Source organism: Callospermophilus lateralis, chromosome 5 (genome assembly GCF_048772815.1).
Source record: "Callospermophilus lateralis isolate mCalLat2 chromosome 5, mCalLat2.hap1, whole genome shotgun sequence".
Classification (NCBI taxonomy): Eukaryota; Metazoa; Chordata; class Mammalia; order Rodentia; family Sciuridae; genus Callospermophilus; species Callospermophilus lateralis.
The window spans coordinates 9011341-9083429 of record NC_135309.1 but is presented as its reverse complement, the minus strand read 5'-3'; the positions used below and the strand labels follow the sequence as shown (position 1 = coordinate 9083429).

The 72089-nt window shown below is 40.1% G+C and overlaps 6 protein-coding genes across 6 annotated transcripts; 5 read left to right on the top strand and 1 right to left on the bottom strand.

The window, feature by feature from the left end:
* Positions 1–1886: 1886 nt before the first annotated feature.
* Positions 1887–2825, top strand: LOC143398938 (olfactory receptor 2M3-like). Its single transcript, XM_076855643.1, has one exon. The coding sequence runs from the start codon at positions 1887–1889 to the stop codon at positions 2823–2825; it is 939 nt and encodes a 312-aa protein (XP_076711758.1).
* An 11109-nt stretch (positions 2826–13934) lies between these two features.
* Positions 13935–14873, top strand: LOC143398937 (olfactory receptor 2M3-like). The gene has a single exon (XM_076855642.1). It carries the CDS (start codon positions 13935–13937, stop codon positions 14871–14873), a length of 939 nt encoding a protein of 312 aa, XP_076711757.1.
* Positions 14874–28014: 13141 nt separating this feature from the next.
* LOC143400240 (olfactory receptor 14K1-like) lies at positions 28015–29010 on the top strand. Its single transcript, XM_076857541.1, has one exon. The coding sequence runs from the start codon at positions 28015–28017 to the stop codon at positions 29008–29010; it is 996 nt and encodes a 331-aa protein (XP_076713656.1).
* Positions 29011–37307: 8297 nt separating this feature from the next.
* LOC143400239 (olfactory receptor 14A16-like) lies at positions 37308–38267 on the top strand. Its single transcript, XM_076857540.1, has one exon. It carries the CDS (start codon positions 37308–37310, stop codon positions 38265–38267), a length of 960 nt encoding a protein of 319 aa, XP_076713655.1.
* Positions 38268–47956: 9689 nt separating this feature from the next.
* On the bottom strand, positions 47957–48955 carry LOC143400238 (olfactory receptor OR9H1-like). The gene has a single exon (XM_076857539.2). The coding sequence runs from the start codon at positions 48953–48955 to the stop codon at positions 47957–47959; it is 999 nt and encodes a 332-aa protein (XP_076713654.1).
* Positions 48956–62496: 13541 nt separating this feature from the next.
* LOC143400237 (olfactory receptor 2T29-like) lies at positions 62497–63459 on the top strand. The gene has a single exon (XM_076857538.1). It carries the CDS (start codon positions 62497–62499, stop codon positions 63457–63459), a length of 963 nt encoding a protein of 320 aa, XP_076713653.1.
* Positions 63460–72089: the final 8630 nt, after the last annotated feature.

Sequence of the window (72089 nt, the reverse complement as noted above, 5' to 3'; positions counted from 1 at the left end):
GGAACTGGCTTGTCTCTGGTCTGATATAATCTCTGGTTTTAGATCCCAGTTCGCTAATTCATAGAGGCTTGGTTAGATTTCCTTCCCATCCTCTCAAGGTGGGGAGCCCTTTCCTGGGTGGGCAGGGCCGTTAGCAGAGCCGGAAGGGCACGTGCCTTCTGTCGGGCCAGGCAGGGACCCTTCTGGCTGCGCTGGGCCGCCGGGGGCTCCCTCAGAGCCAGGCAGATGGCGCCCGCGTGGCTAAGAGCCGGGTGGGGTAACCCTTCGCAGAGCGGGCGGGCCGCCAGGAGTGCCGGGATGGTGGGAGCTGTCTGCCGGCCGGGCAGGGACCCTTCTCGACGAGCAGGGCCGCTGGGGGCGCTTGTAAAGCCGGGCGGCTGCAGCCTTGTGGCTAAGAACCAGGCGGGCGGGGTGGCTGTTTGCAGAGCAAGAGTGGAATGGCGGGAGCTGTCTGCCGGCAGGGCGGGGACCCTTCTCGCAGAGCAGGGCCGCCGGGGGCGCTTGTAAAGCCGGGTGGCTGCCGCCGCGTGTCTAAGACCCAGGCGGGCGGGGTGGCTGTTTGCAGGGCAAGAGCGGGACCGGCAGGGTAGCCGGGATGGCGGAAACTGTCTGTTGGCCGGGCAGGGACCCTTCTCGCCGAGCAGGGTCGCCGGGGGCGCTTGTAAAGCCGGGCGGCTGCGGCCTCGTGGCTAAGAACCAAGCGGGCGGGGTGGCTGTTTGCAGAACAAGAGCGGAATGGCGGGAGCTGTCTGCCGGCAGGGCGGGGACCCTTCTCGCCGAGCAGGGTCGCCGGGGGGGGGCTTGTAAAGCCGGGCGGCTGCAGCCTCGTGGCTAAGAACCAAGCGGGCGGGGTGGCTGTTTGCAGAACAAGAGCGGAATGGCGGGAGCTGTCTGCCGGCAGGGCGGGGACCCTTCTCGCCGAGCAGGGTCGCCGGGGGGGCTTGTAAAGCCGGGCGGCTGCAGCCTCGTGGCTAAGAACCAAGCGGGCGGGGTGGCTGTTTGCAGAACAAGAGCGGAATGGCGGGAGCTGTCTGCCGGCAGGGCGGGGACCCTTCTCGCCGAGCAGGGTCGCCGGGGGCGCTTGTAAAGCCGGGCGGCTGCAGCCTCGTGGCTAAGAACCAAGCGGGCGGGGTGGCTGTTTGCAGAACAAGAGCGGAATGGCGGGAGCTGTCTGCCGGCAGGGCGGGGACCCTTCTCGCCGAGCAGGGCCGCCGGGGGTGCTTGTAAAGCCGGGTGGCTGCAGCGGCGTGGCTAAGAACCAGCCGGGTGGGGTGGCTGTTCGCCGAGCGAAAGCAGGGCCGCCAGGGTAGCCGGGATGGCGGGCGCTGTCTGCTGGCTGGGCGGGGACCCTTCTGCCGCGCTGCTCTGGGCCGCCTGCCGCTTGCAGAAGTGGCGGGTGGCCACGGGATTGGACTCTGAGCCCGCGCTGCCAGTCAAGTTTCACTTGTCTGGGGCAAACTGTCACGTCTAATAAACTTACTAATTCTCGGCAGGTCTCCTTTCAACGGAATTTTGCTAGAAGATCCTCAGTAGGTAGAATGTAGCTGTTTTAAGTGGTGTTTCTGATCCCGTTAATGTGGAGATATTGAAAGTGCAGCTTCCTCGCCGGCCGCCATGTTGGATCCAGCCCTCCTGTGTTCTTAATACAAAACCTACCAGGCTGCTGGTTTGCATTTAAAATTCACTTCACCCTAAAAGTGAGGCTCATCATCCATAGGCTACAAATTTTTTAAAAAAATTTTTTTTCAATTAATAATTTTGTCATTCAGAAGCAACTTTGTAGGCTTTTGCTACAAAGTTGCAACTTTGTAGCAAAAGCCTTTATATTCTATGACACATCCTGGATGTTCCTTACAAGCTGTCCTCTCCACAGTGAGCAGCTCACCATGACCTGGGAGAACCAGACCTCCAGCCCTGTCTTCATCCTGCTGGGCATCTTCAACCACAGCCCCATCCACACCTTCCTCTTCGCTCTGGTCCTGGGCATCTTCACAGTGGCTGTCATGGGGAACTCCACCATGGTGCTCCTCATCCACCTGGACGCCCAGCTGCACACCCCTATGTACTTCCTCCTCAGCCAGCTCTCCCTCATGGACCTCATGCTCATCTGCACCACTGTCCCCAAGATGGCCTTCAACTACCTGTCTGGCAGGAACTCCATCTCGCTGGGAGGCTGCGGGACCCAGATATTCTTCTATGTGTCCCTGATGGGAGCCGAGTGCTTTCTGTTGGCAGCAATGGCCTATGATCGCTATGTGGCCATTTGCCACCCATTAAGATACCCAGTTCTCATGAGCCAGAAAGTCTGTGGCCTCATGGCTGCTGCTTCCTGGCTTCTTGGCTCCCTTGATGGTATAATTGTCATTGTGGTAGCCTTGTCCTTCCCATACTGTGGTTCCCGGGAAATACCCCACTTTTTCTGTGATGTCCCTGCCCTGCTCACCCTCGCATGCACTGACACCTTGACATTTGAAAGGGTGATGTTGATCTGCTGCATCATTATGCTTCTGTTCCCTGTAGCCATCATCATTGCTTCCTATGCTCATGTGATTCTGGCCGTCATCCACATGGGGTCTGGGGAGGGTCGCCGCAAAGCTTTTGCCACCTGCTCCTCCCACCTCATGGTGGTGGGCATGTACTATGGAGCAGCCATGTTCATCTACATGCGGCCCACTTCTGACCGGTCCCCCACCCAGGACAAGATGGTGTCAGCCTTCTACACCATCCTCACGCCCATGCTGAACCCCCTCATCTACAGCCTGCGCAACAGGGAGGTGTCCAGAGCATTCATGAAGGTGCTAGGGAAGGGAAAGTCTGGAGAGTGAGCTGGCTCTCATGTCCACACATTTTTTGCTTAATATTTAAATTTATGGATTTAACCACTACAACTTGGTAGCAAAATTTTTTGCAGTGAAAACTTTATACTCAACCATATAAGATTTGAAAATGAAGGACATTGTACATACTTATTTGTTCAAATATTTTTCTTTTCTTCTTATTGTGGTAAAATGATTTGTACAATTATAAGTGAATATTTGCAATAAGAGGAAGTACAGAACTACATGGTTTATTTTCATAATGACAACATGTGAGAAATATTTATCCATCATAATACCCATTGTTTGCATTGATTAAACCTACTATGTCTTTTAACAAATAGCATTTAAGAAATAGTATTTTTATATTTGTATCCAACTTATACCTTAGGCTGATCAATTTGTAAAAAAGTAATCAAATTATTTATAGCATTCTTATAAAAACTAATTAAATTTAACCAAATGGAGAGAAGAAAGTTATCTTAAAGTTGACTGGGTATACTGAGATTATCTTGTAATGGACACTGTGTTCCTTTAGACTGTGTTAGATATGTTTCCACTTATTTCCTTCTACTACAGACATCGCGTATATATTTGGGAGACTGAAATGTAAATATAATTCTTCAAATTGTAGACTTATTCTCCTTAGATATTCTGTTTCTTATTTGAGGCAAACACAGTAGTTGCATGGAAATGTGGTCAGTTTTTTAGAGAAGTCTAGATTTTCTGAAATCCACAATTGAGTGTAAAATATATGTGTAACAAAACTATATATGTATTTTCATGCTTTTTAATAAAATTTATGCAGTTCTGGAAATGTTTGCATTTTTTAGGGAAAATCATTGTACTTTAACATGAATTAAAACTTCTCTCTTAAAACTCTGTTGGAACATCCCCACCAATTTTGTTTTCTTTTATTGTATAAAAGTCACCACAACCTGGTCACTCTAAAGAACAGCTATGCTTCTTATCACAGGTTACATTGGTCAGTGCCAATATCAACTAGAACTTCAGCTCAGGGTCTTACAACGTTGAAATCTAAATGTTGGCTGGGATTGCAGTTCATGAAAAGTTCAGGATCATATTGTCTTTTCAACTTACTGCTGCACATTCAAAGCACACTGCTCCCATTTATGTGCTTACATGTTCATTCATGCTGCCAAATGAATACTCACCTGAGGAGGTATGCATTGCAAGGTGGATTACATGGTCAAATACCCTGAAATAACATGTTAAATTATCTTGTAATGATTGGAGGATGTGAGCAAGGCAACAATGCAAGGAGGTAGGTGGTACACAGAATCTAGAGATGATTTCCAAGAGAGAGGCTATAAAGAGATGGTATATTTTATGTACAGAAAAGACAGCCAAAATCCAGGTGTGCTGACACACACCTGGGATCCCTGGCACTCGGGAGAATTAAAATTTTGAGGTGGGCACTTGCCTAGCAATTGCAAAGCCCTGGGTTTGATCCCTCAGTACCATTAAACAAACAAACAAAAATAATAACAAAATAAAGACAGTCAAATTCTGTCATGTCTCATAATGGTAAAGGGGTTATTAAAATATGAATAAGAAAATAAATAGTAGAAGGAAAAGGAAGGGCAGGAAAAGGATCAAAAAAAAAAAAAAAGAAAGGGATAGAGGTTACTGTGATTACAAAGAACAAGGAAAGAAGTTAACTGTTCAATTTCAGGCCAGTTGTGTTGGAAGCCCTAGGGGATCAAAAGAAGATGTTAAAAGCATGTACTCAAAAATATAAGAATGAATTTTAGGGATAACCTGAGGTTAGAAATTGAAATGTAGAAAGCATTCCCCACTTAAAAAAAATATGAACACATCATCAAAGGAGGTTACAATTAAGAAAGATTATTTTTGAATCCATCATAAGCCTAAAAATATTTACAATATTTATAATAATTAAAAAAACTTTGATGGAAGACATAAAAGAATAAACAAACAGAAGGCAAGTCCATGTTCATGGATAGAAAGATTCAATATTGTCAAGGTATCGTTTTTTCCCAAATAGATCAAAAATCTATATATAGAATTGCAATCAAGATCTCTGAAGGTTACTTGTGTATGCTCTTATTAAAGTATGCAAATGGCAGAGGATATATAAGAGCCAACATAATGCACTATTTGTGAAAAATACGCAAAGATTCAATAAAACATATATAGTCAAGTGACTTAGGGCCAGGCAAATGTACTCAATTGATTTTTTTTGACAAAGGAAGAAACATAAAACAATTTAAAAAAGATATTATCTTCAGGAGACTAACATAGTAAAGGAAGAGAATTGAGAGCAAGGAGAAGGAAAGGGCAAAGGAAGTATTAGGGAATGAAATTATACATGTCCATGTATACATATATCACAAGAAATCCATTGATATATACAAACATATATATCATTAATTTCTAGAATATACACATATATATATATGATTATAAAAAAGAATGATAATGTAAATCTTAGACCAGGATATTATATTAATAAAATGCCTATCCAGAATTACTGTTATATACAAAATATAAACAATGATTAAAATTTAAACAGTGAGAAAATGAATAGCCTATTTAAAAATGAACACAACATAAGAGACCTCACCAAAGAAGACATACAGATGGCAAATAAGCATGTGAAAGATGCTCAGCATCATATGAAATTAGATTACTAATTAAAACAACAGTGAGATGTCTCTACCAACTAATTAAATATCAGAGCTTCAGTCTTTTAAAAATGTCTACACTAAATGCAGTGAAATTCATGGAAAAGCAGGAACTCTCGTTTCTGATTGAATGCAAAATGGAACAGCCACTTTGGAAGAAAATTATGTGTTTTCTTAATAAACAAGACATACTCTTATCAAACACTCGCATTTAAAAAGCATTCTCAGACAACACAAACCCATGATGTGTCATGAAATAAATTGAGGATATTTCAACATGCTATAAAAACGGCCTGCTTGGTTGAGGCTTCCTTGATGTGAACTAGAACCAATTAGCCACATGCACAGTAAGGACATTCCATGACATTTTCCCAAGTGAGCTGAAAATGTATGTCCCCATGAAAAGATTCACATGGGTCTTTATAATGGTTTTGTTCACAATTACCAAACTGGAAAGCCAAGAGGATGTTCTTCTGTGGGCAGAGGCATAAATGAAAGGTGGAGCACTCATAAGTGAAACATTATTTAGCACTAAAGAGAAATTTGCCATCAATCCATGTAAAGACATTATGGAAACTCAACCGCCTATTAGTTAAGTGAAATTAATCAATTGTGAAAAGCAAGCTGCATTCCATTTGATTCCAAATGTATAATATTCTGCAAAAGGCAAAATTTCAGAGGCATAATTTTTATGCCTATTTTTATCTGATGGATCTTAGCAAAATTCCTAAAGCACAAGAAGTAAAATTAAGAATGAATAAATGGAATGTCATCAAACTAAAAGTAATTAATACTGCATTATAAATATTGTATGTCAGTCTAATTAGCACCCCAGTACCTCTCCTGCCCCTCTCCTTTAGTACTTCTTCACAGCAACGAAAACAATCTAGTCTGAAGAGAGTCTACAGAATGGGAAAAAAATCTTTGCCATCTGCAACCCAGGGCATTAGTTTCTAGAATATACAAAGAACTCAAAAAACTTAACAGTAAAAACAAAAATTAATAAATGGGTAAAGAACTAAACAGATACTTTTCAAGGAAGAAATACAAATGGTCAAAGAGATATGAATAGAAGTTCCGTGGAGTAGACAAATGGGGAATGAAGGGAAGGGAGGCAGACAGGGAAAGGAAGGGCAGGGGCATGAATCTGACCTGACCTGCTATGCACACATATGAATACCCCACAGTGAACCTCGTCATGTGTACATCCACAGAATAACCCTGAGTCAAAAGCAGAGAGATCTCTAGAGGAAGGGAGCAGGGGGTGCTAATAAGAGTGACATACATTCCATGCTTGTATAATTTATCAAAATGGATTCTACTGTCAGGTATAACTAAAAAAAAAACACTAAAATATAATAGAATACATTCCAAGTAACAGTTTAAACGTCTACTGGAATGATATACTTAACACATTTTCTAAAAATCTAGTTGACCTTATTTAAACAAAAATGTTCCTTCTCTAAAGTTTAATGTCAGGATTTTGTATTTGATTAAAATTAATATTCTGCTAACTAAACTCATTAAACATTATTGACCATAAAAATATACTTTTTTCTTCATTTGAAACAGAGAATATAAACCAATATGAGCTTCTCTGTGTATGTTTGCATATTACTTAACATGTTCTGAGTAATTAATATTACATTATAAATATTTATAGTATTTATATTCTATCATAAATAAAATATATCATAAATGTTTATAATACTTATGAATATTTGTCATAAAAATTTTAATTTAAAAAATATTCCATTTTTTCTTAGCTATGTCTTATTAAAGATATGTAATAATTACTATATTTCAAAATCACTTAAAACAGTTGCTTAGCTACCCTTATGGTAAAAACATGACTTAACATGACTTAACCTCTACATTTCTTTTCTTTTGATTTTTTATTTCCTAAATTTTAAAAATGTATTTCCAACAGAAATGTAACATGAAATCAGTGGAGATAAACAAAAAGCTTTAGAGAAACTGAACAAACAAAACAGCATTCTCAAGTTCACCAGATGGTGAAAAAGGGGAATGAAGGGAAGGGAGAGGAAAGACAGTAGAATGAGTCAGACATTACTTTCTACATTCTGATGTGAATATAGTGTCACTCCATATCACGTACCACCACAAGACTGGGAAGTCACACTCCATGTATGTAGGACATGTCAAAATATCTTCTACTGTCATGTATAACTAAAAAGAACATTTAAAAAGCATTCTCAGACAATACAAACCCATGACGTGTGTCATTAAGTAAATTGAGGATATTTCAGCATGCTATAAAAAGGGCCTGCTTGGTTGAGGCTTCCTTGAGGTGAACTAGAACCAATTAGCCACATGCATAGACTGTGGGAGGTGGGGCGAGACAAAGATCCTCATGTGGTCCCCAAAGCTTCAGAACCCTCTGCTCAAAGATAAGCCACTATACCACCACATGAAGAGCCCTGTGCTAAAGCTCTCAGAAAACATGAAAGGTTAAAAATATCATCATATTTATTAGAGCCATCAAGTATTGGAGTGGTAACATGCAAATAGAACTGGAGTATTTAATTGTGGATTCCCAAGGGGACTCTCACAGGAAATTTTTATTTATTTGCTATCTGGTTAGATTTTACTTGCATATATTTTGATTAGTACTTGCAATGGTTTAAATGAATGATGTTATCCCATTGGAAGGTCATGTTGAAACTTGATCCCCAACGCTACACATTAACAAATGTGGCCTCTGGTGTTGATTAAGTCAGGACAGTGGAGCTCAGAAGAGTGAAATCAGCCCCTTTATAAAGGGTCAAGGAGAAAGGAGACGTGGTTGTCTTTCTGTTTCTTCTCTTCTCTGATAGATGCAATGTAGTGGCACCATTTTAAAAGTACAGACCTAATCCTTACTGGAGTTAAATCTGTGCGTACCTTGATCCTGGACTCCCAGCCACAAGAACTAAAATAATTTCTGATGTTAAAAGTGACCCAATCTCTGGAATTTTTCCATAGTTCACAAAGAATATTTATTTTTATTTATTAATTTTTTTACAATGGAGGAAAACTGAATATTTCTTGAGGACCGAGGATGTAGCGTAGCTCAGTGGTAGAACACTTGCCTAGCATTTGTGAAGCCCTGGTTTAGATCCCCAGTACTGCAAAAACTAAAAACAGGCAAACAAAGAAGAATCCTTTTTAGATGTGAAAGGGTGTTTAACATAGTAAAATTCCTTGAAAACATTGGCACCTTTCATCATTTTAATTTTTTGTTATGTCCCCTAATATTACTTTACACATGCATGTAGAAACACCTTTGTCATTATTCCCCTGTTTAACATAGCTTTAATTTAATTTAAGAGATATGTATAACCATTTATACATTTTCGAGCATTTTTTAGTCAGTTGCAGTAACTACATCATTCCACATTTCACAGTCTGTTTGTGATAAAGTCTTCACAATGGACTTCAGATAGTTATACTTTTTCTTTTCCTGAATCCTCTATCTTATGATATATTCAAACATATTGTATAAGAAAGGAGAAATTGCCTTTTAAAAGGAAAAAAAATGTGATATCTGATGTGGAGAACTTTTGGTCAACAAACAGAGTAAAACAAATTTCTACTTAAATGTGTATTTGAAGCAGTATGTGAAAAATATGTCCACATACCTGGTGTGAGCAAGGTTGTGTGGAGTGGTGTGAGAGAATAGGAAAAAAAATAAATATAAAAAATAAACCTTTGGTCTTTTTCTATATGTATTTTATAAGAATATTCTAAGATGGTTATGAGACAGCTAGTAGTAGATTCCATCATCACAGATGGCAATCTTTCAAAAACAGAAAAATTCACAACAGTGCTGTGATCCCAAATGTAGAAGGGCAGCCTGAGTGAACACAGAATGACACCTCCTGATGTGCCCATTTGAAAGTAACTAATCAACTTTTTAAAAGTTATATTTACAGGTAAATAAGGAAAAAAAGAAAACTCTTAGAATTTCATTTTAATTAAGAATGAGAAATCGAACTGCCCTCTTTCCCTTGACCATATGGAGTTTATGGAGTTAAAAATCTTAAAATATTGAAAAAGCAGGGTCAACCAGAGAAAAAAAATATAGGGAATTTGTAATATTCATTAATAAAGTGAAATGACTTTCTTTTTATGTTAAATATTGAGTCACCTTTACAACTTCAGAACTAAATTTTATGAAACCCTAGGAGAAAACGTGGGTTGTAACACAGAGTACCATAATTGAAGACAGGGGACTGAATTCCCTGCAGGATTGCAGAAGCAAGCCACAGATTACTTACAGAACTGTGCTGCAGAGGCTCACTCTAGAAATTTAAATGCTTTTGGTGGCCTTGGAAGTGGGGTGTCTTCTTGAACACATGTGGAAGGTAAGTCCCAGGAAGAAGGTATATTCCAAAATATTTAGATGGTTTGGCCATTGTGGAGTCCAAGTCACTGGGTGGAATCACAGGCTATTCAACAATTGTGTATTAGAAATTCTGTCATTTGAAATTCTGTCATTTGAAATTCTTCCAAATAATGAGGTGATTTTTCATGTTGATCTACAACTTACCCCTTTATAGTCACTGAAATCGTAGAATAATGCATTTCTTATATTTCCAACAGTTTTCAGATTGAATGAAATAATACTAGTGAAGATGCTAAGAGAATGTAATGCCTTGTTTACAGTGATATAAAATATGATATCTTAAGAATAATTGCAAGATACTCCAGTTCAATTGATATTTATGGGGATCTTAGGAACATGCCTTATACATTAATCTCGGTTGGATTAGGAACGTCTCAGAAATAAAAAGCACATAACTTACCAATCAGAAACCAACAATCTCATAAGGAAAATGAAGGGGTGACAAGGTCTGAGTAGAAATGGCAAGATTCATCTGAAGAATGCACGCTGTGACAGATGTGATTGCATGAGGAATTTTAAGGGGTAGCTTATCTTTAAGACAACCATGTGAGTGGTGGAGAGGACAGAAACAAAATCCTAGAGATGCTATTTAATTTGTCTGGTGATAAAAGAGTTGGTGTAGAAAAGAACGTAAGCCCAGGTTTTCCTGAAATAGAGGTCCTGGCCTTCATGTGCATGCAGAACAGAGACGGGAGCCCTGTCGAGCTCGGTGTGTGCAGAGCTTGCCCTGGAACAGAGAAGGGAACAGAAAGCCAGCTGTGTGGCTGGAAGTGGAAAGAGATGTGGCTTTCAGGGGTCCAGGACTGTAGGGAAAGAATGTAGTTGACTGACTGTCCCCAGGCCCTGCTCAAAGGAGAATGATGTTTTCAAAACCAACAACCATGAAGCGCTGCTCATGCCAGCCCCCGTGGCAGGCAGCCAAGATCGCTGAGAGCTGTGGGTTCAGATTTGGCAAAGATAGAAGCAATGCATTAGCCAAATGTGAGATGAGAATCAGCAGAAGTTTGTGGCCTATTTGGGCAAAAAGACAAGCCAGAAAACAAAAGCAGATGAAGAAGTGCCTGGCGCGTGGAACTCCTGCTCCGAGGAGCCCCCATCTTTCTTAGCATCCCTGACCTTTCAGTTATAGGCTAGCTAATCCCATGATTTGTGTCCAATCTGAAAGATGTCTCTCTGATGCTCTGGGTACCCTTCAACTGCAGCACATGCAGTTGAAACATAGCTGCAGAAAATAGAAAAAGGAGAGGATATTCAAGAGCTGACTTGATGTGTGTCATTTTCCCACAATTTTATAGTCATCTGTGTATTTCAAAACATAGAGAAAGAAGGCCAGGCAGGATGACAGCACAAGGGAGCTTGAAGAAGGAAATGCATATTGATAAAGAGAGGGGATGCAACTGGCTCACGGGAGTGGTCATATCTACTGGGCAATATATTTCAATCAGCAAGCATGGGCAATCAGGAGCATTTTTTTTTAACTTGATTCAAGATTTTCCTGAGGGGTGTATAGTGAAAGGGTTGCACAAGGGTGAATGATAGAAAAAGGTTTAGAACATAAAATTAGCCCTTTTGAAACATAGAGTACATTCTATAATCTGTAGTCACCCTGCTGAGCAATAGAACTCCAGAGATCACCCCTCTGATCTTGTCATAATCTAGGAGTCCTTGACCAACCTTTCTCATCCTTCCTTCTCCCACCCCATCCTCAGCCTCTGGAAAACACCATTCTATTCCTGGTTCTGCAAGGTCCACATGAGTGAGGCCATGTGGGGCTGGTCTTTCTGTGCTCAGATTATTTCACTTAACCTAATCTCCCCCATTCTGTCCATGTGGTTGAAAGCAGATCATAATAAGCACATTTCAAATATTCTAGAAGAAATCATTTTGAATGTTCTCCAACAAAGAGTCAAAAATTGTTTAAAAAACTAGATGAGCTTATCCTGATTTGAACATTATGCTACGTATCCACATACAGAAACATCCCTTGCACCACGTAAACATGCAGAAGTATTATATGTCAATCGAAAATAAATATAGCATAAATAAATTGCATAAAGAAAACATAATTAGCAAAAATCTTATGAGGGGTGGGAAAGTAAAAAATTTTAAACAACTAAGCAGCATGGTTTGTATTATCCCACACAATCAGGGTTGAATTTATTGTTAATATAGGAACTGTGAGAAGCGTTGATAGGACATGTGGAACTGATGAGGAATCAAGGCTTCAGGGAGTGGAGTGTGTTCACATAGTGGGGGACCTGTGCACAGACACTCGGGAGGACAAACAACTAAAAACACAATTATAACAATTTGTTCAGATAACATTAAAGAAAAAATAAAATGCCTGATCTCCCAAGAAGGAGGACCAAAAAGAAAATGAAAAGGAGGTCAAAACACAGAATTAGAAAGATGCTTCTTTGCAGCCAAATAAGGACTCGTAAAAGGATTTTCCAAAAAATATTGAAGAGATTGACGTTTGCATAAACTACATTAGTTAGAGAAAGGGGCTGGGGTTGTGACTCAGTGGTAGAGCTCTCACCTAGCATGTGGGAGACCTGGGTTCAATCCTCAGCACCAGATAAATAAATCAGTAAAGGTGTTATGTCTCTCTATAACAAAAAATATTTTTTAAAATAGTTAGAGATAAGGTAGGGATGGGCTTTATTCCCTCCAGTGGTACTTATTATAAAAATACTTACAGAAGCCATAACACAAGCAACGTTCTAAACAGCTTAAGGTTTCATTTCATAACTTCATGCCAACTTCTAATATGCCCATTTACAGAGTGAAAAATAAGGCTTAAGGAAATTGACAATTACTTAATGTCACACAGCAAAAATAACCTCTAGTCAGAGTTTGTGTTCTGTGGGTCCCTCTGGTGGGTCCCAGGGAGAAAGTTTGTGACCCTCTGGTGGGTCCCAGGGAGAATGGCCTATTCTAATGTCTCACAGATACACCTGAGAAGTGATGGAATAAGAGAAGAAAACACTGGTGAGGACCGTCTTCCATGATAACTCATTTATCAGAAACATCCACTGGTTAACAGCTTCTATCGGTGTGTTAGGACATGCTTCCCTCTACATGAAATTTTATAAACACCACAGTGTGATGAAGAAGGTTACATGGAAAATGTAGCAGAAATGCCACAGATCCCAGGAAATCCAGGACTCCTCCCATGATCATAGTGTTGTTTGGAAAATAAAGAGAGACCCAGAGACAAGATGCAGGGGCAGGAAAGGTGGCAGAATGGCAGAGGGGTCAAGCTGCCAGCTTTATTTATATCTATCGTACTTTAGGTCATTGGCATCATTAGGACTTATTGTTCATGGTATCACTAGGCATGGTACAGACTTAGCAACATCATGCAGCTTATTCCTCAGTGACATACTAAGTTGCAATATCCAATGTCTCTCAAGAAGTTCCATCGTATAAAGTTACTGTTATGTGGACAGGTTTAGGTTCAGTGAAACATTGTGGTTGTCTAACAAGAGAGTTCCTTTATTCCTAGGAACTGTGTGCCTAAGGTCAAGGTAGAGGCTGATGAGACTAGTACAGAGCCTCCTCATGCGGGGCATTGCCACATCAGCTAGGCATTGCACACATGTTAGTTATCTTAGTGGTTCTTAGGAGAAACTGCAGGATGTCCTAAGGGTGGGAAACAGAGTGCCTGTGACCCCCCAGGGAGTTTGCTCACCAGAGGAACACTTCCCTGTGTATTTGCACAGTCAGAATCCCTACATAGTGTAACTATAAAGGGCATTGACACTACACCTTTGAGCTGAGTTCTCCCTGTAACCAGATTATGTGACTTTGAGAAGACTTCCAGGTTTTTACTGTGAAACCCAGCATGTGCAAAATGTAGGTATCTTGCATTTAAAAGCACATCAAGTTACAAACAAGTCTTAACCACCCTGATGTACAAATCAAAATTACATATATAATTTTGTAGTGTGCTTGTGTAAGAGAAAAATCCTCCATATTTCCATAGCACAAACCTGCCCATTTCTTACATGCTGTCCTCTCCACAGTGAGCAGCTCACCATGGCCTGGGAGAACCAAACCTTCAACCCTGTCTTCATCCTGCTGGGCATCTTCAATCACAGCCCCACCCACACCTTCCTCCTCGCTCTGGTCCTGGGCATCTTCACAGTGGCCGTCATGGGGAACTCCACCATGGTGCTCCTCATCCACCTGGACGCCCAGCTGCACACCCCCATGTACTTCCTCCTCAGCCAGCTCTCCCTCATGGACCTCATGCTCATCTGCACCACCGTCCCCAAGATGGCCTTCAACTATCTTTCTGGCAGGAACTCCATCTCTCTGGCAGGCTGCAGGACCCAGATATTCTTCTACGTGTCCCTGATGGGAGCCGAGTGCTTCCTGTTGGCAGCAATGGCCTATGATCGCGATGTGGCCATTTGCCACCCATTAAGATACCCAGTTCTCATGAGCCAGAAAGTCTGTGGCCTCATGGCTGCTGCTTCCTGGCTTCTTGGCTCCCTTGATGGTATAATTGAAGCTGCAGTTGCCTTGTCCTTCCTATATTGTGGTTCCCGGGAAATACCCCACTTTTTCTGTGATGTCCCTGCCCTGCTCACCCTTGCATGCACTGACACCTTGACATTTGAAAAGATGATATTTATCTGTTGTATCATTATGCTTCTGTTCCCTGTAGGCATCATCATTGCTTCCTATGCTCATGTGATTCTGGCCGTCATCCACATGGGGTCTGGGGAGGGTCGCCGCAAAGCTTTTGCCACCTGCTCCTCCCACCTCATGGTGGTGGGCATGTACTATGGAGCAGCCATGTTCATCTACATGCGGCCTACTTCTGACCGGTCCCCCACCCAGGACAAGATGTTGTCGGCCTTCTACACCATTCTCACCCCCATGCTGAACCCCCTCATCTACAGCCTGCGCAACAGGGAGGTGTCCAGAGCATTCATGAAGCTGCTAGGGAAGGGAAAGTCTGGAGAGTGAGCTGGGTAATGGTGTTTTTGCTTTGTTTTTGAGCACACTTGATATGCTTATATTTATATGCAGGCTAATGCACATCAGCATCAAGTTTTCTCATCTTTGTAGTTCTACTATCCACAGCATAAATCACCAGCAAACATTGTTAGGAAAGATAATGCACATCTGTGTGTTGTCCGTACTTAGCAAATGGAGGTGGTCATCTGTGGAAGCAGCCCCTAAATTGATTGTAGCACTCAGATTTTTAGCATGTGGTACATTTAATCTGGACATGGGATTGCTTATGTAGAGTCCAGTATATCCTGGACTTACCATTTTGCTGAAATGACTCATCGTTTTTTATCTATTGACTCATAGATAACTTTTAATATAAATATTGAAATAAAGGTAACTTAGGTGGAGAAAACAGGCATTATTTGGAGGTTTGGCATGTTGTGTTTGGGGTGAACACTGTCCTTTGGGGTACTGGATGACTGAGAAAGTCTCATTTATTTTCTTCCTCTACAGATATCTTATACATAGGATACTGAAATGTTCTTAAGAATTTCTGAGTTTGGATTTTACATCCTTAGGTGTTCTAAACCTTAGGTGTGGAATATACTGCAATTGATTTGCTCTGTTTTTTGAACAATTGCTTAACTGATGTGATCAATATTTAATAGAAAATTGTTTACTAAAATCTTCATATTTTTTCTTAAATTTTATGTATGACATACATATTTATACATAGATAGATATGTGGTTGTTTTGGTATTATATAAGATGAAAGGCAGTCGAGATTTTACCCTACCCCTAACTGCCTTATAAAACCCCTATTATTGTGTTGCTTTCTTCTTCTCCATAACACTAACCACAAACCTAGCACTGTAATGAGCTTCTCTTTATTTTAAGCTGGGCCTTCTGCTCAGTGAGTTTTTTTGCATGTGGCTCAGAGTCATCTTTCACACTGCAGTGGTTGTTGAAGTGATCCCCTTCCTCTGCAGCAGAGGGACTCTTGCTTTCCTCTCTGAAGCTAGCAGGACTGTTTGTTCCTCTCAGGGTGAGGCACGATCCTCTCTAAAAAGCCTCCCAGCTGGTTAAATCAGGCCAATATCAGAATACCTCCCTTTATATGGCTTAAATAAACCGAAGTTGGATCTTAGCATCCTGAAAAAAAAAATCTGCGATCCTGGCATATAATGAACTTGATCCTGCAGGTAAAGCTAGAGGGTGCAGATCATGAGAGGAGCTCAGCATTCCTCCTTCAGGATATGCCACAAGTCATTGCAGACCCATATCCACACAGACACAGAGATGACATCACCAAAAACTGGTCCTGGCACATGTGTCTTACAATAGTGGTGATTTTCTTGCGGTAGACTGCACTGTGTCAGCTAGGAATTCTTTACACTTCTTTTTAATGGACTAACATATAATTTGGAGGTTGATTATGCTTCTCTAATTTGCACATTGCTCCTCTACTTACTGTAAAACAGCACTCAATACAGTGCATGCAATAGTTTATAAACAGGGATGGCTGTGAATTACTTTCACTCTCTTTCCCTTTTTCAGGTCTAGCAGACCATTAAAACAAATGCTTCTCCTCTGCTCAAGCACACAGGTTAAAAAGTAATATCTGAGTTCAGTGAAATAATTCATAACACTTTTCTACCTTATTAAAAACAAGACTACTTTAGAGGTGGGGCATGATTGCACTAGACTATAATCTTAGCAACTCCAGAGACTGAGGCAGGGGACCACAAGCTTGAGGCCAGCCTCAGCAACTGTTTCAAAAAAAAAGACTGGGGTGATGATTCAGCGGTTAAGCTCCCTGAGTTCAATCCCCCAAAACAGGAGTGAGAAGAAAGTCTACTCTTCACTACTCTTCAACCAAATTGTCTTACTCATATAATTGTTTGAATTTTTTATAGAAATCTAATTCAATTTTACGTTAAACCAATGTTTTTATATTTGACTTTAAGGAAGTAAATATAATGATAAATAGGCAAATATAATAATAAACACTATATTACCTAATCAAATAATATTACTAGCTGGGAAAATTTCTAAGCTTATTAAAGATAGAGTATACTAAAAGATTATTTACTTTAAGAAATATGATGGTTTTCATATAGATATAATGAATCAAAACTGCAATTAATAGCCTAAGTCTTTGCTAAGGTATTTAAAATGTTAAACTATAACAAACTTTAAGTCACCTACTAATGATTATGGTTTAGAAAAATATTTTGTCTCTATGTAAATGAAGCTTCAGCCTCTGATATTTTTTAAAATAAATGATAAACCTTGAGATGAATGCTATGATCATATATTTCCCATAAATCATCTATATCATGTGTGAAAAATTTTATGATATATATATGTATATATATATATATATATGTATATATGTATATATATGTATATATGTGTATATATGTATATATGTATATGTATATATATATATATATATATATATATATATATATATATATATATGTATATATGTAATATAGAGGAGAGGAATTCCCTCACAAAATGTGTAATGTTAAAAGAATTGAGGCACGGACTCATTGTAAATTTAAAACAATAGAAAATTTTAGAGCATTTTCACCAATAACGTACACATTTTTAAAAAGGAACAATACAATCCAAGTCAGAGGAATGATCTGATTCAAATACCGTACATGCACTGGATGTAGACGTGTAGGATTCAAATGTGGTCCTAAGAGCAGTTCAGTGCCAAAAAGTGTGTAGAAGATTGAATAGCAGAGTGCAGGCTGGAGTTAGACCTGGGTCTGGGGAAAACGGAACAAGCAAGTGGAAATGCCTAGGTGGGAGGTGAGGAGCCGAGAACGCAGGCGGTGGACGCCCAGGGCCGAGGGCAGTGTGGGTGAGCAGGGCCTCAGAAGTCAAGGAGAGCTGAGAAGCACGTCTTCCTGGCAGGAATCGTGTCTGGCATTGCTCAGCGTGGATGAAGGGGTAGCTAGCGAGGCCCAGGGACCTAAGCTGTCGTCTCAATAAGAGAGAACAAGGATTTTAGAGCAGCACTAAGTACGCAGTTCCACGTGCCAGCTGCGGTGTGGCGCCCTCTGTCGGAGCCTCACCCGTCCCTCCTGGGGCCCAGCATGGATCTCCCATGCCACGTAAGTCGCCCACTTACAGTGTAAGATTCAACGTGTTTTAGCATCTTCCCGAGTGTGGCCATAATCGACATAGTTTTACACCTTTATCACCCCACCACCCTTCGTTACTAGCAGTCATCCCCCACCCACACCACCTTCTACAGACGCTGACCCTTCTACAGACTTCTACCTGCGGATCTGAATCCAGCTCTCTCCATAAACTGGGTTATTAGTGTCCCAGGGCTGGTCAGTTCTACTCAGCTGGTCCTCAGGGCCTCCGTGTTGCAGGTGTCAAAACTTCAACCAACATATTACCCTACAATATTCTACCATATGGATACAATCTATTGGTTTGTGCATCTTTGCACTGGGCTCATTATCCCTTATTTTGAAAACGTGCATAAATTTTTGTGTAAAAATGTGTTTTCAATTACTTTTAGTAAATCATTAGGAATAGAATTAGGAGGTCCTCTGGTGACTCTATGTCTAACTTTTTGATCATTTACCAGATTATTTTTCAAATCATACTACCTTTCACATTGTCTAATATAAGAATAGTACTTTACATTCCAACTGGCAGTGTACAGAGTTATAATTGGCCCACTTTCTCACAAACACTTGGTATTATTTCTATTTTGAACAAAATGATCTGGGTGTGCAAGTTGATATCTCATTGTAGTGTTCATTTTATGTCCCTGATAATTAATGATGTGGTGAATGTCATTTATGTACTTATTGGTCAGTTGTGATATCTTTTTTTCCAGGAAATGTCTATCTGGTGATTTGTTAATTTTTAAATTGGGTTATGTATCTGTTTATTATTAAGGCTTAAATGTTATTTATAGTTCTAGATATAGGAGTATAACAGAACATATGAGTTACAAATATTTTTTTTCTATATGTTATGTAGTTTTTCATAGTTTTCTGATGTTCTAAACACAAAAGCTCTATTTTTTGTTGTTTTTCATTGTGATGAATTTCAGTGTTATTCCACTACTTTTTTTTCTTGCTTATGCTTTTGATATTATGTCAAAGAACCTATTTCCAAATCCAAAGTAATAATTCTTTCTTTCTGTTTATATTTTCTTCTTAGATCTTTATAGTTTTCATTTTCTGTCTCAGATAATTGATGCATTTGAGTTATTTATGTATGGTATGTGATACAGATGCAAATTTACTATTTTTCATGTGAATAAATAAACAGTAGTCTCAGTGCACAAACACACAATTTACTGCGTCAGCATATTAATTAAAAAATCACTCATATTGCCAGGTACAGTGGTGCACACCTGTAATCTCATCAGCTCACGAGGCTGAGGCAGGAAGACAGCCATAGCAATTTAGCAAGATCCTGTCTAAAAAAATTTAAAAAGGAGCTGTGGATGTGACTAAGTGATTGAACACCCCTATTTTCAATCCCCAGTACCAAAAATACAGGAAAAAAATTACATATATGAATGTAAGAGTTTAACAATTATATCTAGTTGATCTGTATGACTATTTTTACGCCAGAACAACAGAATCTTTAGTACTGTAAGTCTGTAGTACGTTTTAAAATTGATGTGTGAGCACTATGAATTTGTCAACCTTTTGTGCAGAATTGATTTTGTTATTTGAATATTATATGCTAAACTTGTCAATTTCTGCCAAAAATCACATGGTAATGTAATGTGTTGTTTCTATAATTTAATATGAGACATTTTGCCACTTGATGATAATGTCATCCATGCTATAAACTTGGTATATCTTTCTATTTCTTTGGTTATTCTTTAATTTATCTAAAACGATTCTTTTGTTTAGAGTATAAATTTGCACATCTTTTGTTTTCATTATCCTGAACAGTTTGTTATTTTTAACATAGTGATAGGTAGACATTTTTTTTTCTATATGGGGGATTGAATCTAGGGCCTTACCCATGCTACAAATTACCACGGAACTATTCTTCCAATTCAGGAATTATTTTTGTAATTGTTTAGTCCATTCATTGCCAGAACATAGAAATACACTTGAGTTTTATATGTTGATTTTTTTTATTCTGAAAATTTACAAACTCATAATTAGTTGTAGTATATCTAAGCAGTTGAGAAGTTCAGGGTGTTCTCTTTTTATTTCATTCCATTGATGTGGCTTTCTAAATAGTAATACTGTACTGGCAGTGCTGTGGCACCAATTGTAACATGCCCGAACCCAGGCACATATGGATGATTCCAACATTTTAGAAAAATGGGAATGATTTATTTCAAATCAACACACACTAGAGACTGTAAGCATTAAGGTGAAAATTTTTAAAAGGTAAGAGAAATATGTAAAGAAAAAAAATCACAAGAGAAATTTCAGAGCACTTAGGTAGGAAAATGAAATGCATCATGATACCTACTGACTTACTGTCATTTTGATTGGTACTACATTGACTTTGTAGATCAAGATGAAAATACTGACATCTTAACAACATCGAATTTTCCTATTTATGAATGTGGATTAGCTCTCCATTTGCTTAGTTTTTCTTAGATTTTTCAATTCAAAATTTACATCGGTGTTATGATTAGAGTGTTAAATTTATACCATAGAAGGACGACCCCCACCCACCAGCAGACACCCCCAGGAGCTCAGGCCCAGCCAAGATCTGCCTCCACCAACCTGTGTGGGAGCCCAGGCCCAGTGTAGACCTTGGTTCCACCCCCACTACCACCACTGCCTGAGAGCCCAAGTCTAAACCACTTCCATCTTGAGACACTGCAGTCATCCTCACAGCCTTCTCCATGCAGTAGCCTCTACCTTAGGACAACAGACAGGACCTAGGAGCTACCTTCATCTTGGAGCAGGCATCCCAAAGCCAGTGTATAGCCCATCCTTTCAGTCCCATCTCTGAAAGACTTTGCATCCATCTTGGGGCACCCCCACTGCTATCTGGAGTTACCACCGCTATTGCCTCCACTACCTATAGTTATAGTAATGTCCACCTTGGGACACCAGCAGGATCTGGAAGCCCAACACCATGGTGAGGTACAGATAATCTGCACAGATACTACAAGATTATAGGGTAGAAACTGTAATACCTCGGATCCCCACCTCAAAAAGGAAATCACATAGTCAACATAAAAAAACAAGAGAGGAAAGTGCCCCAAACAAATCAGGATACTACAATAACAGGACCCACGAACAGTGCAGTTGATGAAATATCAGAGAAGGGGCTCAGAATGTTCATAATTAAAATAATCTGTGAATTAAAGAATGACCTAAATGAAAAATACAGGCAAAAACTGATCATTCTAGCAAAGAGATAAGAGAGCAATAGCATCCATTGATCACACCAACAAAGAGATAAAGGAGCAAATACAGTTAGCAAAATATTACTTCAAGAAAGAGACAGAGACTCTAAAAAAAAAAAGAAATCCTTGAAATGAAGAAAACAATAAATCAAATTAAAAAACTCAATAGAAAGCACTACCAACAACCTAGATCACGTGGAAGATAGAACATCAGATAATGAAGACAAAGTGTACAATCTGGAAAACAAAATTGACCACACAGTGAAGATGGCAAGAAACCATGAACAAAACATCCAAAAATTATGGGATAGTATCAAAGGATCAAATCTAGGAGTTATTGGGATAGAGGAAGGTACAAGAGTTTCAAACCAAAGGAATGCACAATCTGTTCAATGAGGTAATATCAGAAATTTTCCCACACATGAAGAATGAACTGGAAAATCAAACACAAGAGGCTTACAGGACACAAAATGTATAAAGTTACAACAGATCTACACCAAGGCACATTATAATGAAAATGCCTAGTATTCATAATAAGGACTGAATCTTAAAGGCTTCAAGAGAGAGGAATCAGATCAGATATAGGGGGAGACCAATTCGTATCCCACCAGATTTTTCAACCCAGATCCTGAAAGCCAGGAGATTATAGAACAACATATACAAAACTCAAAGAAAATGGATGTCAACTAAGAATCTTATTTCCAACAAAATTAAGCTTTAGATTTGATGATGAAATAAAAACCTTCCATGATAAGCAAAAGTTAGAAAAATTTACAACTAGAAAGCCTGCATGGCACCAAGATATTCCATGAAGAGAAAATGAAAAACAACAATGAAAATCATCAAAGGGATGTATTATACTAAAGGAAAAACTAATCAAAAGAGAAACCAAGTCAAGTTAAATGCCAAAAATAAACAAAAATGGCTGGGAATAAAAATCATTTCTTAATAATAACCCTGAATCTTAATGGCCTAAACTCTCCAATCAAAAGACATAGATTAGCATTGGATCAAAAAAAGAGACCCAACAATATTCTGCCTCCAAGAGACTCATCTTATAGGAAAAGACATCCACAGGCTGAAGGTAAAAGGTTAGGATAAATCATACCACTCACATGGACTGCGGAAGCAAGCAGGGATTTCCAGCCTCATATCAAATAAAGTAGACTTCAAGCCAAAGGTAATCAAAAGGGAAAAAGAAGGATATTTCATCTGTTTAAGGAAACCATACACCAACAAGCCATAACAATAATAAATGTATATGCCCCAACAATGAATCATCTATGTTCATCAAACAAACTCTTCTCAAGTTCAAGAGTCAAATAGATCACAACACAATAATTTTGGGTGACTTCAACTCACCTCTTTCATCTCTAGATAGAGCCTCCAAACAAAAGCTGAACAGAGAAACTATAGAACTCAATAATACAATCAATAACTTAGATTTAACTGATATATATATAAAACATTGCATCCTTCAATGAGAGAGTACACTTTCTTCTCAGCAGCACATGGATCCTTCTCTAAAAGAGACTATATATTATGCCACAAAGCAACTCTTAGCAAATGCTAAATATAGAGATACTACCTTGCAGTCTATCAAATCATAATAAAATGAAATTAGAAATCAATGATAAAATAAAAAATAAAAACTACTCCAACACCTGGAGACTAAATAATATGCTACTGAATGAACAATGGATTGCAAGACATCAAGGAGGAGATTTAAAAATTCTTAGAGGTAAATGAGAACACATAAACAATCTATCAAAATCTCTGGGACACTATGAAGGCAGTATTAAGAGGAAAGTCATTGCATGGAATTCATTTCTTCAAAAAAGAAAAAGTCAACAAATAAATTACCTAACATTACATCTTAAAGCCCTAGAAAAAGAACAAATCAACACCAAAAACAGTAGAAGACAGGAAATAATTAAAATCAGAGCTGAAATCAATGAAATTGAAACAAAAGAAACAATTGAAAAATTTCATTCTTTGAAAAAAATAAAATAAAATTGACAACCCTTAGCCATGCTAACAAAGGGAAGGAGAGAGAAAACTCAAATTACTAACATCTGTGATGAAAAAGTAAATATCACAAAAGACACTACAGAAATACAGAAGAAAATCAGAAATTATTTTGAAAACTTGTGCCAATAAAATAGAAAATATCCAAGGCATTGACAAATTTCCAGAGTAATATGATTTGCCCTAATTGATTCAGGATGATATATACAATTTAAATAGACCAATTTTAAGCAAGGAAATAGAGGACACCATCAGAAGCCTACCAACCAAGAAAACCCCAGGACCAGGTGGATACACAGCTGAGTTCTACAAGACCTTTAAAAAAGAACTAAAAAAATAGTCTTCAAATTATTTCATGAAAATAGAAAAATAGAAAGAGAGGAGCACTTCCAAACTCATTCTATGGGGCCCATATCACCCTGATTCCAAAACCAGGCAAAGACACATCAAAAAAAGAAAACTTCAGACCAATATCTCTAATGAACATAGATGCAAAAATTCTCAATAAAATTCTGGCAAATCTAATACAAAAGTATATCAAAAAGATAGTGCACCAAGATTAAGTGGGGTTCATCCCAGAGATGCAAGGTTGGTTCAACATACAGAAATCAATAAATGTAATCCATCACATCAATAGACTTAAAAGATAAGAAACACATGATTGTCTTAATAGATGCAGAAAAAGCATTCAACAAAATACAGCACCCCTTCATGTTCAAAGCACTAGAAAAACTAGGGATAACAGGTTCATATCTCAACAGTAAAAGCTATCTATGCCAAGACCAAAGGCCAACATCATTCTAAATAAAGAAAAATGGAAGGCATTTCCTCTAAAAACTGGAAAAAGACAGGGCTACTCTCTTGCACCACTTCTGTTTAACATAATTCCTGAAACACTTGCCAGAGCAATTAGACAGGCAGAAGAAATTAAAGGGATATGGATAGGAAAAGAAGAACTGAGTTTAGCACTATTTGCTGATGATATGATTCTATACCTAGAAAACCTAAAGAATTCCACCAGAAAACTTCGAGAACTAGTAAATGTTCTTAGTCCTGTTCATTGAAGGGATACATCTAATCAGGAAATAAGGTGCTAGAAGGACTTATGAGCCACATCAGTCTCTAAGGTATGACTTTTTGACATTTTAGTTGGCCAATCTGAAACTCTGTAAATGTCCATCTTAAAACCATTTCCCTCCTGTGGACTAACTCTTATAATAATAGAAATTGATAACATGAATTTGCATAAAATGTCTCCTCTTTTGAACTTTTTGCCTTCACTAAGTCTTTTCTTGGGCTTTTCTTTTAATGGTATCTAAATATAAGTTCTGGGTTTTAAGAGTTAACTTTTCCACCTTTTTCCCCTTAATGTATGGACCTTTGGGAGGGCAAATTTGGCCTTAAGGATTGCTTGGGATGATGGGGAAGAGTCATAGCATGAGGAATTTCTCTGGAATCCTGACATTATGTCTCAACCCCTATGACTGACAATATCTGAATTTTCTCAGAACTAGCCACTCCACACAAGATTTCAGCCATGAAGTCCAATTGTCCAGGAGAAAAATTGGATGGAAAGGGAAAAAAATTATCTCAATTACTCCAAACACCAAATATTTCATTAAATAGAGAAGGCTGTAGATACAGGAAGGAAACAGTGTCAGTCTGGTTCAAGAGTACGATGAAGCATGCAAAGAACTTTTTGGTCACTTAGGAAGGCTGTTTCCTGATCCACTACTTTTATTTTTTATACCATAACACGTTCTTGATTATCACACTGTAGATGTAACGCACCTACTGTATGTTGCAGGGAAAAGTCATGTCAGGTGAAAATTATGGAAGAAGAGGGAAACAGAACTGGATTACAATGACTGTTAAGATTAACATAAGCTAGGGATCTCTTCCTTAAAGATTTTACAGGCATTTCCCTCTCCCAGAGGCTATCCTTCTGCCCCTCACTTGAGTTAGGATTCAGCATATGAATTTTGGGAGGACAAAACAGTCCATGGTACTGTCTGTGACCTATTCTATGTGACTTAACATTGTGGTTGTAAAATACATTCTTCAAGCTTTTCACAATTTTATGTTAAATTTTTCTTGAAGTTAATTCCATTGTTGCAATTTATTCTACTCTAGACTTGTACTGTTCAGCTCAGGGAATTTATGCTGTTTTAATTTTTCAATATGATATATAAAATTTTAGTTATAATTTGTATCATTATAACTATAGTGCTTGCACTTCCGTGTGGATTTTGTGTAGTGCAGTCATACCTTTATTTTGAGACACGTTTTAGATCCCAATGCAAACTTTGCAAGCAGAAGAGGAAACCAGGGAAAAGAAGCAAATATCATTAGGACCTCTTTCTTGGCCCCTTCAGACATGCCCTGGAGCTCCCACTTCAGCTTTCCTGGAATTCGGAGAGGAGATGCATCCCTCTGACTGCAGTGGAGTACAGCCCCAGTGCTGTGGGAGCTCCTCCCAGCTGGGAGGCTGGTGGCACTTCTCAGGGACGTGCTACAGGAAGAGGTAGAGCACAGAGCCAGCCATGAGGACTATAGGCTCAGAGCCAGACTGCATGCTGCTGTCACTCCAGGCCACCAAGGGTCCACAGGGACCACTATGGTCCCTGTTAGAATTGTCCTCATCTCCTACCCTCAGTCCACTGTTTCCCAAAGGATGATGCAGAACACAGTGAAAACTACTTCAGGCTCACTGAAAAGAGGGGACGTCAGACAAGGTGAAATCACTGAGCTTCTCCCTCACACCCAGGATGGTTGAAAACTTTCAAGAGAAAGAAAATTTCAGCGTTTCTGGTCCTTCTAGGTGAATACTGGGGCTTCAGGAGTGGTAGGGAAATTATTGGGGAACAGAGATCCTCCATGGAATGAATATAATATATATGTATATCCAAGTTTGTTTTCAAGAAGGAAGCTGATATATGTTAAATCTAAATTTACTTTCAAGTGCTTACTTTAAGATTGAAAAGAATTGATTGACACATTATAGTTCATATTTATGGGATGCAATATGATATTCCAATACTTCCAATACATGCACACAATGTGTAATGATCAAATCTGGGCAGTTACATTTGAATGTGATTAAAAAACTATTTACATAAAGCAGTAAGTCCATTTTAAAAAAGGAAGTTTCTTGGGAATCACAGAATATGAACTCCTCATTTTATAACTAGAACTACAGTCAAAGAGAACCAGAAAATCTCCAAGTTAGCAAACATTAATTGTAGTGTTGTTTTTTTAAAAGGCTTTCTGTTATACAGTTCCCTCCACATTTGCTTTTAATTCTTTTCAAGTGCATTTATTTCTTTGGTTTTATAATAGGAATCACATATAAAACATTGGGGGAAGCCATAGAAAAGTAGTTCATTTCAGAAGACAATTACTCGGGATTTTTAAAGAATGCAAGGGCTTTATTTCCAGAGAGGAAATAACTCAGGAAGCACAGCCAAGGAGTGCATGGTTGGTGGTCAGCACACACACTGCAGCCTCCTCAGCTCCTGCTGGCTCATGCAGTCAGATAGACCTGATTGCAAACACCCGCAACCCAGCACTGAGAATTGTCAACTTGATGGGGGTCCTCAGATGAGCAACTTCATCCACTGCCTTGATAGAATCTGTTTGGAATTGAAACAGCAATTCCCTAAATTCACACACAGGACATCCATAGGAGCATTCTGCTGTCTTAGCTAGAACAGGCCTTAATTCCTCTCTAACTCAGAAGATGGAGAAAGCTTGACAAGTTCGACAGAAGTCAATGGCAATAATTAGCAAAGTATCATTTTCTTTAGAAATTAAGTACTTTATTTTCCAAAGGCCTACAGCTAAATATCTAATTTTTATGAAATGCTTTATTTTTACTCAATTCAATTAAAGTTATTTTATATTTCCTATTAAAATATTTTGTAAATTTTCTTCTTTCTCAAACACTAAATTACCCAGTTAGGTTGAAGGATAAATTTCAACCCCGTGATCTCAGGACTCGATAGCTATAATTATAGCTATAATTATTTGTGCCTTTTTTTTGTAAAAACACTGGAAATACAGTCAGAGAGAGAGAGACAGAGATAGACAGAGAGACAGAGAGAGAGAGACAGATGATTTGTGTATGGCTGCATATAAAAACAGACTGTGGGTTGGTAATGGTGAACATTTCCCCCCTGTTCCTTGCACTTCTCTAACTTATCATCCATGATCACTGTTGCTTCTTCATTACAATGATATACCTACATGAATTTTATAATTTATAAATTTTCTTTCACTTTTTCTCTCTCCTTTTTGCCATAAGCTTTAGTTCTTATACTTTTGTTCAATGTATTTAATAATAAAATATAAACTACATTAACTCTCTATGAATATGTTACTAAGTATTAAAAACAGGATTATTTCAATATGATTCAATGGGTATGCCCTCTTTGAGCTGCTTTACAAGTTCACTGGCTTATTCCAAAAATTCTACGTAGAAATTCAGGAATGATTCAAGATAAATTTTATAAATTTACAAACTTTATTATTAGATATGTAAAGTCTCCAATTTTCATTTTTTCAGTGTTCTCCCTGATCAGCCTTCTCGGCATTGCTGTGACACGCATTGGGAGTGGAGCTGGGCAGGTCGTTGAGCCTGGTGTGTCAGGAGAGCTGTGGGTGCATGCGTTATTGCAGAGCAGAGCTGGTCCCTGCAGCGGTGAGCACACACTGTTGGTCCAGAGCAAGGCTTAGTGGGAACCTGTCATGCGTCCGCCCTCCCCTTCCCTCCATCAGGTCCACAACACGGTGTCCACGGCCAACCACACGGTGGAGATGGAGTTCTATCTCACACTATTCTCCGAGGACCAGGAGCTCCAGCTTGCACACGGCTTCCTGTTCTTGCTGATTTACCTGGTGGCACTGGTGGGGAACCTTCTCATCATCGTCCTGGTCACCGTGGACCAGTGTCTCCACACCCCCATGTACTTCTTCCTGAAGAACTTGTCCCTCCTGGATGCTTGCCTTGTCTCAGTCACTGTCCCCAACTTCATTGTGAGTTCTTTCTGCCACAAGAGCACCATCTCTTTCCCAGGATGTGTCTCACAGGTCTTGTTGGTGATTCAGTTTGCTGGGGCTGAGCTTTTCACCCTCACGGCCATGTCCTACGACCGCTATGTGGCCATCTGCCACCCCCTGCACTATGACATCATCATGAACAGGGGGCTCTGTGTGCGGATGGTAACTGTCTCCTGGTTCCTTGGGGGCATCTTCGGGGTCTTATACTCTGCAGGAACTTTCTCTTTATCTTTTTGTGGCTCCAGAAAACTCCCACAATTTTTCTGTGATGTCCCCTCTCTGCTGAAGATTTCTTGCTCAAAGTCACATGTCATCATTGATGTTAGTGTGGTCTTTGGGGTCATATATGCACTTTTCTGTGTTGTATCCATTGGATTTTCATATATGTACATTTTCAAGACTGTGACAAGAATACCATCCTCACAAGGACGGTCAAGAGCCTTCTCCACCTGCACACCCCATCTCATAGTAGTGACCACATTTTTTGTGACAGGCGTCACTGCCTATTTGAAACCAGTGCCGGAATCCCCACATCCTGTGGACTTTCTGGTATCTGTTCTCTATTCCGTGATGCCTCCGTCTTTGAACCCTGTGATATACAGCCTGAAGAATAAGGACGTCAAAGCCTCTCTGTGGAAGATTCTATGGAAACTGTGTCATAAGTATTATGGGGGAAAACAATAGGACTATTCTCTAGAAAGGATCAATTAAACATCTTTATAAATCATTGTTTTGGGGGTTTTATGGTATATGGTTTATTTTGATATAAGGTAAATAACTGAATATTTTGGTTTGTATACATGTGTATTTTATTTAGAATGAGGTTTATAGGTTCATGACCATGATCACCAATGATTATCTCAGAATCATCAATCGTTTCTTCCTTAGAGCGTATCCATGTGATCAGAACATCCATGATACTAGGCAGGCTTCTGAAGGACCAGCTCCTCAGAAACTGTTGACACAATTCTCTGCTTGCAGATGTGACTAGGTTAAAGGGTTTGGGGTAGCTGGTGGTCCCAAGCTAATCACCTCAACCCTCAGAAACTGCAGACTAAGATTTTCCCCAGAGAAGGACTGCCTGTGGGAGAGTGGTCTGACCTCGCTGTCACTAAAGAGGGACTGTCCTGTGCTGCACACTCCCAAAGAAACGCAGCCCTGCCAGCTCCCAGGACTCCAGCCAGAATGATCTTGGCCTGTAGAATAATGAAGATTTATACTAAGACAAGCAACTGGTGAGTGTTATGACTACAGAAATGTAAAACAACTACAAACCAAATCTTTCCCCCCATAAATGCCTTTAAATCAGAGTTTCTGGCATATGCATAGACATAGATGCTAAGTCTTAGTAAAAGGTGATGAAGATTGGGAACAAACACATTATAATCCTCAAAATTTTCACAAAATGGCACAAAATTTATCATTTATGTCCATTTTCATGTTGTATTACATATTTCAAATATTAACATAAAATATGAACATTTTTATTTTGTTAATTTAGCTTTATTATTTTATAAATTATTTATTTAAAATATTATAAAAACACCAAACTTGCTTGCATTTCTTCAACTTACCAATCCTTGAATTCCTGTTTTTGTTGTTACTGATGTTTTTCCATTTGTCAAGATTAGTATTTTTGGCTGCTGGTTATTTTGCATCTATTTCCCCAATGTATTTTATCATTGTTTATAATCTTCTTTTATATATTTAGGAATATAAATTAAAATAAATTTTTACTGTGAGGAAGGATTAAAAATTAACTGAAATTTTTTTATTTAAAAAATAAAATTGTAAAGAGAGGGAAAGGCAATTTCACAACACCTATGTCTCCCACCACGACCAGGTCGGACAGCCCTTGAAATTCTTCAAGCCGAGGGAAGGAGATGAAGTTAGCATTCAACTTGGCCATAGATTGCCTTGTTTTTGAGTTCTAGTCAAGGCAATTAGACAAGAAAGATAAAAACATTCACATTATAAAGGAGAACAACAAGCAGTCTCTATTTACAGGTTTCTACATCTTGTCAAGAATAATCCTTTACCTGTGATTTTGCTTTCTGCCAGTTCAGTTACTTGCAGTCAATGAGAGTAAGAATACATCAAATGGAAAATTGTAGAAATAAACAGTGCACAGAATTTAAATAAATTTTCTAACAGTGCTTATAGTCATAATTTTTTATTTCTAATATTATTGCATATTAACCTCTCACTGTTCCTAATTTGTAAATTAAACTTTATCCTAGGCATTTATGTCTAGGAAAGCCCATAACAGACCAGGTGGATTGCTCTGACTTCTGGCATTCACTGAGGGGCTGGTAACAGATCCCTAGCTTACCTGGTAGGACTAGTTATGTGGAAAAACTCAAAATTCCAAATATATTTTGAAGACAATTATATTCTTATCCTTAAATTTTATTTATACTATGAAAAGGGACTTCAAACATCCAAAAAAATCTTGAAACAATTCAGAACTCTTACTTTAAAAGGCACAACAAAGGTACAGGATTCAAAACACTACATTTTTTCCCTCCATTTCCATCCCCAGTGCCTTGCTTCCTCTCCTCCCTCCCACTATCTCCTTCTACACTACTGATGAACCTCCACTTATTTACATATATTTAAATTTCTGATTGATAGATCTACATAAAGATGGAATCCACTGGGGTTTACTGATACATGCACATAGGGAACATTGTCAAACACGTTCTGCATTTCACCCTCCTCCCTCCCCTTCAACCTCTCTCCAGTGATCTTCCCTATACCATCGTGTTATCTAACTATCCCTTCCTTTTCCCCCCTTATCTTTCCCTTGCTTGAGCATATGAGAAAAATCTTTCAACCCTTGATTTTCTGAGTCTGGCTTATTTCATTTAGCATGATGTCTCCAGTTCCATCCATTGACTGGCAAATGCTACAACTTCATTCTTCTTTATGGCTGAGTAAAACTCCATTGTGCATACATACCACATTTTCTTAATCCATTTATCTATTGATCAGCACATGGGCTGGTTGCATATTGGTGTGGTTTAGATATAAGGTGTCAATAAAAGCTCATGTGTGAAACAAAGCGAGAAAGTTCAGAGGTGAAGTGACTGGCTTATGAGAGTCTCAACCTAATCAGTGCATTAATCCACTTGGGTGGTAATTATATGATTAATTGGGTGGTAATTATATGATTACTTGGGTAGTAACTATAACCAGGTAGGGTGTGGCTGGAGGAGGTGGGTCACTAGGAACATACCTTTGGGGCATGTATTTTGTCCCTGGCAATCAGAGTTCTCTCTGCTTCCTGGTGCCACGTCCTGAGCTGACTTCCTCCTCCACACCCTCCCCCATGATGTGCCCCCTGACTTCCAGCCCAGAGCTATGAATTGGATCTTCCATGGACTGAGACCTCTGAACCTGTCAGCCACATATGAGACGTCTCCAAAAAGCTCATGTGTGAAGTAATGCGAAAGGGTTTAGAGGTGAAATGATTGTGTTATGAGAGCCTGAAATTAATCAGTGAACTAGTCCCTTGTTGGGATTAATTTGGTGGTAGCTATGGGCAGATGGGGTGTGGTAGGTCATTGGAGCATGCCTTTGGGGCACACATGTTGTCTGTAGTGAAGGGAATCCCTCTCTGCTTCTCCACGCCATGTCCCCAGATGCTTTCCTCTGCCTCTCACTTCTGCCACAACATTCTACCCTGACCAGGCCCCAAGGAAGGGCTAGCCATCTGTGGACTGAGAACTTTAAAAGCATGAGTCTCCAAATAAACATCGTCTCTTTAAAACTGTTTTTGTCTGCCAGATGAGATGGAGCACACCTGTAATCTCAGTGGCTTGGGAAGCTGAGGCAGGAGGATCTCAAATTTTAAGTCAGCCTCAGCAATTTAGTGAGAACATGTCTCAAAATAAAACAAATTTTTTAAAAGGCTGGGGTGTGGCTTACTGCTTTAGCCCTCCTGGTTCAATCCCCCATACCAGAAAAAAAAATTGTTCTTGTCAGGTATCTTGGTCACATCAGTGAAAAAATTGACTGAAACACCTCCTTTATTTGTTTTGTTAGGTTTTTTGGTTACAGTGCCCCAAAACTGACTGAAACAGAAATCTTGGGTGTTGTGAGTTGCACTGCTGTGAACACTGATGTGGCTGTATCATTAGGGTGTGCTGGTGGGATAAATAACTCGGAGTAGGGTAGCTGGTTCATACGGTGGTTCCACGCCCACTTTTGAGGAATCTGCATACTTTCCAGAGTGATCGTAATAATTTGTACTGAAACCAAAAATGTATGATAAACTTTCCCCCCACATCCTCATCATCATTTATTATTTATTATTTGCATTCTTTGACCAGAATGAGATAAAATTTCTGTGTGATTTTGGTTTTCTTCATTGCTAGGGATATTGAATTTTTAAAATATATTTATTAGCCATTGTGCCTTTTTCTTTTTAAGAGAGAGTGAGAGATGTGTGTTCAGTTCTTTTGCCCATTAATTGATTGGGCTATTTGGTTTGGGGTGTTAAGTTATTTGCATTCTTTATATATTCTAGATATGAATCCCCTATTTGAGCAGTAAGTAGCTAGCAAACATTTTTTTCCAGTTCTGTGGGTTCTCTTTTCATGCTCTTTACTATTTTCTTTGCTGTGCAGAAGGCTTTTGATTTGATGTTGTCCTACTTTCTGATTCTTGGGTGTATTTTTTGCAATTTTAAGGTCTTGTTAAAGAATACTGTGCCTGCATCAATATGATGGAGTGTTGACTCTATGTTTTTTTCTAACAATTGCAAAGTTTTCTGGTCTAATTCATAGTTCTTTGATCCACTTTGTTTTGACTTGTGGGAAGAGTGAGAGATAGGAACATACTTTCATTCTTCTGTATATGAAAGGTTGGGTGAGAGAGAACATTCTTATCTTTTTCCTAATTTTAGAGGAAATGTCTTCAGTTTTTGTCTGTTCAACAGGACGTTGGCTTTGGTTTTGTTTTGTTTAACTTTTATGATGTTGAGGTAACCTCCTTCTTGTTGAGAGCCACAACCAAGGCAAGATGGCGCCTGGCATTTTGCCAGAAGGAGTGGTTGAGAAGTAATGCCTGCGAGCCATTAAGGTGATGATAATTAAGTTAAGCTGTGTATAATTATTAAGATAATGCCTGATTGCTGTAACTGGTTGATGCTAAATTGAAACAAGCTGTGTATTCAGTTGTGTATATAAACCTCTGCTGTCCAGCAATAAGGAGGCTCCTGCTACCTGAGGTGCCCACTACTTTTGAGTTCTCGTGGAGTTCCCGTTGAGTTCCCATTGGTTCTTTCGGAGTTTGAGTGGAGTTCCTGTTGGGTTCTGGCAATAAAGTAGTTCCTGTTTGAACCTACAAGTGGCTCGTGACCTCCTGGTTATTTGTGACCAGCCAGACTGCGGCATCTTCTATCCCTGGTTTCTCGAGGGCTTTTAACATGAATGGGCATGGATTGCATCAGAGGCCTTCTATGCATCTGTTGAGAGGATCATATGATTCTTGTCCTTAATTTCACCATGTGGGGGATGACCTTTGTTAATTGGCATAAGTGTGTCAACCTTGCACCTCTGGGATAAGGCCCCGCTTGGTCATGGTGCGTGTGCGTGCACACTTTACTCTCCACAGTCCAGTTATGCTAGGACAGGGAGATAATTTGCTGAGAGACCTGGAGCTGGCATGTGAGAGATAGGTTTATTGGGAAATGCTTCTGGGAAAGGTCCAGTGTGATGGGCCGAACAAGTAGCTCTTCTTCCCTCCCAGTGTCTACAGCACTTCACCCCTGGCCTCATGGCACTCTGGCCACTGGAGACCAGCAGGAGGAGCCCTTATCCTCTCTACAGTGGGACACTCCAAACCAGTTACCACAGGGAACCAGCTAACCATTCCCAAGTCCTAGCACTCATGAGGGTAAGTCTGTGTCCCTCAAGATGATACTTATCCAGTATCCAAGATGACACTTACTCTGTACAAGTCCCGTCCCATTTTTCCCTTGACTTGGATAAGTTCTTGAGAATGGAAAGACATTTCAGGGTCATAGTGTTTTGCTGTCTTCATTTTCTTCAAGGATGACATAGCGTCAGGTACTAGAAATCAAGGACATAAATCAAGGTGTGCAAGATAGTCAAGCACTCTGCTAATGAAGTACACAGCCAGCTTCTTAAACTGGCTACTTTATCTCACAACTTTTTGTCATCTGAATCTGAGGTTATTGTGAACACTGTAATTAATATGTATTAGCGTAGCATTCAATCTCAAAGAATTTGTATGTATGATTATAATTAAACACCTTCTAATTTCCAGATAATTTATGAAAAATAGCACCAAAATCAAAGCATCTGCATGTGGTACAAGTTTTAGCTTTTGGTCTCTGAATCATTGATTAATTAACATCCCTCATTAGAATCATGCATTTGCCGCTCTAAATTCATAAGAGAAAACAGAACTCATCAATCCAGAAAAAAAATATGGCTTATGATAACTTAAAAAATAATAATCATGGATTTGTACTGTGAGATGATAAGTCCCTGGGGACATTCCAGATGCACGGTCCCTCCTGCACATGCCCACCACAGGGGTTAGGTAAGTGTGTCTTGGGTGCTCTTTCACTAAGCACTGGGACTCCTGAGGGCATTCAGTGTTCACACTCACTCACGCACTGTGTCATCCCGGTGCATCCTGCACACACGTGGAGCCAGACTGCGTCTCCAGCAGCTGTGGAGATGAGTGAACAGTCCCCACATCATCTCCCTTTGGAACATTTCCAACTTCCAGCCTGTGGGACAGGGACAACAGAGAAAACCAGCGCCACCCTCCCTCTGCTTGTGCTTATCTACCTCTGCTTTTGCAAACTCTAGACAGCGGGGACAGTGCTGGGCTGGAGACAGCAGGGACAGTGCTGGGCTGGAGACAGCAGGGACAGTGCTGGGCTGGAGACAGTGGGAAAGTTCTGGGCTGGAGACAGCAGGGGACAATACTATGTTGGAGGCCTCTACCGTTTGGAAGGTAGTATGATCTTGGACCACTTAGTGATCTGTAGTGATTTCACCAACCTCTACATCGAAACTTGAATGGAAATGACAATTTCCATTTCACATAGTGCAGATACTTTAGCAAATTTGAATGTTCTTTTATTCTGATTATTGATTATAATTTCAGTTAGAAAATAACTGGCCCAGGAGAAAACTTGGGTTTCAATGCCCCAATTAGAAGTGTTTCTTGGATGATTAAATGTCAACTTAAAGATAATTAAAACACATTTTGTAAGTATAGGTGACTGTGAAATAAGATATTAATTTTGAGTGTATTTTCTGAAATATGTTCTCAAATAATTTGTTTCAAAGACTTTATCTTTATTGTGAAATATTGGCTCAAAGATATATCAAATTTTGTAAATAATCATACTATGTAAATAATCATTATAGAAGAGTTTTACCACTGAGCAACATCCCCAGCCCCTTTTTATAATTTTTAGACAGGGTCTCACTAAGTGGCTTAGGGTCTAAGTTGCTGAGGCTAGCCTTGAACTCGTGATCCTCCTGCTTCAGCCTCCTGAGCCACTGGAATTGTAGGGGTGTATCCCCCTCACCCAGTTTTGCCTTTTTTTGTTTGTTTGTTTTTAGGCAGGCTCTCGGCAATTTGCTGAGTTTGACTTCAAACTTGTAATCTCCCTGCCTCAACATCCCAAGTAGCGGGTATTACAGATGTGCACCACCATAACCTTCCCAGGAATTTTAGAATTTTAGACTAAATTTCATTATCTAAATTCTTTAAAGTACTGTCTTTTTTTCCAGCTGGTTGAATCAATTTAATTATTTAATGGATAGAAGGATAGTCAATAGAAAGGAAATTATAAAATACTGGCAGATAAGTGTCTCAACTATGGTCTTAGAAAATTATATCAGAAGTTATGAAGTAAAATGCTGACATGTATGGATAAATAATCACGAGACATGAATATTGATATGCTGGTACACTTATATCAACATTTACATAGCTGTATATCTACCTGTTTATGGATTTCCATCTAAAGTCGGTCAATTTTTAAATCAACTAGAAAGTTATGTAAATTTTGTCCTTGAACTATAGAAAGAACTCAGAATATCTTAAGGAAAATGTTCATCTGGAAATTGGAAACAGGATTAGCAGCTATTATGGAGAGAATGAAAATATAAATTTAAATAAAATCTTAATATGTCTTGCCTTTTTAAAGTTGTACACCAGGATTTAAATCAAAGTTTGGTAGGCCTCTCTCTCTCTGTCTCTCTGTCTCTCTCTCTCTCTCTCTCTCTCTCTCTCTCTCTCTCTCTCTCTCTCTTTCATCTACCTAGAAATATTATTTCAGGAATGTAAGAAATAACCTTATAAACATAAACTTGAAAAAATTGAAAGGATATAAGAGTGTTAAGAAATACAGAATATAGAAATACAGATGCCCAAAATAAACTCTGAGAATAAATTTAACTAATTTTAAAAATGACCTAAAATCTCAGAGAAACCTAAACAAGCAAGAAACTTTAAAATAGTTCAGGTAGATATACATCTGTTGTGTTGTAAAATTTATTTTAAAGACAAGTATCAAAAATATATTAGAATATTAATTGCAGAAGAATTTGCAAAGCAAAATGGAAATAGTCCTGGCAGGCAGCTATCAGTCTGTCTCTCCCTCTTTAGACATTTTAATACAGATACTTCTTTAGAAGACACGGGTTGCTTTGTGCTGTGTTCCTGTAAACAATTTGTGTCTACAGATGGAGAACATTTTCACAGACTTAAAAAGAAATTGAGAGAACAAGCAGTGGACAATGGGACAAATGAATGATTCCTTTATTGGAGAAAATTTACTGTTAAATCCACATTGTTCATATGCATGCACAGATTCACACAGAAACACATTCATTGACGTCTGCTCCATGTTGAACAGGAATGCTTGGTATGCCTGCCCTCTTAATCACACATGTCCATTTTTACTGCAGAACGATTGTTTGAGAATGAGTAATAACTCTATGGTCACAGAATTTCTTCTCCTGGGTTTTTCTGACTCACGGAGTCCTCAGCTCCTACCAGCTGTGATTTTTACTGTGATATACCTGGCTGCCCTGGTGGGGAATGGCCTCGTCATGACCATCACCTCCCTGGACCCAGGCCTCCACTCGCCCATGTACTTCTTCCTGAGGAATCTGTCCCTCTTTGACATCTGCCTCATTTCTGCTGTGGTGCCCAAAGCTGTGGCCAACTGGGTCACCCACTGCCACTCCATCTCGTTCCTCGGCTGTGTGGCCCAGGTCTTCCTGGTGCTTTTCTCAGCAGACACAGGCCTGTGCCTCCTCACAGCGATGTCCATGGACCGCTATGCTGCCATCTGCCATCCACTGCACTATGAAGCCATCATGAGCAGGGACACCTGTGTGCAGATGGCCACTCTGTCCTGGCTCAGCAGTGGCTTTTTATCTGCTATCCACACCGTGAGCACCTTTTCTTTATCTTACTGTGGATTCCATGAGATCCAACAGTTCTTCTGTGACATTCCCCAGTTGTTAGCTGTCTCTTCTTCAAAGCGTGTGACTGCAGAAATTGTGTTCATTATCATTAATGTCTTCCTGGACACTGGCTGCTTTGCCGGCATCATCGTCTCCTACGTCTTCATCTTCTCCACCGTCAGGCGGATCCCGTCCACAGCAGGGCAGGCCAAAGCCTACTCCACCTGCCTCCCCCACCTGGCAGTTGTAGTCCTTTTCCTTTCAACTGGTTTTTGTGCTTACCTGAAGCCCCTCCTGGGGTCCTCCTCCTCCACTGACCTGGTGCTCTCTGCGGTCTACGTTGTGCTTTCCCCGTCCCTCAACCCCGTCATCTACAGCCTGAGGAACAAGGCCATGAAGGCAGGATTGGAGAAGCTGGTCACCGGGAAGCTCCTGACAAAGCAGCACGTCCTCCTGTTCCTCCAAGAATAGTGTGATTCCTCCCTTCCCACTCGTGGATATATGGGGTCAGTCTAGGCTGGTCTGTGTTTGTCTCCAGCTGTTATCTGGAACCAATGTGCTGATCTTAGTTCAAACTGGAATAAAATACACGACCAGGTTATTAGCAAAGCTGCGCTTGGCTGTACCCATCCTAGTTTTGGAGCATTGCCAGAGAAAGTGTGCTCATTAGTGATTCGCCGCAGGTTTCTCTGGGTTATCTTAATTGGTTTATTAAATCAAGGCACACATCTTGGTTTTCGATATTTGCCAAGGGAGTTATTAAAAAGTCATTCTTTAGTGAGTCTATAGATCTAGATGCTGTGGTTTGTGCTCCAAAGAGGAAAAACAGCCATTGTGACCTAAAAATCTCCTGGCCAATGGCCCTGGTTGCACTGGACCTGCCTAATCTCACTTCACCCTGTTGGGTCTGTTGGGCTCTACCCTGGCCTGTTAGCCATTCTTTCCTGAGCACACATTTCTAGAGCCTTACACATTACTTATATTGTCCTCATTTACAAAATTAGCTTCATAGTCAATAAAATATTCACTCCTATCTCAACAGCACATTCATAAATAGCACTGAAAAGCAAAGGAGGGACACTTTGCCAGGGGATGCATTTTCCACAGATGGGCAGTTCTCCTACCTAGGCACGAGCACTGTGTCTCCTATCCCCAGATGATCATGTCCTTTCAACATTTTGGGGTTGCATAAAATATGAGATGTTGAGAATTTGTTAATAATTTCTGACTTATCTGTGAAAATAATTGCTGTGTTCTTAAGTTTTCACTTTACTATGTACTTTTTACCTATACTTTGAAATGTTCTTAATTTTCTATTCTCATTGACCAATATATGGAACTAACATATGAAGCTGTTAAATATGTGATTTATTAGTACTTTCTATCACTTTCTTATGATTTGAATTAGAGGTGTTCCCCCAAAAGCTCACGGGTGAGACAATACAAGAATTTTCAGAAGTGCAATGATCAGACTGTGAGACGTGTAACCGAATCAGGAGCTGTATCTGCTGATGTGGATTAACTAGGAGGTAACTGTGGCAGCTGAGGTGTGTGGCTAGAGGAGGTGGTCAGTGGGGGGTGGCTGTGGGGTCTGTATTTTTTCCGTGCTCGGTAGAGTTCTCCTCGATTCCTGTGGGCCATACCCTGAGCTGCTCTCTTTCACCACATCCTTCCTCCATGATGCTCTGAATCACCTCAGGCCCAGGGCTGTGGATCAGCTCACTGTGGACTGAACCTCCAAAAACATGAACCAAAATAGACTTTCTCTCCTCTAAAGTGCTCTTGCTGGCTATCTTTATTACATTGACCAAGATCTAACTAAAACAGTATAATATCTGACCCTAATAACTGCAGGTGCAAAACTGGCTTTGAATCAAGCTCAGTGATTTCCCCTTAGCACTCAGCCAACCATACCAAGAGCTGGAGACACACTCACACACACACACACACACACACACACACACACAGTGAGAATTTTAAAAAGGAGGAAAAACTTATACTTGTCTTATGATTTTTCTGGTTCATGACCTTACCTGAAAATAAATGTACAGTGAAAAATATTTGTGGGAAAATATATATTAATTAGAATTTACTAGAGGAAAAGGAAAAAGTTAAGTATGCTTTGTGTTTCCTCTTTACTTTATTATTTTCTAAAACATTTGTTCAAAATAATTAAGACTAGAATTCTCCTGCGGTTCAGCAATCCCACTGCTGGGCAATCCACAGGTCAAGGGGACATTTGACAATGGAGCACATCTAGGCCGCACGCAGCCCTGCGCCCTGGAAATGAAGTAGTGAAAACAGCTGACCAGAGAGGCGGCCAGAGTAAACACCCCGAACCCAACATTGGACAGCTTGAGACTTGACGGGACTTGCAACATGGGATTTGGTTACTGGAGCAGAAAATGTGGAAAGAATTCCTTGAACCCAAGCCCTGACAATTGTGGAGCCGTGGGGAGGGGTAACAAAAAGAAGAGGGGAAGGGAAAGCCCATGAGCTTCCTCCTCGGAAACAGCTGGGAGGATAGCAGGCTGAGTTAGCCAGTCAGCAGCCCCAGAGACAGTGGAGAAGCTGGCACAGGCCAGCTGGGGTGGGCTGAGAGCTGTGTGGCAGAGTGGCCTCTGCAAAGCCTATAGTTGGCCTGCTTCCCTAGAACAAGCCGAATAAACACGGGCTCTCGCCACATACAGGCAGCCACAGGTAAACCCAGAGGGAGCGCCTCTGGAGTGGCTGCCTCTGACACTCATCAGAGAGGCTCCTGTGGAGGATCACTGCTGGCTGAAGACTCCCCAAACCCCCCGCTGCAGACAGAGGAGTGAGGGGGACTTTTCCCAAGAGCAAATCACTCCCATGGGTGTGAGCCCCAACCCAGCACTACCCCCCCACCAAAGGAGCCAGTTGACATCATACCCCTGTCACGGTGGGTGGAAGCCTTGGTGTCACAGATGCCCACAGAGGAACTGTGCCCACAGGCCTCACGGGTTCAGTCACCAAGAGTTTTGATAGGACTTTACCAAGAATCCCCAGTGGATGAGGCAGGTGATAAGCACTCACAGCCACAGGGGCTCAGACCAAGGTGGGCCCACTGACACTCCACCTCCATTACAGAGATGGCATCCTGACCATCTCCACCAGTCACAGACCACCCACAGAAAGCCTATGCTCACAGGCCCCACCTTTGTGGACAGCCACCAAGCTCTATGCCACCATAAAGAAGGCCCTGCAGGCGAAAGTAAATGCTTAGAATTCCACAGAAGTCAACAACAGCCCTGAGCCTCCCCTGATCCCCCCACCTAATAGAAACAGCCAGTGGGTGCAACACCCCAAGCATGCAGACGGGCCTGTGGGCTGCCGACCATCCACCAGCTGGTGAGAAAGTGACAGAAACCAGGGAAGCAGCTCCTGATCCCAGCATGGTTCATCTCATGGACAGAACTTCCAGTGCTTCAGATAGATAGCTCTGTTTACTTCCCTAAATAGTATAAAGACAAAACATTGGGAGTTTAGCTTTTTAGAAGCATGAACGTGATTGGAGAATCTTCCCATTGGAAGGTTACAAAAGGAGCAGATGACTTTACCAGAGAATTCTACCAAACATTTACAGAACTAACAATCTTTTTAAATTCTTTTGAAAAATTGGCATTGGGGCAGCCCTTCCAAAATTATACCATGAAACAAGTCACTGACCCCGAACTACAAACAGATAAAGACATAAAAAGAACAGAAAACTATAGAACAATATTCCCAAATGTTCCTCGACATTAATCCTAAACAAAATACCAGTACACTACCACCACCCAAATAACCAAATGGCACAGGCATGTTCCCAGAGAAATGGTTAAATGACTGTATGAAAAAAGACTCAATATCACTTATAATCAGAAAAAAATATTCATAAAACTACAATGATGTCTCTTAGGGACTGTGTTCTCTTTAACAATCACACTCTCCTAGCCCCGGTTGTACTTGCCTTTTCTAGTCAAACTGTGATATTTTCGAATCCTTTTGCCCTGCTTTCTGCTCCTGAGTGTCACAGTAAACTGGGCTGAAGGCTGCCTTGGTATCCATGCCTCTGCCCCAGTGCTGCTCTGGCTGGAATTTCCTCTTCCAAGTTAATTAGCCCAGCATCTTTAAATCCATCTTTAAATCCTCACAAAAAGTCTCAGGACACAGGCAGAACACAGGCGATCCCTTTGCCAGAACACCAACAGTCTCTAGTCCAATTTCCATTAGAACCCCCTTTCCCCTCTGAAGCCCCATTAGAGTCTTTACTGTCTGCCGTTCTATTGGCCTTCTTGTCTCTGCCTTCCCACCAGAACCGCCCATAAAGCTCCATTTACAGCATTCAAAGGCTTTTCCAGATTGCTTTTTTAAAAAATTTCCGTTCATTATCCCCCTTTTCCCTCTCCATTTTCCCTCCTGTCCTCTCCCCCGACCCTCTCCTTCTTCTACCCTACTAGACGTTCTTTCACTCATCTATTAATTTGTCCAGATTGTGTCGCTAAAATTCCAAAAGTGCCTCTCCCAAACCAGCTCCAGTGTCTTCTGAACTGTGTGATCAGGTGAGTCATAGCAATAGAAATTGTCACTAACAATTTCTGTTTCAGTTAGATTTTTGCATCACTGTGACCAAAAGACCTGAAAAGAACAACTTAGAGGGAAAGTTTATTTAAGCTTAAAACTTCACAGGTTTAGTCCATGGTTGGCTGAGTCCATGGCTCTGGGCCTGAGGTAAGGCTGAATATCATGGTAGAAGAGGAAAGTAGCTCAGGACATGGCAATCAGGAAGCAGAGAATGCTATGTAAGTGTGTTTCAAAAAATCAATGTGCATTTTGGTAACAAAAGATAAACAACTCAATTCAACATGGACAGAGTTTTATATTTTTTGTAATTTTTATTAGCCATTTTAATTATACAAAAAAACACACAGGTTTCATTGTGGCATATTCATATTCATCACCCAAAGAGGAAAATCAAGTGGCAAGTAAGTGCATGAAAAGTCTCACAGTATCATCAGTCACTTGAAAGCAAAAATTAAAACCATAGTGAGGCACACATCCCACTAACGAGAACTGCAAACATAAGAAGAACAAAAACAAAAAATGTGACAGTGAAGATTGTAGAGAAATTGGAACCCTCAACACATCACTGAGGGAAAATGTAAAATGGTATGGGTGCTATGAAGAACAGCTCTACAGTTCTGCAGAAAGCTGAACGTGGTTACCACTAAACCCACCATCCCATGCTAAGTGTGTACCCAAGAAAAGTGAAATGGCCTGTGTATAGACACATGATAGCATCAAAGTGTATATCAACTAATGAATGGGTAATTAGAGGGGGGGAGGGAAAGAGAGAGAGGAGGGAAATTGCAGGGTAAAGGAAGGAGACCCTCATTGTTATACAAAATTACATATAAGAGGAAGTGAGGGGAAAGGGGAAAAAACAAGAAAAAGAAATGAATTACAGTAGATGTGGTAGAGAGAGAAGATGGGAGGGGAGGGGAGGGGAGGGAAGGGGAGGGGAGAGGAGGGAAGGGGAGGGGAGGGGGGATAGTAGAGGATAGGAAGGGCAGCAGAATACAACAGACATTAGTATGGCAGTATGTAAAAAAGTGGATGTGTAACCGATGTGAATCTGCAACATGTATACGGGTAAAAATAGGAGTTCATAATCTGCTTGAATTAAATGTATGAAATATGATATGTCAAGAGCTTTGTAATGTTTGAACAACTAATAATAAAAAAGACATATAAAAAATAAATAAAATAAAATATGTCCATACAATGGAATATTAGTCATCCATAAAAATGAATTACGAGTACATTCTAATGACATGGATGAGCCTCATGGACGTTAAGATTAGTGAAAGAAGCCAGTCATAATAGCTTCATATTCTATATCTACATGGTGTGGAATACAATTTAGGCAAATCCATAGGCATAGAGAGCAAATTAGCAATTTCCAGGGGGTGGGGTAAAGAGAAAATAGACCAGGACTGTTAAGAAACACAGTGGGCTTTTCAGAATGATGGAAATGTTGTGAAAGTAAGGAGTGCAATTTTTATGCAACCTTGGGAATGTATCAAAAACACTAAACTATACATTTTATATGGACAAAATTTATGGCATGTGACTTAACCTCAGTAAGATTGTTGTAAAAATAGACTCTCTCTATGTAAGTTCCCAAAGACAAAAATGCAATAATATACAATATGGCAGAGTTTTTAATAGAAAAAAAATCCTGGAAGCAAACATCTGTAAATAAACTTCTAAGGAAAAAAATATATAATACATTTATAAATATAAAAACACATTTAAGTTATAAAAGAGCAGAATTTATTTACATGTGATAATATTTTATAAATCAACTGTGACCTTTTTGGTGTCTTTTCTGCTAATTTTAACATACATACTAATTCTAAGTTGGTTTTTATTAAATAACTATTTTGCTTATTATCAGTCATATTTTTTTCTAATTCTGATAATGTCTGTCTGGCAAAGTCATTAAAATTAAAGCATTTTAAATGTTGTCTTTCCTTGGTTGTGCACAGTATTACATAGTCTTTTTATTTATTATATTATTAGCATACTAAATATATAAATTAATGGGTTTCATTGTGACATTTTCACACGAGCATCCATGTGTCCAGTGACCCTCTCTTGACCTCCTCCCCCACCAGCCTGATCCCCTTCCTTAACAGTCTCTTCTGTTGCTATGTCATCATCCCCACCCTCTAAGTTTCACTTACACAAGAAACTTGTGATGCTTTCATTTCTGAGTCTGGCTTATTTCATTTAACGTGGTGGCTCAAGTTGCACTCCTCTTCTGAAAATGACGCCATCCCTTTGATCTTTGTGGATGAATAACAATCCATTCTGCACACGCACCACATTATATCTGTCCATTCATCTGCTGGTGAGCAGCGAGGCCCATCCCACAACTTGGGCACTTTAAATAGTTCCCCAATAAATGTGGGTTTATTGGGGAACTATAAACCAATAAACTAGATCAAGTAGCTCTTTTGTATGCTGACTTTGGACATGTATGTGGCAGTGGTATAGATGTATCACAAGGAAGTTCTAACTTCAGGTTTTTGAGGCACCTCTGTACTATTTTGCATAATTATTGTTGTCATTTATACCCCCATCGTCAGTGTTTATAGGTTCAGCATCAACATTTGTATTTTTTGTTTTGTTGGGAGTAGCCTTTCTTACTGGGGTGAGATGAAATCTCATTTGATTTTTAATTTGCATTTCCCTGATGGCTATTGAGCATTATTTATATATTTCTTGGTAATTTATACTTCTTCTTTTGAAAAGTGTTTATTCAGATCATTTGCCCATAGGCTTGCTTGTCTTTTTGTTGCTGAATTTTTTAAGTGTTTTATATATTCTGGATATAAGTCTTCTATCAGATAAATAACTGGCAATAATTCTCTCCTATTATTTTGAGGGGGTGAGGCTGGGTGGCTAGAGATTGAACCAAGGGGCACTTAACCACTAAGCCACAGTCCTTTTAAATATTTTATTTAGAGACAGGATCTCTATAAGTCTTTAGGCCCTCAATAAGTTGCTGAGGCTGGCTTTGAACTTGTGATCCTCCTTCCTCAGCCTCCCAAGAGACTGCAGGCATGCCCCACCACACCCAGCATGATTTTCTCCCATTCTGAATGGCTGTCTCTTTACCTTGCTGATTTCTTTCTTCGTGCTGCAGAAGCTGGTGTAATTCCATTTGGCAATTCTTGCATTAATTTCCTGAGCCATTGTGTTCTTATTCAATAAATAATTGTGTGTATCAATATCTAACACTGAAGAAAATCTTAGTGTTACATTAAGGTCTTTGGCCCATTTTGAGTCAATGTTTGTACGGGTGCAAGATAGGAATCTAGCTTCAAACATCCATGGCTGAATGTCCAGCTTTCCCAGCACTGTGTTTAAAAGAGGACATCAGTTTTCCAACCTGTGTTTGGGCTCCTTTAATCAAGAATCAGATGCCTGTAGATGCCTGTGTCATTCCAGGATCTACTCTCGAGTCCGTTGATCTGCATGTCTATTTTTATGCCAATACCATGCTGTGTCTGTTAAGATGGCTCTGTGTTATATTTTTAAATCACTGTTGTGATACTGCTAGAATTGTTCTTTTCCTGAGAATTGTCTTGGCTATTTAGGACCCGGTGTTTCCATATGACTTTCAGGGTGGTTTTGCCTTGGTATTTGATGGGGATTGCATGGAACCTGTAGCTCACTTTGTTAGTATGGCTATTTCAATTACAGCATTAATACTCTAATGCAAAAACATAAAATAGAGCTGTGGCCACAGCTCAGAATTAGAACACTTGCCTAGCATGCATGAGGTCCCAAATTTTATTGCCAGCACCATAAAACTAAAACTAAAGTAAAACAAAAACCATGAAACACTCAGTGATCAGTCTGTAAAAGTATGAAAACTGTAAAGTTTTCTTTGTGATGCAGAAGCTGGTGTAATTCCATTTGTTAATGGTGTAAATATCGGCAAATAGATCAACAGAACATGAGAACAGTTTCAGAAAACAAAATCCCCAGATGGGTCGGCAACTGATTTTTAACCTAAGTCCAAGATAATTCATTGAAAACAGGCTAGTATTTTTTAATGGTTCTGAAATATTGGAATTTATGTGCAAAATGAAACTTGAACTCAGCCTGGCACTATTTAAATTAACTGAAACTGATCCTTGTACTCAAATGTAAGCCCAAAACTTTATCTGTAGAAAAACATAACTAAGAACTTATGAGTTTGGATTAAAGATCTATTTAAGTAAGACAATGCAAACACATCCACTCATAAATTGATACATTGGATTTAATAAAAAGTAAAACCTATGCTATTAGAAGTGCAATGTTAAAGAAAGATATATCCTGATGTGATTCTGCAATCTGTATACGGGGTAAGAATGGGAGTTCATAACCCACTTGAATCAAAGTGTGAAATATGAAATATCAAGAACTATGTAATGTTTTGAACAACCAACAATTTAAAAAATAAAAATAAAGAAAGATATATCAAGTCACACTGTGGGGACAGACTTTAAATCATGTATTTCATCAGGGGCATTTATTTAGAAGATATAAGGAACTTCTAGACCTCCATAATCAGAAAAATGATTTTTTTCCCACCCAAGGGGGAAAAAAGAGCAAAAAGTTTAAACAGATATTTCACAAAGCAAAGGTGTTCATATGTAAGTAAGTCCATGAAAAGAGTCTATCATTTTGCATTTATCAAACACGTGTTAAATCAAAATGTGACACAACCATATACTTACTAGAAGATCATACATGAAGAAGGCAGACCATACCAAATGCTCACAGGGATACAGAGGACTGAAGGACATGCATTGGTGACGAGAGCATTAAATAGCACAAACTCTGAAAAGCCACCTGTATTAACTATGACAGTCAGCCCTTCCACCCTTCAGGTATTTAGTTAGGTGAAATTAAAGCAAACAGCCCAAAACAGATTTATTCACAAAAATATCCATGATTTCTATATGTGTAATAGCCCCAATCTGAGAACAGCCCAAATGTTTATCATCACACAAAGCAATAAACAAATTATAGTCTATTCACACAATGAAAAATTATCTCAAAATGGAAAGGATAGAGCATTGATATTGCTACTAGTTGGATGGATCTCAAAATAATTATGTTCAGGAAAAGAGCCAGATCCTCCAAGGTGCCCACAAAAGATGGTGTACATCTTAATTGTTGAGTGTGTCAATTATGCTTCCACAAAGTCTGCTTAACATATAATTTAATACGAAAAAGCTAATTACTAAATTATGTATTTCTAAATATTTTTAGGTTAAACATTGAAGCATTTTATTTTTCTTTACCTTTGGGAAGGATTTGCATTTGTACTTCAAGATAAACATTTTACTGATTTTATAAAAGTACAATTTATACCTATTTCCTGGTGGTGCTTGATCAAGATGCTATATGAAATAGGAGGTAAAAAATGCCATGCTATTTCTGCTTATTTAATCATCCATTGTTCCAGTTGTAACATTTTATTCCCCATAAGCCTTGATATTGCTCATTATTAAAGATATCAAGACAATTAAAGGACACTCTGTCTTCTACATTACAGATGTCCACACAGAAATGGAGAAGCCTGGTAAAGCCACCTAAGTGCCCACCCACGAGCCGCGGTGGTTTGGAGTAGATTCCAGACTGTTTTGTGAGATCCACAGACCCAGAACCCCTGAGAGCTTCCACTTGCCCCTCTTCAGAGCCTGCTTGACATCTTTGTTCCTCAAGCTATAGATGAGGGGGTTCAACATGGGGATGACAACCGTGTAAAAGATGGACACCACCTTGCTCTGCTCCAGGGAGGAGACGGCACTGGGCTGTGCATACATGAAAAACACGGTCCCGAAAAATAGGCACACTCCAGTGAGGTGGGAGGCACACGTGGAGAAAGCTCGGTGGCGTCCCTGCACGGTGCGGATCTTCAGGATGGCTGAGATGATGCAGAGGTAGGAGACCAACACAACCAAGAAGGTGCTGACAATGATGGAGCCACACAGGCCGAGGAGAACCCACTGGTTCACAGAGGTGTCTGAACAAGACAGGGACAAGAGTGGGAGGACGTCACAGAAGAAGTCGTTGATCTCATTTGGCCCACAGAAGGACAGCCTGAAGGTCATTGTTGTCTGAGTGACAGCATTCACTAGGCCCCATGCGTAGGACCCGGACACCAGTAGTCCGCAGACCCGGCGAGTCATGCTCATGGGGTACAGAAGAGGGTTGCAGATGGCAGAGAAGCGGTCGTAGGCCATGGCAGCCAGGAGGAAAGCCTCGGTGGTGCCAAACAGAGACAAAAAGAAGAACTGAGACGCGCACCCAGCAAAGGACACCCTGCGGTCATCTTTCAGGCAGTTTACCAGGGCCCTGGGCGCAATTGTGGAAGAATAGCAGACGTCCAGGAGGGAAAGGCTTTGGAGGAAGTCGTACATGGGGGTGTGGAGGTGAGCATCGGCCCTGATGATTGCAATCATGCCCAAGTTTCCCACCATGGCGACGACATACAGCACCAAAAAGACCAGAAACAGAGCTTTCTGCATTCCCGGCCCGCCCCTGAAGCCAAGTAGGACAAACTCTGACACCTGTGTACAGTTGGCCATTGTGTAATGGCAGCCAGAGGAGGTGGAGGAGGAAGAGGGCCAGGAAGGGGAAACTCTGCAAGCTCATTACAACTTACTGCCTCAGGGTTAAAATGAAACTAGAGATCTCCACGTGGCACTAAAAGCATTCTGTTTATAATCCTGTTACAGTGTCTTGGTTTATTGGATTCCATAGGCCATGAAATTGGAAAACCTCTGCTGCAAAGGAAATAAAAATGGGATCAAATAAGCATTGACATAAGAAGTCTGCACCTGTAAAAACCTATAGTTACCTACGATGACCTTTATCAGAATTACCCATGTCATCTCACCAACAATATATGGAAATGAGTCCCTGATCTACTTTGCATCCTTTATTTACTTCACTTACCTAAGGGTTTTGTTTTGTTTTGCTTTGCTTTGTTTTATTCTTAAAATGCTTTAGAGAAGTCTCAAAATCAAAGAATAAAGACAGTGACTAAGAGTCCAGCTCAGTGGCACAACACTTGCCTATTGTGCAAGGCCTTGGATTCAATGCCTCACAGTGTGCGCGCACGCCCGTGTGCGCACACACACACACACACACACACACAGACACACACAAGCACAATGTTGGACATGAGTGCCCCTGAGAACTAGCCATTGAGCCAATCCTGCATTATGTAAGAACTCTCACCAGACAGAGCTGGGAGATGTTGGCAAGTGACATTGGTTGTCTGGACAATACCAAACCCTGTGCCACACCCTCTACACTGGTTTCCTGTTACTGCTGAAATAAATTACCTTCAATGGCATAAATCAACAGAAATTAATGATCTTTCAGTTCTAAGGAAATATATGCAGCGCCCATGGTCTGCACTTGTTAGCCAGCACGCTTCCTTACGGAAGTCCTGAAGGAGAATTTGTTCACCTTTTCCAGCTTCTAAAGACCTGCATTCCTTAGCCCATGATCCCTTGTGTTTTTAAAACTGGAAGCACAGCATTTTCTCTTCTCTCTGACCTCTCTGCTCTTGGACTTGCTTTTTCTGTATGTAACCATCTGTCTTTTTAAATGCCCTTGTGTTGAAATTGGATCCTTCTAGATGGACCAAGATAACCACCACTCTGCCGCCCTGTCTCAATGTCCTTTGCAGTGAAAGGTACTGTATCCATGAATCAGTGTGTGGACATACTGGGAGGGTAGCTGTCATCCCTACCATGGTATATATTTTGTATATTTTTTTAAATATTGATGAAGTTGTGGTTATAATATAAGGCAAAAGAAATCCTATAAAACATGGTGTTGTTTTTACTAATTAGGCTTTTTACTACAATCATTCATTAACCCATTCTTGAATTAATGATTATCAAACTATTTTTCCTTTTTATCTATAATAACTCCCCCTCCAATACACTCTCTTCATCATTAAATATTACACACAAAACAACAACAATGTATTTAAGCAGCTAATCTTAGGGCACCTTGAGCTACAGTAAGCTGGAACTTCATTGTAGGGTAGGACTTCCTCCTTGGAATGGAGCCAGGGACAGACCTGTAACTGGGTGACTGTTGGAGTCAATGTGTTGAAGGAGAGAGCAAGTGCTTCTCTTACTCCAGCTCTGGGTGGACTGACTCACAGGCTCCTCACAGTGGGCAGGGCACAGCACGGCTGCCCACTTCCAGTGCCAGCTCACACTGCTGGAAGTGATTCCAAAGTCTTGTGCACAAAGAAGCAGGTCACAAATCCATCCCAGGCACAAAGCAAGGCAAGTCAAGTTAATGCAAAGCATAGTTACAGCTGTGACACTGCCACAAACATAGCCATGACTGTGCTGCTGCACACCACCGTGCCTAGATACAGTGAGCCTGCTGCAGGGAGTGTCATACGTCTTACAGGAGGCCCTGAGGAGAGGAGGCACTAACCAGCTAACTCCCGAGGAGCAGGAGTATGATCCTGTCTCATCAAAGGCCACTCGTCTTCCTGGGAGAGTTAGTGCCTAAGAATCTCACAAAGGAAATCTCATCAAAAAAATAGCAAAATCATGCAGCCAGAGTTTTTGACACATTTGAAGACTTGACATCCATGAAAACAAAAGTCTCCTTTTTGGGGGAACTTGGGGGACTCGACCAAAGAGTGTTGTCCAACACTCTTTAATTGAGTTCCACCATTTTCATAGCTCCATTGGGGTTCTTAAGCAAAGTGTGGTTGATCTAGCTTTCTAGCTGCCTTGCTAGAATCTAACTTAATTGCGCAGAGGGTCTTGAAGAAGGGTCTTGATTAATGTCAAGTCAGCCTCACCTTAGTGCCCTGTGCTCTGCCCTCCCTTTCAGCTGACTCAGCTGCCCCTCCAGCTCTGCAGTGAGTTCTGTCCTCAGGAAATCTCAGCTCAATGTTTTGTGAGAGTCAAGGGTGAGGATTATAATAGTTCCTTCAGTGTTGGTCCCCAGGGTGGCTCCCCACGGTTCTGTGTTAACAGGAGCAGAGTGGCTCCTTCAGGTGCTGCGATTTGGCAAGGAGACAAGATGAAGTCCCAGAACAAAGATCTGAGAGCAGAACCTGACAAATTCAAAGCCACAACTGTCCTCAGAATAAGAAAGTAAGATGTGCTTTTAAGTTTGAGGTTGGAAAGCTTAATGGAAGTTTACACGCTTCCACTCCAGGCCCACAGCTGTTATCTAGAAGAAGATGAACACATGCCAATAAAATCCAACAGGTACTGGTCAGGCTTCTAGCTTGCTAGTGACCTAATCAAACTCAAAGACAGAAATACATTTTCAGGCATATTTGTGATCCATTCTAAGTTATTTTTTTTAACTGACATATGAAATAGGTAGTAAGACACAAAGATTTCATTTTATGTGTTTCTGATTAGAGTGACAACTAATATCCAAAACTGATAAAAATCATATACCACATATTAACCCACATAATGCATGAGGAAATGTTTGCTTGCATGATCTTTGAAATATTCCTTCAATCATAATATTTTCCAAATCATATACATGAAATGTAAGACCTGAAAACATAGGAACTGGCTGCAATGTCACCAGAGACTAACTGATGGAATTAGAATTTTAGTAAAACACATCTCAACTTCATAGAGCTCACAGTCTACCCTCATAATTTCTGAAGTCGTGTTGAAATGGTCTGGAATATATACAGACACATAACAAGTTTTAAGTTCTATAATGTATGTTCAGGAAACTTGATAAAATGGAGCCCTCTCTCTTCTTGAAATCTAGTGCCTTCAGTGTTTATAACTGGAATGACTATAATAGTGGAAGATTCAATACGTTAGGTACAGTAAAATAAATGAAGGTCATTAAGTGGATTAAACAAAGTTGGTGCATATTTAAAGAAACCAAATTATTTTAGCCATTTAAAAATATTTGCTCAGGGGCTGGGGTTGTGGCTCAGAGGTAGAGCGCTCACCTGGCATGTGTGAGGCACTGGGTTTGATCCTTAGCACCACAAAAAGATAAATAAATCAGGGTATTGTGTCCATCTGCAACTAAAAAATATTTTTAAAAATTTTATTTAGAAAACATATGTTCAAATGATATTATTTACTTACAAATATATATTAAACTAAATGTAGAATTCAATATCTTTTTTGTAAATATGTATTAAATGTACATTAAATTACATATATATGTAATGCAGATATATACACAATGTTATCTTTTTAAAAAGTATAATCTGATGTAAAATTATCATCCATGATTTATTAAATATTGTGGTACATGTTGCAGGTGAAAACATGCAAATAACAAGGTAATTGCCTTCATGATTGCTGCTCTTTGCTACTGAATGGTAAAATGATCATAGGCATTCAAACAAACACAGCTAAGGATGTTCATTGGGACATAACCATGCAGGTGTGGAATATAATTTGCTCCAATTCAGTCCCCAGGACTTCCTCTTTCCCTCCCCTGTCTCCTCCCTATACCCCACCGATTCTTCTTCTTTGTTTCTTTGTAATTCTCTTTGCAAATCCATATAGCAGTCTCAGTCAGTGACCTCTCTCCAAGACTCCTTTCTCCCAAGATACGAGGAGATATATGGAAACTGCACCTCTGGGCACCCTGAGAGATTTGCACCCTTATCATGTGTGTTAAGGGTAAAATTATCAGGTCTTCTGAAAACCATCTAGTAAGTAAGTGTCAGTCTCTGAAATAGCAGATAAGCTGGCGTAGCAGAGGGTTTCCTCTTCCTGAGGACTATGTGGACCTATGCAGAAGATCCACCACCTGTAAGAAGGTTGGTGAATTCTGTAAGCTTCTCCTGAAGCATCTGGAAGACCTCAAGTCAGAGTGAGTTGCAGGAGGCACGCCCAACACACCGTCCTGGGAGAGGAAAACTGCGGCGTGTTGGTTACTTCCTGAGATCCAGGCTCTGCACTGTGCAGCATGGACTTTACAGAAATCATTTCAACCAAGATAGTCACATCATAGTTTTCAGGAACCACCACTATTAACAAAGAATTTTTAAAACACTTAATCTAGTCTTTTTTATTTTATGCTCATTGCATATTTTAAAAGTTTTTCTTCTAGTTGATTGATTAATAAAATGTACCAAAAATATATACATTTACTGGTAATATAAATAGTAGAACAATCAAAGACAGGAAATAATGTTCCTGAATAAACAGTGTAATAATTGCTTCTGTTTAACGTTATTAGTAGTACAATGGATGGACAGGAACAACTTCCCTGGAGTCCAGAAAATATGAGTCAAGGTCCACTTTCACAGGTGTTTTCTGAGACAGCAGCGGCTTTCCTGGTCCTATTGAGTGTTCTACAGAAACTTTTGTCATGAATTAGAACGTTTGAAAGCATTCATTGAAAATTTCATGTCTAAAATTAAGATCACTTAAAAGCTGCCCTTTGCCCTGATGTGGGTCAGCTTTGATGGAAGTTTTTGGATGTTTTTCCTGTTAAGATGTAACGTAGTCTGTGGTAAAGGAGATGAGAACTAAGTTCACCACTCCATCTCCCACTCAATCTCAATGGACACAAACCTCTGAAAGTAACTCTCATGTGGATAAAGAGAGTGAGCACCAAGGCAAACACCCTTCGAGGTTCCTTTACATAAGTAAATGTGAAGGATGTTCAGCTTTCTCAACTGATTCCCCTACATGTGACTGGGACATTTTCTCAGATTGCTAAATTTAGAGTTTATTATATAAATAGACAAAATATTTTATTTTGTGATGAAATCATTTTCAACATACTAAAAGGGACCACATTTTGAATACCTATTCCAAGTTATCTTTTACCATATATTAACTCAAGGTAAATTCTGTGCATATATAAACATATATAAATATATATGCACACCAATGCACATATATCTGCATACATAAGTATGTATAACCATTTTATTTAGCATATACTTATTTCATTAAGTATGTAGGGGAAATGTAATAATGAGATGAAGTATTAATAATTATTCCAATTTTTATATTTGACCCTTATATATTATAATAGAAATCCAAGCTTCTTCTCTACCATATACATACATATGTACTAAAAAAAGAATTTATCACCAGGTCTGCTTTAAAAATATATCTATTTTATCACTTGGTATGGCATTATCATTATCCCATACCAAGTGAAGGGCATAGAAATAAAGGGCTATGTCACATGAGGTTCCCTTCAGGAACTAGCACCTATAAAAACCACCAGGGGATTTCTAACTATCACACAAAGTCTGTATACAAAATACACTGCACTTGGGGACAGAATCATCCAGACTGACAGTAGTGAGTACTTTAATAAGAGTATTTACAAGGTTTAAGAGTCTTGAATAAGATGGTTTAAGATGGAATGTTTCATGCTGTAATTGCTAAGGAATTGGCATAGTACCTTCAGCCTGGGGCACACAATGAGGCCCAGACCCCAGAGTGGAATCTGGGGTGTCACTGGATGAGTTTTTGTGAGCCATAACAGGATCTGTGAATCCTTTATGAGCAGGTTGATGGCCAGAGCAACAAATACACACACAGATGTGTTCGATCCTAGGAATTTTGTGAAACAAATGGTGAAGTCGATTACGTTCTATTCTCTACCTCCTGATCTAGTAGAACACACAGTTATATTATTTGCAGTTCTTAGTGTGACCTCATAATTGCTCCAAGTCTGAGTTTAAGTATAGAACATGTGGGTCTACAGATCTGTTCTACTGATGTTCTGTATCACCGTTGTGCATCAATTTCCCCTTCAAGGCAATTTGAAATTTGGCATTAAATTTTGTTCTACTATTTTTAGATAAATTTTTTAGCAAAGGCATGGTAAATTGATGATTTTCTTTTTTTTTCTTGACTGACCTACTTTTTCATTGGTGTATTACAGTCATACATAAAATTGGAATTCAATGTGCTATGCTTCTACATGTACATGACATAGTTTGGCTGACTTTATTCTGCTGTTCCACCCCTTCTGCATTTCTCTTCCCTCCCCCTCCCCTTCCTCTACTTCACTATTCATCCTTCTATTTTCATGAGAGTCCATGTCTCCTTTTTTTAATTACTTATTTCTCTCTAGGTTCTGCATATGTGAGGAAACATTTGACCCTTGACTTTCTGGGTCTGGCTTATTTCAATCAGCATGATGTTCTCCATTCATTTGTTTATCTGGAAAATGCCATAATTTCATTCTTCTGTAAGATTGAGAAGAAAACTCCATTGCCTATATACACCACATTTTTTTTATCCATTCGTCTGTTGATGGGCACCTGGGCTGGTTCCATATCTTGACTATTGTGAATTGTGCTGCTATAAATATTGATGTGGCTGCATCACTGTAGCATGCTGGCTTTAGATCTTTTGGAAAAATACCATGGAGTGAGATAGCTGGGTCACGAGGTGGGTCCATTCCTATTCTTTTGGGGAATCTCCATACTGCTTTCCAAAGTGGTTGCATTCCCACCAACAATGTTTGAGTGTACCTTTTCTCCACATCCTCACCAACACTTATTATTATTTGTATTTCTGATAATTGCCATTCTGACTAGAGTAAAGTGAAATCTGAAAGTGGTTTTGATTTGCATTTCCCCGACTGCTAAGGATGTTGAATATTTTTTATAGAAGTGAAAGAAGCAGCAGAATTATATATGCTGCTATCAACAAATTACTAACTTCTTGATATTAAGATTTTTTTCAGATGCATTAATGATATAAAATAACACAGAGAGTGCTTTTGTCAGCTTTTTCACTACTGTGACCAAAAGATTTAAGGAGGAAAGTTCAAACTATGCTAACTTTATTTTTGTTGCTGTTATTTGAATAAACACTGAGGAGTAAATAGCTGAGTCATGTGGTGGTTTCATTCCTAGTCTTTTAAGGAACCCCATATTGATTTCCATAGTGGTTATGCTATTTTCATCTTTTTTGCTTATTGTTTAGCGCCATTTTCTGGTAACATAAAAATCTACATTTGTGTATCTATGTTTTATTATCTTTATTAACACTTTTTTTATTTAGTCTGATGAACTAACTTACTTTAGCTTATCCTCTATCTAAAATACCTTTTCTCCATTTATTTCTCCCAACTATGCATTTCTTGGAAGCAGCATTAATTAGGTTTAATTTCATTTTGCTTTTCTGCCTGCAAATTTGGATTTCAAAATAGAGAATTTGGTGTTTTTCCAATACTGTAGTCACTGCTGTATTTGGGACATGTCTCTCTCTTCCACCAGGCTTGGCGCTTGTACTATATTTTCTCTTTTTCTGAGCTTGTAAGAATCGATTGATAACTACATTGCGATAGTTTCATTTTTCTCTATGCTTAATACTTATATATTTTCTTCTTAATTTTTTGTTCATTAACCTATAAATTGAGACATTTAAAGCCCATGAAACCTTTAACCTCCTTCAGGTTAATGCAAAAATTTAAAATACCCCTCTCCTAACACTTGAGCCGTTATGGTTGGTTGTTTCTATATCTTTTCCTTTATAAAGAAATTTTTAAAACACCTTTATACCACGGTGTTTTAAGACTTGTAATGCAAAAAAAAAAAAAAAGAGAGAGAGTTCATGTAAAATGGCATAATTTGGTGTGAACATACTCTATATACAGAGTTATGAAAATTGTGCTGTGAATGGATAATTATGAATGTAATGCACTCCACTATTGTCATGTATGTAAGAAATAAATAAATAAATAAACTAAAAAAAGAAAAGAAATTCTTACTAGATGTACTTCTGTCATAATAAAAATTCTTTACATACCTCTCACAGTATAGACCTTCCACCTGAGTGTCTGCTGTGTCAAATGCTCTTAATTTGGGTGGATCCAAGGACATTCTTTAATACTGAAACATATGTCCAGGGTTAAAGAATTTTAGATTGCAAGTACTTTATAGCTGTTTCACTTTGAGACAGAATTCAGCTGAGGGTGATATGTGAATTTATTTACTGTTACGTTTGTCTCTTTTATTTGGAATAGTTAAAAGTTTTATTTGGAATACTATACCTTTTATTACATGTCAATTTTAACTCAATAAGTTAATTAAAAATAGAAAGAAAATCCATTTTTTTCCTAACAATTTGAGATGTCACGTTTATGTTATGGTAACTTGTATTAGTGATGACTTGGTGTATTTAAGTATCTGGAAGCCCTGATCCCCAATATTGTTCTTTTTTAAAGATTTTCAAATAGGAACGTCATACTCCCCATGTGCTGCTGTTCCAGTGATCTTCCTTATAGACATCAGGTTAGCACCATCTTGGGAGGATGGCCATCTTCCTGCTGAAAGGTTGTCATGCTTCCCAAGAGCAGAGGAAATCCTGTCACTTTGCCAGGGCTGCTGTATCTGAGCACTGGGCCCGTGTGGCCTAGAATACCAGAAGTGTTGCTCCAGGGTTCTGGGACCACAGGTCTGAGGTCAGGACATCCCTGAGCCCCTGGCTTTCTGCAGGAGAAAAGCAGGAACTGATTGTGGCCTCTGCCCCAGCTCCTGCTGCCTCCTGGGCTATGGCTTTGTGACTCCAAAGCTGTTAAAACAGCTTTGTGTGTCCAGGTCACCCCTTGTGCGAGGACACTGATCACCTCACTAGGGACCTCACCTCACTTCAATTAACTGCATCTGAAACAGCCCTATTTCCCAATAAAGCCACATTCTGAGGTACTGGGCACTAGGAATTCATGGTGTGACATTTTAGGCAGCACACACTCCAACCTATAACACTCTGGCACTCCCCAATTCCACGTCTTCATCTGCAAACACCCTCGTCCCATGGCAGCACCCCGCCCCAAGTCTTTGCCCATCCCCGCATCAGTGTTGAGCCCTCGCCTAGCATCACTTACCGCGGGAGAGGTGAGGTGGGAGGAGATGGACCTCTCAATTTGTTGGACTGTGGCAGTCATTGGTAATCATTTCACTGTGTTTATCAGAACACCATATCCTTCACCTTAAATGCACACACATCAAAAAGAAAAAAGCTCTACCACATTGTATCACTTAGAAATCTGATCCCAATATAACTATTCAATATTTAAGGAGGATTGCAACTATGTCATGATTAACATAATGCAACATAACCTCACTGTGTTCAGTCACATACAGCTTCACGCACTTTGAGTGTAGAGAGTTTTCCCAGGAAACTGGTCATAGAGGCGTCCAAGGCCTGGAAACACAGCTGGGGAAGCCGGGAGGGGAATGCTAGCAACTCAGACTGGGAGCCTCCTGCGACCCTGCCACAGAGCTGGTGGAGACGGCCCTCAGGGCTGCAGGTGGCACCCTCCACTACTGATATGCAGCAAACCAGACACCTGCAAGCTGCTGCGGGAACGTAGTTGGGGTAGATCCTGAAATATGCACGTGGTCCTGTTGCCTCCTCTTGCTGATGCTGCCAGGGACCATCTCCAGACATGATAGAAAAGACCCAGTTTCTTCCTCCCACCCTCCAGAGGACCCTGGGGCTACAATTCACAGCCTTACAGGAAAGCAGGTGGCCAAGAAGGTAGGACAAATCATCTTTAGCCTGAAACCTGCAGGCCAGAGGTGGCTGCAGCTCAGGAGGCAGCCTGACTGACAGTGTGTAGATGATGCTGGTCATCTCCCCTTCGTGTTAGGGGAGATGACCAGCATCATTCTAGAACTCACACTGGGAAAAAAATTGAGAATGATTTGTCTGCAAGACAGAAACTGAATGCCAAGTTTAATATATATATATATATATATATATATATATATATATATATATATATATATATGAGATAAGAGGGGAGATGGTGGCATTCCACACATGTCACCTGCAGAGACCCACAAATGTTATGCAAAATGGAACAGGACAGATATAACTGACACATAATTCATACATAAGAACTTGGAGGTGGTGATGAAAGGTGCAATGATTGTTAATATCTTTATATTAACAAGATTTTGAGTTTGACAATAAAATGAGATTTAAAAAAAAATGAGAAGCCAGAAAAGGACAGCAGTAATGATAGCCTCTTTAGCTCTCTTAATTACATCCTCTTCAAAGTCCCAGAGGGGATTCGTCTGCAGAAAACTGTCTCCACTCCCGAATGGGCTTCCAGAGCCAGGATGATGTCACTTTCTGACTCTTCTTTGCACACCCGTGGATGGGGCTAAGGCATCATCTGGAGGTGAGGTCAGCCACACAGCCACATGCAGCAGGGCTGAGGGGATCGCTGCTCTTGAGTGCTCTGCTTCAGAGGTGGTCTATTAGGATGTCACTGCATTTCCTTGTGGCGCTGTTTTGTTGTCATCTACCTTGTATGCAGAAAAATGGATGTCTTTTTCTTTTGAATGTCATCTCCTGTAAAGCATATTTAGTGTAATATAATAGGAAAGGGGTTTTCACCTTCCAATTGTTTCTGGGTAAATTGAAATACATTCTTTCTGTATCACTGGATGTAAATAATATACGAAGTTTTGCAGAGGAAGAGTGACTGATTTGACTTTGAGATCCTTTCTAAATTAGAAAACATGAGAAACCAATGTCTGAATCATATTTATGCTCTTTGATTAAGTTGATATCAAGTGGCCTAAAATCCAAATTACAAACTTTGGAGGGAGGACTCTGTCCCCAAGAGGACCGAGCAGATTTGATTCTGGGGCTCCATAGTGGACTGAGGGAAGCCGGGTGACCTTACGGATGCCCCAAGAATTTGGATTTTTCAATTCTTAAAGGTCAAAATAAGATGAGTGTGTACTTCACAGACTCTTGGGTAAGATGAAATTTGGTAAATCAGCCCGAGTACTTTCAAGCCCTCTAATTCCTGGTTGTCCTTCCTGAGATTTAATACTAATGGAAAGAGCTTACAGGGGTGAACTTTGAGAAGCACGTACTAGAGAGGAAAGGGGTCAGGTTTTCAGTGTAGTCTGCTTGACAGAGCTGTAAGCTTCAAATAAAATCTGCATTGCTCTGCCACCAGCACCAACAGTTCTCCAGACTAAACACACACTGTGCTATTTGTGGAAAAACCAAGCACAGAGAAGGGGAAGCATGGGAAAGGAGGTGGTCACTGTGCATGATACAGACCCAGAGATGTGTCCCCTGGTGCACCAGCTCAGGTCTTGGCTGTGGCTTGATGACAGTGACATTTTACTCAAGTGCACAAGAGCCTTGCCCAGCACTATCTACCATCTTCTCCCACCACTAACAGCAAGCAGCTTCCAGCCAAATCTTTGCCCCATTCTGACCACAAGTTTGGATTGAATTGGCAAGTGTGCCTTGTCCAAAGCTCAATTTCCATCTGCCAATGCAAGTGATAACATAGAAATATTATAATTTTAAGTATAACGTGTCCTGGATTTGATAAACATTGATGTGCTGTCTACTGCATCAGTACCTCCAGAACTTGAACTTGCTAAAAAGTCAAGTGTTTTAGCTAGTGTTTAGAATTATTATTATTGTCAGAACATAACATTGCACTTAAAACTTGGAAAATTTCCCTGAAATATCCCTGTATCATGACCACTGTCAAAGCCATCCCCAGAACAGCCCACATTTGCAAGATAGTGACAAGTTGGAACAATTTTGTTCCCGTAGGCAATAAGTAGAAGAAATCATTATGGGTCTTCTTTAGAAACACCAAGTAGTTTTTGCTTCTGTTACTCTTTCTTATTTTGTAGCTCTTCTAACATTGCACTTTAAGTCACATTTATTTAACTTATTTTCCCTGGATAGAGTGATCATACCTTCCCTAAAAGTTATAAAGTTTAATTAATCTTGGATTTGTCTTCACTGTCTAATGCAGAAGCAAGCTATGGGAGGCAAGACAGAGCAGGGAGTAGTCCACTAATAGAGACATCTAAGTGCTGTTTGGTGGTCCTGAGGGCATCTTAGCTCCCCTGACAAAGTGATTGCCGCAGGCAATAATACAGGTAGCATTTGCAAAACCAGCAGAATCCTTGTCTGGCAAAGTCAGTGACTCTCTAAGTCCTGGCCCTCCTCCCTGAGATTTAATGCAAGAGGAAGAAGCTCAAGGAGAAGAACCATAAGAGGCAAGTACTACAAGAAAGGGGGTCGGGTGCTCAGCAAAACTGGCCAACAAGATTAAGAAGTATATATTATAGGTGTTTATATAATACATATACACAGTTCATACAAATTTATATAAATAAGTATTCAGACACTTAATTGTCTGGGAGTACAAAATTTCCAATTTCACCTCCTTGGTTGGTCACATAGATACGGATGCCATAACATGTCTTATGCCATAAGACCGTTAAGAGCACCAGGCTCCTTTTGCAAAATAATTAATGTGAATATTAACTCTGAGAGCACATTTGTTTATCCACTGGCAAGGTTTTGGACATATTCCTTACTGTGTCTAGTTGAGTCTCACCACACCTGAGGTCAAGCAGAATGAACAGAAGAGGGGTGGGGAGGCAGGGTCCCTGGGTCCCTGGGTCCCTGGGTCCCTGGGTGAAGACTCTGGGCTGCTCATGCTTAGGTCCATCAGGGGTCTTTTGAACATTTGGACTCACCAGGATATCAGAGATGTATCAGGGTTTTATCCACAAAACCACAGAGACTCACATGGGGTTTGATACCATGGACAGAAGGGAATGAAGCATTTGGTATGAATTTTCCTCAAATGATGTTTTAGAAACGTTCTAAATCTTTAGATAAGGAATGTACTTCTCACATTCCTTAGCATCTCACCAGAAGCCTTAAACCAGAGAGGCTGATTTAATTCAGATTTCTATGACAAAAGCATAGAAATAAGGAGTTTTATTTATCTTGTCTCCAGTGATTTACTGTCTGTGTTTGCTCACTGTGGTGTCTTTTCAAATTTCCAACATTGGTTTACAAACAGCATCATCTATCAAGAAGCCCACATCTTCCAATTCTGGTCACTTCAGTATGAACTGCCAATCCCTTTAAGCCACAGTCCCACAGTGGTGAATTATTAATTTCTGGTAAATTCATTTAATTACAAGTAATTTATAAGCCCCAAAGTTACAGACATGTAGGACTTTTCTGGTCAGCACAATCAGGTGGGTACACACACACACACACACACACACACACACACACACCATTCATTTCAGCCTGCTGCACAACACTAACCAAAGCTTTCTTGGTGGCCCAGGTGGAGCCTCATGGACATCACCCCCTGGATGACCAACCACACGGGGTGGGCAGATTTCATCCTAGTGGGATTCTTCAGGCAATCCCAACACCCAGCTCTGCTTTGCATGGTCATCTTTATGGTTTTCCTGATGGCCTTGTCTGGAAATGCTGTCCTGATCATCCTGATACACTCCAACACCCAGCTTCACACCCCCATGTACTTCTTCATCAGCCAGCTGTCCCTCATGGACATGATGTACATCTCCATCACTGTGCCCAAGATGCTCCTGGATCAGGTACTGGGTGTGAGTACCATCTCGTTCCCAGAATGTGGGATACAGATGTTCCTTTATGTGACACTAGCAGGTTCTGAGTTTTTCCTTCTGGCAGCCATGGCCTATGACCGCTATGTGGCCATCTGCCATCCGCTCCATTACCCTGTCCTCATGAACCACAGAGTGTGTCTCCTCCTGGCATCTGGCTGCTGGTTCCTGGGATCAGTGGATAGCTTCATATTCACTCCTGTCACCATGACCTTCCCATTCTGCAGATCCCGGGAGATCCAGCACTTCTTCTGTGAAGTCCCCGCTGTACTGAAGCTCTCCTGCTCAGACACCTCTCTCTATGAGGTTTTCATATACCTGTGCTGTGTCCTCATGCTTCTCATCCCGGTGACAGTCATTTCAGGTTCTTACTACTTTATCTTGCTCACCATCCACAGGATGAACTCAGCAGAGGGCAGGAAGAAGGCCCTGGCCACCTGCTCCTCACACATGATGGTGGTCATTCTCTTTTATGGGGCTGCTATCTACACCTACATGCTCCCCAGATCCAGCCACTCCCCAGAGAAGGACATGATGGTGTCCGTCTTTTACACCATACTCACCCCTGTGCTGAATCCTTTAATCTATAGTCTTAGGAATAAGGATGTCATGGGAGCACTAAAGAAAATGTTGAATGTGGGACCAGTTTTTAAAGAAAACACAGCGTAAGAAATTGTTATGATAACCTATTTATATTTATAAGTTCCTTCATTCTGAGCACCACGAGTTTAGAATTGATTCCCAAGGTCACTCTTCAGATGCTAAGACCACCGTGGCACTTCAGCTTATTTTCACACCTCTTTCAGGAATTGCTCCTTGAACCAGAAAGCTGTTGGGTTTCACCCTCGTCCACCCAAAGTGCATTATGCAATGACATGGTAGCCATGTGAAATCCCACAGGAGCTCCTAACTCCACCGATTCTACAAGAGAAGAGCCATGTTCTCGGAAAACGGTGATGGTAGCATTCAGAGGACAAGGTGTACAACTGAGAGAGAGAAGTTCTAGTGTGCTGTTGCACAGAAGGGGGTTACAGATGGCAGGCACACACTGTGTAGTTCAGAAAGGAGAAGCCATGATTTGAACATTCTAACCATCAAGAACTGATCAGCATTTCAGGAGACATAGACCTTTAGTGATTTAAATAATACACAATGTATTCAGGCATGGATACAGCACATGGTGCTCCAGTAACACAGATTTGAATGTTATTGTATATCAGTTGAAATATTGAAGATTTTAAAAATAAGTTATAAAGGAGACAATGTTTAACTGTAGGTGGATCAGAGATTAGGGCATATAGATGTTCTCTGTATTACTGTTTTTCATGTGACTTTCTTGAAAATTTGAAGTTAATTCCAAATAAAGGCTTAAGAGATCAGCCTCCTCTGCCCCTGATGGTCTTCACTGGCAGTGATAGAGCGTCTTTAAAAACATGCTCATTTCAAATTTCTTATTTGTGCCTGGAATAATCGGTGACTTTTTTGCTCTTATTAAGGACTACCTTGTTCCATGTGACCATTTCTGAATGCATATACTTAAGGACAGGAGCCTTTTACCGTGGTAGGTTTGGGTTCAGAATTGCCTAAGGGACCTTGGGAGACATAAATGCAGAGTGAAAGAAAGAAGCAGGAAGTGTACGTCAGGGGAGAACATCTTGTTTTTTTGCAGAGCTGGGATTGAAGTGAGGGCCTCATGCATGGTAGGCAAGCACCCTGCCACTGAATGACACTTCCAGTCCTTGAGTTTCAGAACCATGCAATTTAATAATCAGGTAAGCTAAGGTAACGAATCAAATATTCAGTGTTTCATTTATTCAATAAAGATTTTGACGCTAATTAAATCAAAAAATCTTCTACATAATATTAAAATATGAATACTCCATGGTTGCGGTTCCCAAGGAATTAGAGCTAACGTTATGGTTGGACAGGATAAGTGCCCAGAGTTCTGTAACACATGTGGCTGCACCTGGGAAAGTGCACAGCTCAGGCACATGTGGTTTCCACCTGTGACATGTGCATGCTGTCATACAAAAGGGACTGAGAGAAGATCCCAGAGCTCAGTGCTGAGGAGAGACTAGGTGTTGTCCTCAGATAACTGCAGGAGCTGGGAGAGGAGGGCCAGGACCTGGGACAGGATACCAGGGGAAAGTGACAGCACAAGCAAAGGTCAAAAGTCAGGCAGTTGACAAAGCAGGGGTAGAAAACATATGCATGGTGCCTTCTTTCCTCCCCTGCTTTTATTTTATTATTATTTTTTAAAAGCCATGTAATATTCATATTTTAATGTTATTTAGATGGAATTTTTTATTTAATTAGCATCAAATGTTCATCAAATAAGTGAAACACTGAATACTTGATACCCTACCTTGGCTTACTTGATTATTAAATTGTATGGTTTTAAAACTCAAGGACGGGGAGTGTAGCTCCATGGCATTGAACCCAGGAGAACTGAGCCACATCCCCAGCCCTTTGTATTTTTTTCTTTAGAGAGAGTCTCACTATGTTGCTTAGGGTTTTGCATTATATGCTCCATTATTGTTCTCCGTGACCCAGACTTTGTAAGAGCAGTGAGAAATGATCAGACTTGTACTTTACAAGTGCTGCTTTGGTGGTGGCCAATGGGTGAGAAGCAGGAAGAGAGTATCTGGGGGAGCAGATGGGTGAAGACAGAGAGCTGAAAGGGGCAGGTGAGGGTCCTGGGGAGCTATCTGGGCTGAGCGGGTGTGGACGTGCCCTTGGTGAATGTGAGCCCCTACCCCTGGGCTGTGCCCAGCGTGGAAGGAATCAGTGGTTTACAAAGTGCGGTCTGTTTTCCTCTTGGCACACTCCTTTTCAGGGTTTCATGGCTGTGAAACAAGGATCTTGCTGTGTTTTGGAAAAACAGTAGGAAATTTCTAATGCTTTGCTACAGTGAAACTGGAGACACAACATACGTGAGGGTTCTGCATCCCTCTGGTTGCTGGACGGCACTGAAGAGTACAGTCTGTAACAACTGGGGAAAGGGTAGCAAAGCACAATGCAGTGCAGAGTCATAAATGTCAAAGACAAGTGTTTAATGCTCTATCATAAATCTGAAAAAATCAGGATGCTTTTGGAATAAAAAATCGTCACTTTAGATAATGAGTTGAAATTCATTTTTTAATATCCTCTATTGATAAAACTATAAAAGAAATGTGGAGAGTGGTAAGGTTTTGCTGAATAATATGTAGTATCTAAAACTTAAATCCCTAGACAGATTAATGATTGCTACTCAAAGCTATCTGCACAGAGTCAACTGTTGAAATGCAAGGTCTTTCTCTCCCGCCCGTGCCTGTTTGCAGGGTGAACAGTACCCACACCAACTGAGAGTGTTCAGACTTCAGTACATATGCATGTATTTGAACAGGTAATATCATCAAAAGCATGTGGCCAAATGGATTGCTTTCACTTTATGATAATAAGGATGTCTGTATCTTCCAAAGCATGTTAAGGACTTTGATTTAAGTTCTTTGCCTAATTTAGAAATAAATCAATTTACATTAGGTAAAGACACCTGCATTATTTTCCACATTTTTTTTTGTTTTTATACTTTCTTCAATGTGCTCCAAGGACACAGCTTGATGATATGGAAGCCATTTTCTAGGGATGGCTAAGGAAACCAACTTAATAGAATTACCTTCCTTTAAATTGACATTTAAAAGAATGTTTATGTCTTTTACTATTCTCTTAGGTGATTATTCTGTAGACATATGGCTCTGTATCAGTTTGGTGTTGGGTTCAAAGGCCTGTCATGGTTAGGAACCCTGAAATTGCATAACAGAAACTTCTCTTTTCCTGAGGAGATTTTAAAGAGGTGACCTGAGAGTAGTAGAAGAACAGGAAGGAAGCAGGTAACGCGACAAGGCAGAGGCCAAGGTGGGCAGAGGTAGAAGGAGGCTGGACAGGACCAGCCCATGCTGTACGCATGTATGAAATACTATAGCGAGACTGGAGTAGCATGTTCAATTTATAGTGTTAATAACTAAAACTTAGAAAAGAAAAAAATGAAGCACTGACCTACAACATGATTTTCAGCTCAGTAGACTATCATGGGGATGCTGCTGGTTCTGTGCCTAGAAACTGTGTCACAATACACAGGGTGGACTAGATGTCATTTATTTAAATTAAGTTACATAATACTAAATCCATGGCCTCTTCACTGAATATCTACAACAGTTGATTAAAGATGATATTGTCTTGTTATCTAGAAACTCCTCTTTGTGCTAAGATAGAGATAATAGGGATTGCATGGTTTTCCTCCCAACCAGAAACAACAAAAAGAACACTGAGAATATATTGAACAACCATTGTTCAAACATGGGCGTCAGGTTACAGAGAAGAAGAATCCGTGAAAGACTGGGAACAGATGAGATGAGCTGCAGCCCAAGAGTTTCCAGGCTGTGGTCCAAATGGGGACGCAGGTGGACCCCAGTGATCTTACTAACGCATTAGAGAAGGGGGCATCTGGAATGATCAGAGGAGCAAGACTCGTGAACAGTGTGAGGTGCTTGGGAAGCATCCTCCAGTCTTTAGCTGAAGACCCATCCACCATAAGTGTGAGGAAAAGTTTCAAAGCACTGGAAGAAACCTGGAGGAGAAGGGAGTAAATCTGTGGAGGTCCCACAAGTTTGCCAACAGCTCCTTGTCTCAGGATCTGTGATGCCAAAATAACATCAAAATTCATGGGCTCAGGGAAAAATAAAGTTTTGACTTGGTAGTAAGTAAAATTATCCCTAGAAAAAATGCTACTCTGTACTAACAAAGATTAAAAACTACTGCAAAAAAAAAGTCAAGCTGCTTTTAAGACAATGTCAAAATGTGTACTAATAAAACTGCTCAATACCAACAATGAAAAAATGAAAAAATAAGATACCTAAAAATTATCATACATGCAGAGATTCTGCAACAATGCAAAACAAATTCTTTAAAATACATCTCACAACCATAGCAGAACACACTATCTTCCCAAGCTTATGCAGCACAATCACAATCAAAACTTGTAGACTTCCTGGCTGAATTCTGCCGATCTGCCAAGGACGGATACTAATCCTTTTTTATGGCTGTCCATATGGATCATAAAATATGCCTTAAAAATGAGGAAAACAGGGACTGGGGTTGTGCTCAATGATAGAGCACTTGCCTAGCACCTGTGAGGCACTAGGTTCAATCCTCAGCACCATATAAAAATAAATAAAATAAAGGTATTGTGTCCATCAACAACTAATTTTTTTTTAATTAAGGGAATAGAAATTATAAAATATGTGCTCTCATACCACAATAGAATTAAATTGGGAACCAACAGCAGAAACACAGCCATAAAAATCCCAAAATATCTGAAGATTGCATAATATCTTTGAATAACACTTGGGTCAAGAAGAAATTACAATATAAATTTAAATATGTTTTGAAACTAAATTAAAACCTATAAAGTTAATTGGATGCAATGAAATTAATTCTTAATGAGAAAATTGTGGAATTGTTAAGAATTTTTATCATTAAAAGATTTTAAAATTTGTCAAAATTTTAAGATAATTATTCGGTATTCACCTTCACTTTATTAATGTGGCCTTTATTGATTTATGGATACTGAACCACTGCAGCAATCAGAAATTAAAGCTACTTGAACATGGCATATGACTTATTTTGATGTACTGCTGAATTTGGTTTGGTTGAACACTTTTGCATCAGGGATACACAGCTACTTTTATTATCTTGTTGTGATACCTCCTGGCTTTGGTGTCAGAGTATTCATGACCTTGGAAATGAGTTTGGATGTGTTACTTCCTCTTCAATTGATTGGGAGTGTTTGAGAAGGATTAGTATACGTCCTTGACAGATCGGCAGAATTCAGCCAGGAAGTCTACAAGTTTTGAGTGTTTATTTCTTGGGAGATGTTTTCATTACTGGTTCACACTCCATACTTATAAGTTTGTTCGACTTATCTTCGGCTTCCTGCTCGTACTTCCACAAAACCAAGGGTGTGAGTGATAGACACACAGCTAACAACATACTCAACAGCAAGCACCTGAAGGCCTTTATTCCCACATCAGGAAGAAGACAAGCCCACTGCCACCATTTCTACCAACACATTATTGAGGGTCCTAGTAAGAGCAACTAGGCAAGAGAAAAATAAGAGGTCCCAGTCAGAAAGAGAGACAGTAAATGCTTCCATTTTGCATGTGTGACACTACATAAAACCTAAATATGCTACCCAAACTCTATTAGAACTAATGAGAGAATTCAGTAAAGCTGCAAAAATAAAAATCAACATCCATATGTCAGCAGGTTTTCTATAGGCTGACAAGAAAGTAACTGGAAGTAAAAAAACTAACCTCTTTTTGATTTCAATACACAACCAAAGTCAAGGGAAAATGTAACTAAGGAGCTGAAATATCTGCCTCGACTTCCATAAAACACTGATGTAATAAACTGAAGTCACAAACCCTGTGTTCACAGGTTGGAAGAATTAACAAAAGTGTCCACGTCACCCAAGCAATAGACACACTTAAAGGAATTCCTTCTTAAAAATTCCAGTATCATTCTTCCCTTAAGTAGAAAAAAAGTCCTGAAAGTATTATGGAAACCTAAATAGCCAAATAATCTTTAGAGAAACAATGGAGGGCGTATGGTACCACATCACTTCTAAATATATCACAAAGCTGTTCTCATCAAAATTGATTGGCATTGGCTTTGAAAGACACATCAACCAAGGAACAGGATCTAGAAGAGAGCAAAACATACACATTTCCTGCTGAGAGCCATAGCCGAGTCTGAATGCATGGCATTTTTGCCAGAACGGAATGGTTGAGAGGTGATGCCAGCAAGCCATTGAGATGATAATGGTTATGTTAAACTGTGTATATTAGACCCCTGCTGTCCACCTCGGCCTGCTACTTTGGAGTTCTCACAGGGATTCCCAGAGAGTTCCCATTGGTTGGGGAAGTGCCGAAGGAGGGATTTCCGGTTGGTGGTTCCAGGAGAGGCCGCGTGGCGTTTGCGTGGCATTTGCGTGGCGTTCAGGAGAGTTGGGGGTGGGGGGGAGTGTGCTGGCGGAGTTCAGAAATAAAGTTTGTTCCTGCTTCAGTGGCTCGTGATTTGTGCCCAGGCAGACTGTGGCAATTTCCAATCAATGCATTTTGACAAATGGATCAAAAACAAACATGGGAAAATAACATTTCCTTCAATGAAATGATGCAAGGAAACCTGGATGTTCACACACAGAATGGTGAAGCTGGTCCCTTTCCTCAAATCAGACAGCAGATAAACTCCTTGTCCTTTATAAAGTTTATCATGAATTGCAGCATCTCAGTCACATCTGTTGGCTCCACTTCTATTTCTTATTTTCTTGCTATGTCTGCAGGTTCTTCATTCATGTTTTGAAACCCCTCCCAGTCTCCATGAGGAATGACACTCTGACCTCCTCCCACTAATCCTGACTATCCTTAGAGACATCTGGAATGGCAAATCTTGTCCAAGGAGTTTCTATTTACCTTGCTCATGTCCATCAGAGCAGTCACTCTCTCTAGCCTTGCAAAATGTATCATGATTATATAATATAAATGTACATAATTATATAAATACATATTATAAATGTATTATCTAAAGCCTAAGGCTGGTGTTAAAATTACTCCTGACCATGAGCAACAAAAAAGATGAATGTCAGCACCCTTGAAAACACCACTCCTCTCATTGTGCATCCCCCTCAGCGTTCCTGGAAAATCACATGATTTATCAGTGAACAGCAATATTTTAAAATCACCTTTATCAGAGCACTAGGTAGCAACAGGCGGCTTCAGCTTCAGTGGTCTGTGTTGTGAACAGATGTGCTCGTATCCATTCTTGTTACCCCATTTATGGAGCAGAGACATAGCCAGTCTTGTAGAGCTCTTAGTGATGGGAGGATTCCCAGGACAGTGAATCAGCCTTGAATTCGACTTATACTCACCAGCTGCACCAAGGCAAAAACAGTGGCAGGATGTCCTAGATACTAAGCCGGGCAGGGACTTCTCTCCAGCTGTGAATGTCCCATGAGACATCTTCCATGATGAGGTTGTTCCATCTGCATTTAAAACCTCTTTTTTAGTGCAACCAACATCATCAGTGATCTGATACACAACCATGGTGGCTACCAAGAAGTTCATGTAAAATGTTTCCTACATAAAACAGTGTAGTTTAAGCTAATAACAGCCTTACTTTGGTCACATAAAAAAAACTCAACACTTTTGAAGCTGGGGTTGTGGCTCAGAGGTAGAGCGCTTGCCTAGCATGTATGAGGCACTGATTTCAATCCTCAGCGCCACATAAATATAAAATAAAGATATTGTGTCCACCTATAACTAAAAAGTAAATATTTAGAAACAAAAACAAAAAATCCTTTAACACTTTTAATACCCTTGTATGTCACAATTTCCATATAATGTTTATCTCTTGATCAAATGCTGGGAGAAAGAGTGGGGCCCTCGGATGGGCCTCTGTGTCCAGCAGCTGAGAACAGGGCTGGAAGCAGTGGTGTGAGCACACTCTGCTGGGGAGATAATCTTCAGGCACAATCTGGACACAGAAGATTCCTCAGGCCCATGCATGGCAGCAAGGGCTAGGTGGTGTAGGCCTGGATCCAGATGTGAGTGATGTGTGCCAGCTGGGCTGGTAGTTAGCATGTACAGGATTGTAGGGACTGGCTGTGAGCCAGCAACGAGGTTAGGCTGTCCATCTGGGCCTGAGCAGCTAGACTGCAAAACTGTAGTCAAATGTACCAACATGCAGCCCTGGGGCGAACTGCGTATATACACACACTGGAGGAGGCAGGACCCAGGCAGGAGAACAGCTTCAGAGGCTCAGCTTGGCAGCAGGCAGCAATTTATCTGCAGAAGTCAGCTGTGCATACTTAGGCAGTGGGGAATGACTCTTGATTGGGATTTCAGAGCTGTTTGCTGACATACTTGTAGTAGTAGCTGTTCTGTGACCTTGGGATAAAGTGCCCCTAGAAGTGCCAGCTGGGCTGGCTCTAGAAAGAAGGGTTCTTTATGCACCTGGAGAATGTGGCGGCTGCTGATGAGGAACTCTGGGCCAAGGTAACTGAGTGGGAATAGCTCAGGGCACTCTAAGAGGAGATTGGAGCAGGGTGGTGGACCAGGCACCCAGGGATGGGCCAGGTCCCCAGAGTGGAGTGAGCACAGTAATGACAGTCTTGAGCCTCTGGTGGCAGGACTGCCTGAGTGGCTCCACAGAGGGAGAAGGGATCGAGGTGGTGGATCAGAAACCCAGGAGATGCGGAGACTGCA

What these genes read in the sequence shown, in the direction of transcription:
- LOC143398938 (XM_076855643.1), top strand. Translation starts at nt 1,887, where the DNA reads ATGACCTGGGAGAACCAGACCTCCAGCCCTGTCTTCATCCTGCTGGGC.
- LOC143398937 (XM_076855642.1), top strand. Translation starts at nt 13,935, where the DNA reads ATGGCCTGGGAGAACCAAACCTTCAACCCTGTCTTCATCCTGCTGGGC.
- LOC143400240 (XM_076857541.1), top strand. Translation starts at nt 28,015, where the DNA reads ATGCGTCCGCCCTCCCCTTCCCTCCATCAGGTCCACAACACGGTGTCC.
- LOC143400239 (XM_076857540.1), top strand. Translation starts at nt 37,308, where the DNA reads ATGAGTAATAACTCTATGGTCACAGAATTTCTTCTCCTGGGTTTTTCT.
- LOC143400238 (XM_076857539.2), bottom strand. Translation starts at nt 48,955, where the DNA reads ATGGCCAACTGTACACAGGTGTCAGAGTTTGTCCTACTTGGCTTCAGG.
- LOC143400237 (XM_076857538.1), top strand. Translation starts at nt 62,497, where the DNA reads ATGGACATCACCCCCTGGATGACCAACCACACGGGGTGGGCAGATTTC.